A 72,089-nucleotide genomic window follows, 5' to 3' on the forward strand; every position below is an offset into this window, starting at 1 on the left:
ATCCAGGATATACGTGGATAGGAAACGAGTCGATGGAAATCGCTTAGACTCGACTGACAAGTAATTTTGCCAAGTAATCGACAGTCGATAGATTTCTCGAGTATAAGTATCTCAGCCCGCGAAATTGAACGGGTGCTCGGAAAGTGTAGGAGGATTGAGAAGAAGTACAATTTGGAAATTGACTTTTTAAATTTTATGTTTATTTTTAATTATCGGGGGTGAGATTAGCATTCGGTTTTACTTCTATTATTGTGTCCTTGTTCTGATGGTTAACGTTTGCTTGTTTTCATACAATTTATTGGACTATAAGGCTAGGTGAACTGATAATGAAACATGAGTTTGAAATTTGGAAGATAAACAGTAAATAACTTCTCTATCTTTGGTATGGAATTTGATTTATTGGTTTGGGTTTAGAAAAAAGTTGGATAAAATATTTATCAATCATCGCTCAATATTTATTTGATGAGCCTTGATATATGCATGGTTTCGTAATGTTCCTTGCATTTTTTTTACTTCGTAAGTAGTGACAGGGGGTGTATAGACTTCTTAATGTCTTCACTCTTTGTTTAAATGCATTAAAATACATTATAAAGGCTTTAAAACGAAAAATTCACAACATTACTTTTTTTTGCATACTTGCTGTATTTTTCCATAACAGTAGAGGAACTTCTGATTGTTCTTGCTGAGCCACTGCTGCAGCGTGTTTAGTACTATCTTCTTCTTCTTCTCAATCGTGTCATTCTTGACAGAGTGGTCGTGATCGTCATGTAGTGTAGGAAGGGGCAGACTTGATGCGTCTCACGATGTCCCGCCATCTGTCCCTGCTCGAGGCCAGTCTACTGTAATCATTTAGGGGACTTCCCACTGCAGTTTCAATTTGGTCGGTCCACCGCATTGGCGACCTCCCGCGCGGTCTTGTACCATCATCCCTTCCCTGTTCGACGAGGCGTTCTATGGACCGGCCATCTTGTCGCGAAGCGTGTCCGAAGAATTCGAGACTGTACTATAGCAAATATACGCTGCTTGATGCCGAGTTCCTGAAGTATTGAGACATTTGTAAGAAAGTCGGTCCACGAAACTCCAAGTATTCTAAGATTATCCAAATCTATGAATAATGACATAGCTTCGAGTGACGAATATCGCTACATTTCTTGATGTAGGTATGCTGTTTTCTAAAAAGTGTAAATTGTATTATCATGCTTACATTATGTTCAAAAAGCGTGGAATCAAACTAATTTGTTTTCTCTTCTTTCATCCTGCTTTTTAACTTAAGTAAGTAATGAAAAACTTCAAAGCGAATCTGTATTTATTTATCCTAATTAACCTATCTATACTTATTTTTTTTTTAGCACACTATAATAATAAATTATTTGTCGAAATGAGACGAATGTTTTTTTTTTTTTTTATTGCTTAGATGGATGGACGAGCTCACAGGCCACCTGGTGTTAAGTGGTTACTGGAGCCCATAGACATCTACAACGTAAATGCGCCACCCACCTCGAGATATAAGTTCTAAGATCTCAGTATAGTTACAACGGCTACCCCACCCTTCGAACCGAAACGTATTACTGCTTCACGGCGGAAATAGGCGGGGTGGTGGTACCTACCCGTGCGGACTCCCAAGAGGTCCTACCACCAGTGATTACGCAAATTATAATTTTGCGGGCTTGATTTTTATTACACGATTTATTACACCTTCACCGTGGAAGTCAATCGTGAACATTTGTTGAGTACGTATTTCATTAGAAAAATTGGTACCCGCCTGCGGGATTCGAACACCGGTGCATCGCTACATAAGAATGCACCGGACGTCTTATCCTTTAGGCCACAACGAATGTTTTTGTTTAACGCTATCAATTTGTCTTAAAAATAATAAAGTTGCTTCATTTGTTTTAATATGAAGTGGTATTTTATTAAAGCTCTAAAATACAATTGGCTTGACGCTGATCACAGTATTATCTAAATTACCGTTTCTAAATTTAGGAATATTATAAATATAAATACATCAAACACTAGCTGACCCGGCCAGGACTTCGTAGTGCCTCCATCGATAAATAAAAGACCTAAACTTTTGTATAAAATAAACTTAAAACAAACAAAAGGAATCCGTCCGCCGGAGGACACATCAAAGGAAAAACAAAATGTTATTCTTATTTAATTCCGAGCATTTTCATTCTCTGGACTTTCACAAATAATTCAAGACCAAAATTAGCCGTTCTCGAGTTTTAGCGAGATTAACGAAAAACAATTCATTTTTGTATATTGTATATAGATAAATAATTATTGTCAAACTGAAACTTAAGATTCGTACTCGCAAAACTAGCTGGCCGGTGGTACGACCCATTGTGGTACGACCCATTGTGGTATGAATCCAGTAAACAGCAAAATAGAACACTTGCACTTAAACCTCGCGTTTGTTTTATTAATATTACTACTTCTCATGACCATAACCAAAGTCCTGCATTGAAAGTTATACACAATAACGAATCTAAAGCAACAAATAACTGTAACAGTCCCAAATGAACGCAATGCTTCCATTTATTGCCCACAACTCCCAGGAACTTGTGCGAAAGTTTTTTTTTTCAATCAATTCAGATGACCCACTTTATATTCAGATGGTTATTGAGTGTGGGGAAGTTTCCGGTGCGAGCCCGAATCCACTGCGGTGGGTACCGCGTGGTACTAAGTGGCATTCCACATTCAAGGGTATGGTGGTTTTTTTATCGTAGGAAATTGGAAACTTAAACTTTAGAATTTTGTTTGTTTGCAAGATTTAAGTCTCACTAATGTGATTAAATTTTGTATAACCAGTTGGATAAAGTAAAAGTCATGAAAATTTTAGATCAGTTTTTGAAAACTAAATAATAACAGTTAATATAAAAAAATTACATACGTTCTAAATAAGTTGAGTCATAACAAATTTAGGTTTTCTGTTATTCTAATCGGTGGACAAATAAAAAGATTCCTTAAGGCAATAATATCTATATCTATATATAAAAATGAATTGCTGTTCGTTAGTCTCGCTAAAACTCGAGAGCGGCTGGACCGATTTGGTTAATTTTGGTCCAGAGAAGTCCAGAGAAGGTTTAAAAGGTAGATAAAGATGAAAATGCTCGGAATTAAATAAAAGTAACAATTTTGTTTTTCCTTTGACGTCGGACAAAAGTATAAAAGTTTAGGTCTTTTATTTATCGATTGAGGCACTACGAAGTCTCCTGGGTCAGCTAGTATTATTATAAACATCGTTTGTGTTAGTACAATTTCATGCTTCATTGTGAATGTAGTTGCCTATTTAATTACAATTTATGATAATGCTGTTTTAATTGATGATGTTGAAGTCGTTGTGGCCTTAAAAATAAGACCTGTTGAGTGATGCACCGGTGTTCGAATCTCAGGCGGATCAACACACAGGCGGGGAAAATATAAAAATATAGCAGGTATGTTGCGGTGTGCAATTGACAATACATTATTATATAAAATATTTACATACAATAAATAGATAGGTAATGTGGGACTACGTTTTATCATAAAAAAACTATTACTTATTTTCTGTTAAAAATGTTTCTATTAAAATAATGTATCTACTAGTGGTCTTGTGAGTCCGCACGGGTAAGTACCACCAACCGGCCAATTTCTGCCGTGAAGCAGTAATGCGCTTCGGTTTGAAAGCTTTACTGTCAAAACGGAGACCTTAAAACTCATGTCTCGAGGTTGGTGGTGGCATTTACGTTGTAGATGTTTTTGTTCTAATTCATGCAAAATTATGATTTATTCCTTAATCTAATATTTAATTTTATTTATTTGACTTTTTTTTAATTCACTCAATTTTATTTATAAAGTTCATAAATAAAGCTTATTTGTCTTTTTTAAATTTACGGAACCCCTACTTAGGTGAAGGCCTCGCCCGAAAAAATCAATGATCCCTATTTTGGGTTTCTATTTTGGAGCCTCATTAATGGTTTTATTAAGAAAAAAAAACTTGATATTACAAAGTATTTCAGCTGTGTCCCCAAGCGTCACGTGTCAACGAATTGCTAATATTCCTAACGTAGCGTTTATTCTATTTCGGGAACGACAGAATAATATTGAAATAAATAGACGGTGAAATTGATATTTGCGTAAACACTTGTCTAAGGTTTCTGTGTTTGCTTTGCACGGGTCTTGCCTATTTTGGAGGTATCGAAATAGGTTTGGAGTTTTTTTTTTGCGTTATATATGGACGAACTCAGTAGATTTATGTGGAGAAAGTGAATCAGACTTGAGACATTAGGACGCAGTCTTGTATTGTAATATGGCTTTCAAACGCTTATAATCATTTGCCCTACGGCCTTTTACCTCAGTTTTTTTTTAAATAGTTGTTGCATAGCCGTTGTAGATTACAATTGAGATTTGGACCTCATGTGCCAGGGTGAAGGCATTAACATTGCCATGTCTATGGGCACCGACAAGTACTTATCACAAGCTGTGGTCTTTCACCGACTTAAATAAAAAGGAAAAAATCTCTCCCCCCCCCCCCCATTTGCAGCAAATATTTCTGGACTGAGCGTTTTTTACTCAAATAACAACAAGGAGATTCAAAGGTCGTTTAGGGCATAACTTTTTATTAATACTTACATTCATGGTCGGTGTTAAAAGTTACGTAGCAATATTTCTTTCAGTAGGCGTACTATATTCTGTAAAATCTGTTTTAAAGCAAGCCATTATCTTCGTAACAGCCACTTTCGTAATTAATGTGTTTACTTTTTTTTTCTTTGCCATGAATATTCTAGATTTTCGTAACACAAATCCGCAAATTATTATTTTTTTATCAAGATCAGCGTCACTTGCTACAGCGAGATTCTACTGTAATTAGATTTGTTCATTCAAATTTTTAGAAGTACAACCTAAGTTATAATTGAACTTAAAATTTATTTCCGAATACAAAGTAAGTACTAGTCGATATCTAGAATCGCGCTCAACCTGTGTCATCATAGTATTGGGGTGGCGCCGCGAGTTTGGTTGTAGTGTTAATCGCGAGAACCCCCTTACTCTAACCTGGTTTTAACCCCGAGCGGAGGTCGGACGTCGGGTGAGAGAATGCGATGAGTCGCTTGGTCTGGTAGGGCCTTAAAAATATCCTTGGGCCCACGATCTGCTTCCAATATGTACAGATCGTCAAGACCCACAAACCCCACGTACCCTGTAGACGCAAAAATCTCATAGTAGACTTGACCCATTGCGCGACAAAAAAAAACAAAAAAATATGTGCACTAGACAACATGTTCCGTGAAAGCTACCTATTTGACTGAATTTTCAAGTTGTCATGTCTTAAATTGGGTGACGGAGTTTGGGGCTTTCGGAGGCTGTTCACCAACAACAAAAAAAAAAACAATCAATGGACCTTTACATGCCCGTGGTAGTGTATAGCTAGCTTGCTATAGGTATCACTTTCTTACTTAATTTCGACGAACAGCCGCTTTACTATAGTACAATTGAAGGTAGTGACCTCCATATTGACTTCGCTAATCACGTAAAAGCTTATGGACCGTGAGCTCTTTCATTTATTTGTTTACATAATAACCTTTTCTTTTTTTTTCCTATCTATGCTGATAGCCTTGAGAGGCTATTTCAGCTTCACCCTAACGTGTAGGTGAGCTCACGGGGCTCAAACTGGAGTGGTGCTAACACTGGCCCTAGTAAGAGCAGTGCTTCGCAGAATCTACCACCGGATCGGAAACGCGACCCACTGAGAAGATCCGGCGAGAAACTCCGTGGGCTGTGTCTGTGGGTTAATTCACTCATCGAGCCCAAGCGACGGGCTCGACGAGGACGGTGACCGGTGTTTGTGGTACCTAAAAGCACCGTTAATGGATCAGGAGGATCTGTAATGACGTGACAATAAACAATAAAACGACCCTAAGCTAGGATTTTCTCCTACGTTATGGTTACCGATACGGCACGAAACAAAAACAATATATAGGCATATGCAAGAGCTCGAATACTAAATATTTTTCATGAAAATGGGGATCGGATTAGGTCCCCCGTGGCGGAAAGTCGTTGTTTTTTTCCGTTATCCTTTTAAAGTATGAATAGGATAAAAACTTCGGTGCATTCGTATCGAGCGATGTAGCCGTGCCGGTGTTGAAAACCCCGCAGGCAGGTAGTATTTTTTCTAATGAAATATGTTTTTAACACGAATGACTTCTATGACGAGGGAAAAACACTGTAGCAAAATTAATAACTGACGTAATTACTGCTGGTAGGATGTCTTCTGAGCCCAGGCGGGTAGGTACCTACCTACCTATTACCGAAGCGATATTAGCGAAGCAGCAGTTGTACTATTTACTTATTATATTTGGAACTCATGTTCCAAAGTGAGTAGCAGCATTTTACTGGTGGTAGGACCTCTTGTGAATCCGCGCGGGTAGGTAGGTACCATCGCCCTGCCTATTTCTGCCGTAAAGCAGTAATGCGTTTCGGTTTGAAGGGTCTGGCAGCCGTTGTAACTATACTGAGAACTATACTGAGACTCTTAGAACCTATATCTCAAGGTGGGTGGCGCATTTACGTTGTGGATATCTATGGGCTCCAGTAACCACTTAACACCAGGTGGGCTGCGAGCTCGTTCACCCATCTAAGCAATAAAAAAAACCCACCTTGAGATATAAGTTCTAAAGTCTCTTAAAAAAAAAATTACGCTGTTGACATTTATGGGCTCCGGTAACCGTGTAACATCAGGTGGACCCTAGCTCGTTTCTAAGAACATTCATTATTATTAAGCCTAAGGTTGAATTTCATAGAATCAGTATCCTATATTACAGTTTTAACATACACGGAATGGCAAATTGCTTATGATCTTGAAACTTGATCGCTAAATTTTCATAATGTCTCATATTTTATGGCTTAAAGTAGGATCGATGTCTTGTGTGCCATTAGTAATATGTTCCGAACTATTTCAATGGTTTAAATATGCTAATTACGAAATTTAATGGTTTTTGTTGGATATTGAGTTTGAAGGGCGGGACAGCCATTGTACGGTTAAAAGTGAGACCTTAAAACTCATCTCTCAAAGTGAGTGGCGGCATTCACGTTGTAGATTTCTATGGGCACCGATAACCACTTAACACCAGGTGGGCCGTGAGCTCGTCCACACAGCTATGCAATAAATAAAAAAAGAACACGATTATGAAAAATTAAACTGGATAAAGAAGACCTCGACTCAGTTGAAGTTCAGAGACATCATGATCTGAAAGCCGCTATCCATCTTGAGACATAAAAACGAGTCAACGATTTTACATTCCGTAATGTATGTACGAAAATCAATTGTATGCAGTTGTATTGTATAAAATTGCCGTTTGTGATGTGCTATTTGCATCTACGGACGGAATTTTGGCCAGAATTGGATTGAATATATATTGGCCTGTTCTATCCCAAGATACCGGAATAATGGTCTTCAAGCTATACCATATTATGATCGATCCATATTGGCTGGTAATATGTAAAAGCAGTAAAATACTACAAAAGAGATTTTTCAAACGCGTCTTTAAATGCAACTAATGTTTCAATGCATTTGTTAACAAACTAATTTAGGGTTAATTGATCCAATAGGTCAAGTATTTCTTATTGGTTTGATTATATTGAAAAAGGTTCAAGATCAAAAATAACGTGATGTCTTGATCTTCGTTTGGGCCATCAAATGACAGTTTCTTCAACGCGTCCATCTTACCATGATCTTACCTTACGCCTAGTTGTGCAGATCATTTGTCATTGTTGATAAATGTCACTAATAGTTTAACAGTTGTACATCTGCGAGTCTACCACACATAATATCTTCTTGTTTAGACTGAAGTCAAATCCATTATTCACTTGTATAAACTAAGAGAGTTTGATAGCACTGCAATGAACTCGGCTTTAAATCAATGGTGTCTGATTTAATACAAGCGATGCGGCGCAAAGCGATAATAGAAATGATGGGTATGATTTTAAGGTAAAAGAATGAACCGTAAACTATTAAAATGAGATAGAAGACGGCAATAGTAATTATTTTGCATTTATTAAAACAAAATTTCACATTCACTTGACGTTCTAAATAATTAAACAATGGTTATCAAAAATATCTTTGGCCATCATTTCAATAAAAAGGAAAACCAAGATTTATCATATAATATAGAATACTAAATAATACACATACAAATAACACATATTAATATTATGCTTTTAAAACATTTCATGAAAAAATCAGATCTCGAAAAGTATGCACCTGCGCCAAAGTTTTGTATAAAATATTTTTTACAGCATAAATATTGTTACATCGGTAAGGCAAACAAACAAATCTGAAGGCTGATATGTTGCCCTCAAAAATGCTTCAAGGACTTCAAAAATGTATTCAGCATTTGGCGCTTCACAGAATTTCACTTAGCATTCACGTAAGACACAAACCCTTCATACCAACCGACCATTAATATCAACACGATTTCTAGGATTAGGATTATTGTTTATCGATCAGATATTGTATCAGTCTGAATAATAATTGTGCATCGAAGGGACACATAGGATAGTATTCCTTGCAGCCAAATATACCTCCCAATTGACCGCGGTGATAGGCCATTTGAAAATACTCTAGTGACTGTAAGTCTTCATCATGTGGTTTGAGCCTGAAAAGATAAAAAAGATACAGTTTAAAAGTTGCTGTAAGCTTTTGTGAAGTGGCTTATTGCTTACTTTATCTTAAACAGTTAGAAGAAATCTCTATTATTGAGAGCGGTTTCAGAGAAGGGGATCCACTTTGGCAGAAAAATAAAGGAGTACTTGGAAATAAATTTCTAAACATTGAATGGGAGAATTTTTGAATAAATAATAACAGACAGAATATAAATTACATACGATTTTCGGATGGTATTTTATTATTTGCCAAAGCACTAAAAACTATGCTACAACTACAATAGATTAAGATACCAAAAAGTAAGTTTATTTGATGTCAACCAGCTTAATTTGTGTTAGGGTAGATTTTGAAATTGTTATTTACTTCAATTGTATTTATATTTCATAAGTTTTCTAAGTATGTTTTATACTTATTCTTATTTATGTGTAAATAATCAAAAAATATTATTAGGCTATTGGTTGGTTATGCCCACATAGGAGATGGAAAAGGCTGGTTCAAGAATATCGCGTGTAGAAGAAATTAGAGGAAGCGTTGGCGTGTCAATGGGTATATCTGAAAAACAAACTGTTTTGCTAAATATCTACTTGTAATTTTACGTTAGTTTATACTTTATTCACAATTATGCTATTTACATAAGCTAATATAACTCATGGTCTGAAAATAAATACTTTTTCTATTTATGTATTGTTTTAATTATCGTTTTTTGTTTTACTCAAAAATAAACTCTGAAGTTTAACTTTTATTTATTGATCCACATACAGTTTTTTATTATGTCCAGATTTTAAGTACACTAGTTCCTTGGTTGACCTTGAAGCTGTATGATATAAGGAAAAGCTACAATCTCATTCAACTTAATGAGCAGATTGTTCCGCTTTATTGAGATAAAGCTGTATCTTGAAAATAAATTATGGATGTGCTGAAGAATTCGAGTTTAATCTGAGCAAATTTCTTGCCACTGTTTCATAATTTTATACCTTCAGAATAATTATGGTACCTCGAATATCCTCAAAGTTAGGACATTAAGAATATCTATCTTGCTTCGTCAGCTATATATCAGCTTCCGGCAATATTTTTCCAAGAAATAGCAAAGTTTGTTTACGAATTTATAGACATTATATTACAAATTGTTGTTTCATAATTTCTTGCAATCGGATGCAGTAAAAGCATATACATAATTATTTGTACAAAACAATAGCTGACTTCGGTATCTGGGACACTCTTCTTCCACTCCCATCTTGCTCCACTTTTTCAAAAAATTGAAAAAGTGGAGCAAGATCGGCGTAACAGTAGTTACGACGTAGCTAAGGAACTGGGAATTGACCACTAAAACAGTTTAGGCGCATTTGAAAAAAACGGGGTATAAAAAAAAACTCGATATTTGGGTACCTTACGAGCTCACTAAAAGAAACCTAATGAACCGTGTACTCATTTGTGATTCTTTATAACGATGCGCCACACACGAGAATGCGCAACACACCTTGAGATATAAGTTCTAAGGTCTCAGTATAATTACAACGGCTGCCCTACCCTTGAAACCGAAACGCATTACCGCTTCACGGCAGAAATAAACAGCGCGGTGGTACATACTCGCGCGGACTCACAAGAGGTCCTACCTCCATAAGCTTTTTATGAATCTATCTTGGGCTACAGCTGTCCACTATTGGACATAGGCCTCCTCCAAGACTCGCAACAACAACCCGTCCTGCGCTGCGGTCCTCAAGCGGATTCGCGACCCTCACTCAACAGGTCGTCGACCCAACTTGTGGGAGGCCTACCCACGCTACGTCTTCCGGTACGCGATCGCCACTCGAGAGCTTTTCAGCCCCAACGGCGGAAATAATAAATTTCACTGAATAAGCTTTGTTAATTCTTATAGTTTGTTCAACGACTCACGTGAGCATGTACACGAAGCCTCGCCCGACGCTATTGTTCGGCGGTCGCGCCCCAAGATCGCAATAAAGGTAGCGAGCGCATTGAATAGGATCGTGCTGTAGTATTCTGCGCCATCTTACACTGCCCCGCTAAAAATAATACATTATTATTTACAAAAGTGGCAATGGTTAAAACATTACAAACTTTTTATTTTTGGAACGAAGTTCCTTATGGGACAATGCGGAGGGGTCGGGAAAAAACATCCGTAACGTAAGATTTTTATTCTTTATGTCTTAGTATGATGGCTATATAGTGTCTAATGTATAGTCTACGTGATGACGGTTATTATTATATATATATATATAAATGAAATGCTGTTCGTTAGTCTCGCTAAAACTCGAGAACGGCTGGACCGATTTGGCTAATTTTGGTCTTGAATTATTTGTGGAAGTCCAAAAAAGGTTTAAAAGCTAGATAAATATAAAAACGCTTGGAATTAAATAAAAATAACAATTTTGTTTTCCCTTTGTTGTGTCCCCCGTACGGATTCCTTTTGTTTGTTTTAAGTTTATTTTATACAAAAATTTTGGTCTTTTATTTATCGATTGAGGCACTACGAAGTCTGCCGGGTCAGCTAGTTATTCATATAAATAGCTGTTTCTTTGTATATTAATATTATATATTTTTTATAAATCATTGTGTATAAAATAAAGTTGATAACCTTGTAAAGTAGATATTTTTTTTATCAAAAAAAAGTCCTAATAAAAAATGTATACCCGAATAAATATTATCTTTATTCCTCGAATATAACTTAAAATTAATATTTTTATATTAAGGAACTTCGTTCCTATCCGGTGTCCAACGACACCACACATCTAGTGTTTTATTGCCGTATAGGCAGACGAGCGTAGGGCCCACCTGATGGTGAGTAGTTACCTACAGTTAAGTACTCTCCACAAGCCTCGTTTGAAAAGCAGATGTCATAGCGCTCGGGAAACACCGTGGAGGGGAGCTCATTCCAAAGCCGGATGGCACGTGGCAAAAAAGATCTCTGGAAACGCATTGTGGATGAACCCAGTGGCTCCAAGTAGTATAATAAATATAAATAAATAATAAATTTTTAATAACAATCACGCCACGTTAATTGGTCCCTTGCTAAGTTTGTAAAGAACTTGTGTAACAGGTACCAGATAATGGAAATAAATGTAAGATTTTTATTATACACGTACATATATTTAATATTTAATACACATCCATAACCCTGGTAAAGACATTTATATTTATCATACAAATATCTCTCTTGGCGGTATTCGAACCCGCGACCCCATTGTGTAGTGACCATGTCACTTACCACTACACAAGACGGCCGTATGGATGAACTCTACTCCGATGGCAGGCGGTGCGATGAAGCTAGAGCTTGAACTGCGACATAGAACAATGATCATAAATAAATAAAGGTAGCGTGTTGTAAGAACAAATCACACTTATCGTCGATAGGTACAAGATAAATTCCTTGAATACGTGAAGAAAACTTTCAAAAATACTAGTACTTTTGCGGTCAAAAATATGTAATAGTATAGGAATAAATATAGCGTGGATTATTTCACAACTAAATAAAATCTAATCAAAATTAATCTAATCAAATTAGTTCAAGTTTTATCTCTGATTTATTATCTAATAAAGTATAGTTTTTTCTTAATTTTGTTACCTAATTGAAATTATCCTCGACTTATATTATTTTTAATATTTTTCACTGTATTCTTATTTAATTATTCTTATAACTATTGAACCTTCGTTTAAACACGCTTTTTAGTGGTGGTAGGACCTCTTGTGAGTCCGTACGGGTAGGTATCACCACCTGCCTATTTCTGCTGTGAAGCAGTAGGTAATGCGTTACGGTTTGAAGGGTGGGGCAGCCGTTGTAACTATAATGAGACCTTAGAACTAATATCTCAAGGTGGGTGGCGCATTTACGATATAGATGTCTAAGGGCTCCAGTAATCACTCAACACCAGGTGGGCTGTGAGCCTATCTACTCATCTAGGCGATAAAAAAAAACAATTTAGCTGACATTAAAATTTATCATGCCTGAAAGTGTGGTCCATTCACAGTGCGTTTATACTGCTTAGCCATATCACTAGCTAAAACTTATAGCATTTCGCATATACGTATACTTATATATATATTTTTTTTATTGCTTAAATCTATGGACGAGCTCACAGTCCACCTGGTGTTAAGTGGTTACTGGAGCCCATAGACATCTGCAACGTAAATGCGCCACCCACCTCGAGATATAAGTTCTAAGATCTCAGTATAGTTACAACGGCTACTCCACCCTTCGAACTGAAACGCATTACTGCTTCACGGTGGAAATAGGCGGGGTGGTGGTACCTACCCGTGCGGACTCCCAAGAGGTCCTACCACCAGTGATTACGCAAATTATAATTTTGCGGGTTTCATTTATTATTATTACACGATGTTGTTCCTTCACCGTGGAAGTCAATCGTGAACATTTGTTGAGAACGTATTTCATTAGAAAAATTGGTACCCGCCTGCGGGATTCGAACACCGGTGCATCGCTACATACGAATGCACCGGACGTCTTATCCTTTAGGCCACAACGACTTGACATATATCTAGCTTTTTCATCGTAACAAGACCCTTAGAGAGAGAAAAAGAAAGAAATACATTTGGTGTATTTTACCGTTACGATCGCTTAATATAAAAAAAGCGCGTTGAATACGTTTATTTTTCTTGTAACCTTAAAAGAAGAGTGTCTATTCTCGTGTCGTTTAATGCCTTGTAATCGTGATGTAACTTAATTTAAGTTTAATGAAATTATCTCGGCTTCGTACTTGGTACCCGCACCAGCCTCTCACAGTTTTATTAGGCTTAAGATTTTGCGCACGCCAAACTTGAAATTAACAAGTAGCTTGTTAATAAGTAGAAGTTTGAAATTTCTTTTCCCGGCGCAAAGATTGTTTATAATTTTTGAAAAGTCGAAAAGTACCTACTACAACTTAAATAGCATATTCATGAGCATGATAAGCAAGGGCCTCTGAAATAGATATAGTTGTGATACAATGTTAAATATTGATTAATAAAGTTCGTAAACTATTGTCGCAATTACCGGTATTGGGTCTTTTGAAAGCTCGTACCAGTGGAGATATTTATTCTGTCTATGTCGCAAAGGAATCACGCACTTAATTTTTAATCGTTCGATAATAGTTGTACCTTGGAATTTAAATCTCAATCTTATGACAAAAGGTGCACAGTGGCTTTCCGGCTATTATGGTCCCGTTAATCTTATCTTATCGTATCGCTTAACGAAAGATGGACTGGGAGCTTTCCTGCTAACTTATCTAAAAAAAATGTTGTCTTTTGCAAGTATAACTTATGCTAGTTACGTCGTGTACTAGGTAATAAGTTTTCTTAATTTTAATATTTAAGAATGTCATCTCTCTTTGTTTCGATAATTTAATCTATCTTAATATTACAAATACGAAAGTTTGCATGTTAGATATTTTTTTCTTAATCAAGCATCACTTAGTATAAAACTAAGTCACTTTCTCTGTCTAATCTTTAAAACTACGCAACGGATTTTGATGCGGTTTTTTTAATAGATAGAATGATTGAAGAGGAAGGTTTATATGTATAATAACATCCATTAAATAGTGGAGAAATCAATAATAAATTACAGTTTCCGAAGCGAAGCGAGGGCGGGTCGCTAGTAAAATATAATTTACAACCTAAACTGATAATAAGGTATTTTTTATTTTAAATAACATGATCCGGACAAGACCAAGTATTATAGTGTGTTTGTTCACTGTTCCTTGATTCAGACTAGTGGATCTAAAAATCGACTGTTAATTTATGCACTAGTGAGTTATACAATCCCGGGATCCCAATTGTTTTCCCGGGAAAACGTAAAGTATTTCATTCTTTCTGAGTTTCAATTTTAATGGCGGATGAAGGCGGGATCGTGGTGCAAATCTAATGAGCTATAAATTTTAAAGAATTCTCTTAAGCAATTTCTCAAAGCTTTCCCTATGAAACAAATTGTACTATAAAAGCAGAGACAATAAAGACAAGTCTGCTATAGACTCCAGAAATTTCAAGATCGAGAAGTCAACTCCATTTTCAGTGAGGTTATTATTGAAAACACGCTAACACAGACCCTATAACAATATTTTTTTGTCGCAAAAATTAAAATAGCAGAAAAAGTAGAAAAAAGACATTGACGTTGCGTTCAACCTCTTATCAGTAAAACGTATATTTGACTTTGTATAATGAAATAACAGATCTTTGAAATGAGTTACAAAAAAATAACAACTCTACAAAAATACGCTTTTAACGATAACATTACCTGGAACAAACTTGGTTAGTAATCTCGTTTTTATAAAGTGAGATTCTCCGAATTCCTAAGAATCGCGATGTGAATGATCTTTTAAATTTCAGCCTTTATAAAATCTCCGTAGGCAGGTAGGTAGGCAGGTAGTTTTTGACTTTCGTTTGATATCACAAACAGTATCTTTATACTTAAAGACAATGTATTTCTTTTAATTTGAATTTAGCGCTTGCACTGTTGGCGAAAGAGTCTGAGGGTAATGCGAAATCTTAATATAGCAGCGGAGATGCCTAAGATAAAAAATATATAATATTGAGTGAAATAAAAAGTGTTGTCAAATTTCTGTCTACTTAGAATTGTGGGACTAAATTACAATAAAATAGACTACATAATGTTATATAATATAATAAATGTTTTGATGTTTGGTGGCGCTGGTTATGTTGCAATATGGGTCGGCTCCGACTATTATTCAATACCAAATGGCCAATTAGCTAAAAAGTAGTCTACTACTATTATGCATTTTTATTAAAAACTGGCTGACCCGGCAGACTTCGTAGTGCCTCAATCGATAAATAAAAGATCTAAACTTTTGTATAAAATAAACTTAATACAAACAAAAGGAATCCGTCCGACGGGGTACACATCAAAGGAAAAACAAAATTGTTATTTTTATTTAATTCCGAGCATTTTCATATTTATCTACCTTTTAAACCTTCTCTGGACTTCCACAAATAATTCAAGACCAAAATTAGCCAAATCGGTCCTGCCGTTCTCGAGTTTTAGTGAGACTAACGAACAGCAATTCCTTATATATATAGATTATATTATTATATCACTACATAGTATAAAACAAAGTCGCTTTCTCTGTCCCTACATCCCTATGTATGTTATGTCCCTATATTAAATCTTTAAAACTACGCAACGGATTTTGATGCGGTTTTTTTTAATAGGTAGAGTGATTGAAGAGGAATAGGAAGAGGAGGATGTATAATATATAATATCCATTAAATAGTGGAGAAATCAATAATAAATTACAGTTTCCGAAGCGAAGCGAGGGCGGGTCGCTAGTAATATATAAATCTCACCAAGTGCTGCGACGATCGAAGGTCGCGTTTAAATAAAAACCGGAGCAGCTTCGGAGCAGCAGTCAAGGCCTGGTAATCCTGGACCAGTAAGTGTAAGGAGTACAACACTCCGACCAACAAAACGAGTAGAATAATCAACCTGAAAACGAACAAAGCATAATATGAGACAGGATTATTTCGTCTCTCTTAATAATACCATTGAGGATGAAAGCGGCAAGGAGGTCGCCCACAAACGTTGATTATTGATTCCCCTCTCATAAAAGTTAATTGAACGTTATATGATTTTGTTTTCTCATTGTTGTCATATTTTGTAATGATATTATGATCAAATTGCAAATTTTGCACTGAAAGGTGTTCGTACTTTTAAAGTACGATTATTATATATAGTGGTTTTTGCGCATATTATTCCTTTAAATAAATGCGTACCTTTTATGTAACATATGTAAAAATATGGTTCGCGTGCAGCTTGGTGCACATGAAAGAAGTGAAACTTCTTTTGCGATGTATTGTGGTTTTGTTTATTTTTCATCCTTAAATCAAATTTATCTATTAGTAGGAAATGCTGTGTATAAGAGAAACGATCTAGCTTTCTTTGTCCATTTCCTCTCTCCGCGATCGAGTGGTTCGCGAGACGCTCTATTGTATATTTTCTGTGTAGCCGCAACGAAGTTGTCGCGAATTAAAATTGACTCTCAACGTGCCTCAGGAAGTTTAACTTCAATAACTTCCTCATTTAAAGGCTTACAGAGAAGAAGTGATGTCCTTGATAATAAAGTTCGCAGAGACGATTAAAACAAATTTTACAATTTAATTACTCGTGTTAATTTTTATTATTTTAATATTTCCTAATTTCCTATATTTCGAATACTTAACAGCTTTTGTAATCACGGACGACTGCTAAATATCATTTAATTGTCTATCAAAAAAATCTTGACATTTGCCTTTGATTTCAATGTATTTATGTATTATAATATCTAGATGGACCGATCTACAGCAATATAAAAACTAGATTATTATAACCTTCTGCTATTTCATTAGATACTTGAACTAACATTGAAACTCCTAAAAAACTATTTAATAAAGCAAAAATCTTGTTTCAAAACAATTTCCCATTTAGCGAATCAATGACCACTCGACCCTTATTGAAGTTTCTAATCACTTTACCAATTTAGGCCTTTCATCTATTGTGACGTCAAACTTTACGTAAGTTTGATACTAACCCTTCTAATTGATTAAATTATTACGAAGCTACCTAAACAAGTTGTTAATTTATTTTTGAATTAGATCGAATGTTTTCAAACTGTAAAAAGTTAGGCAGTTCGTGTTGGTTCATGCCTGGGGCTCCGTAGTAACAGTAATATTGTTGTAATTCTTAGTACAATACATATAAGTGGAGCAGTATACACATGCACATGACAGCTATTCACTGCAAGCAGCATGTATCCTAAAATAACTCGTAACAACCACGTAATATGTCTCATAGCTGTTCAATATTTCAAATCCTTTCTTTAATCTATTGCGTAGCTTTTATCACAGGCTTTGAGTGCGATCTGTGCGACGACCGAATCAATAAATTCTGTAACGAAAATAAAACCTAACACCCCCCACTCCGCCTACCATGTAGCTCGCGTTCAACATATTCACACGTTGCACTTATGAATAAGTGCGCAGCGTGACGTCGCACTGCATGCGCATCATGATAAATCTGCCCATCTCTCTTTCGCGCGGTCTAGCTTATGAGTGTGAAGGGGATAGTTATTGTTAATGTTTTGCTTTTATTAATGTTTTTAAATATAGCGTGGTCTTATTTATTATTGTTTTAATATAAAATTATTATTGTCTAATTATAATTGCATAAGTTGATAAAAATGCTTTGCAATAACTTTACCGCGGCTGTCCCCGAGTGCCACACGTGTTTTTTTTAAATTCCATGCTTCACATTCAACGTGGGACATTGTATCTGCTGATCAGAAAGTGAGAGAAGCACTTACGCATTTAGAATCGTACCCATATTTGAGTCTTTGGAGTGGCAAACTTAATTATTTAGGTCGAAATCATTTTTCACAAAAACCGCGTTTGGTTTTTGTCTGTTTATTTCAACTTCTGCTCTAACTTCTAGACTACAAAGCTTATAACAATTCATTTAGTGAAATTATCTTTAAAATAGTTACATATGACTAATACTTTATAAATCTACTCAAAATTGTGTAGCGCTATTACCATTCGCACCACACACCCGTGGTGCCAAAAGCCACCTAACAAAAGTCGTTGTTATATACGGAAAACAAACATTTCGAACGATCGGCTTGCCATTTGACTAAAGAGAATATTGTTAGATGAGGGGTATAGCGTGGACTTCGGTTTTAAATTATCGGAGGTTAAAGTGATCTCAATAGGGCTGACGATAATAATATTATTATGTAGTTCACACTATTTACGAATTAATTAATTTATTTAACACAGCATTTTTACGCTCTTCCAAATTTTGAAGGTTTTTTTTTAAGGAATTTTATGACCTGTTAACTAAGACCTTTTAGGTCATTTTTTTATTTTAGTTTATATTCTTATTTTTATGAAAGATGATAATAAGAAGTGAAATGAAATGAAATGAGATGAGATGATATGAGACAAAATATAATCTCAGTAAACTGGTGGTCATTTATAGAGATTGACCCGGGGTTGTCCGTCAACCATTATTAAACTGATTATCCGGAAGGACAATAATAATGTTTGAAAACCAAGATTGGTTCGTTACAATACGTTCAAACTTTCCGCTTAATTTCTCCATTTAAAACGTAAAGGTTTTGAAATTGTTTATCACCTGATTCTATGTACACACATACATATGTAAATTCGAAATTTAAATTTTGAAGTACCGAAATATGGTTCTGTCAATCACGCGTTGGAATACCACAAAAAAAAAACAAAGACAAAACACAAAGTATTATATTTTGTAAAACTATAGAACTGAGTGCGTAAAATCAAAAATATTAGAACTTTTCAGACGGCTATAAAGGTTAACGAAAAATAATTTAATAAAATTTTAAATGGAAAAGAGTCGATTTTGTCTCAATTAAAACTTTATTGTCAATCTGCCTTCTGAACATAAAAAGTTTGCACGAAATCTATGCGTTCCCTACCTGTATTGGTATCTACTGGTTAGACAGTTACCATAAATAAACTGGCATGAAGGCGCTTCGTTCAAAAATATTGTCATCGCTCTCACACTGTAGCACTTTGTATTTTATTCATTTATATATTAATACGTGAAGCAAAACTTTGTATCCCTTTTTACGAAAATTGCGTGGACCAAGGAGTATGAAATTTTGCACACTTATAGAGAATATAGAGAAGAAGTGCATAACGCAAATATTTTTTTAAATATGCATAAAAAATACATTAAATCGATAAAGAAAACATTACACACACTACATACCATGTGTTTGATGCACACACCCACGTATACTATTTATTGTCAAACTTTTGTTCTTGACGTCTGTTGTCGAATTGAGAACAGATTAAATATTGTTTGTCTTTGTTAATATTTTTTATAGTGTAGTCTTGGCGAAATTTGTGATTATCGAAGTATAAAATACAATCATAATAGTGTACAAACTTACAATTCCAATTAATTGTAGTCGAATTTCGACTACTGCGGGACCTCTAGTTTCAATTATTACTTCTATCATTTATTTTATTCATTATTGAACGTCGTATACAGAGTGCGAGTTAGCAGAGTCAACAAGTTTGATATTGTCGAAATCATTAATCTTTAATTCATTCGTTGTCCGTTTGGTCCAATTTTTTATCGGCGAGTATTGATTCTGCATGACTTCGCGAAAAACTCTCGAGCATTTGTTAAAGCAGCGCTATGAAGGATCCTAACATTTTTTACTATTGCCCTTGTAGGGAAACGAGATACGGCCTATCTGATGGTGTGTGGTTACCGTCAGCAATGCCAGGCAAAATCAAGCCACTGCCTACATAAATTAACAAAAAAAATTTGAGCAAAAGTCGTGGATTCGAATAAAAATACTTTTACTTGCTACTATACATTTTCAAGTCAGAAGTCTGATTTGTTATAAAAACATAATTTCCACTTAATAGTATAGATATTTTCAAGGTGTGTGGCACATTTACGTTGTAGATGTCTATGGGCTCCAGTAACCACTTACACCAGGTGAGCTGTGAGCTCGTCCACACACCTATGCAATAAAACAAAAACAAAAATAGACATTTCACGAGACTAAACCTCGCTGAGTTCAAAACAAAATTCACATTACAACAAAGACAATAGCTCCAAAACATTTGACACACCCCCTCACCTGACTCCCATAATACGAACAGATGCACAACACCAACGATTACAAGAACACAAGACAAAATACCTGTACATTACATTCGGCACTGATTAAATTCAAAAATGGCTTTTCCCTGGTACACTCGCCGCTGCAGCTACCAATATAATCCTGTTTAATGCAAAAGGTAGTCTAACACTGCGATCTGGGAGGGACAGGTGGTTCATATAATCGGAACGTGCTCGGCGGGAAAGTGGTCGGCGCCGTAACGAGTTTGTTTAATTTTCACTAGAGATTATCTTGCAGATGGTACAGTTGAGAAACGCGTTTTTTTATCATTTGCAATTTCGCTACTGTCATTCAATGTTGTTTGGGATCATCACTACTAAAAAGTATACATAGTAATGGTCGTCTCATTTATGATTCTGAGGTTCTCTCGATATTACAGCCTTTGGTGTTGTGGCGGAACTATAAGTCTCTTTGTATTATCTGCTAATCTTTTGGTGTATGTTCATCTATTTGAAGTGAGACTTCTTCAGGCGTATTGTGAGTATAATTTAACTCGCGACAGATTCGTTACGGCTAAAGAGAAAATATACAATATAGGAAGAGTGAGAGTGAGAAAATAGACAGAGCGTCTCGCGAACCACTCGAACGCGGAGAAAGGGAAAGGACAAAGTAAACTAGGTCGTTTTTCCACATTCTTTTTACGGGCGTTGGCCACTAGATGGCTTGTTATTAGTTTCGCATTTTTCCTGTGAATGGCAGTAATATTAACTATCTTATATTTTATTTTTAATGAAGGATATAATAATAATAATATGTATTTAATATATATTTTATTGCTTAAGTGAGTGGACGTGCTCACGGCCCACCTGATGTTGTTAAGTGGTTACCGGAGCCCATAGACATCTACATCGTAAATACCGCCACCTACCTTGAGGTAAGAGTTCTAAGGTCTCAGTATAGTTACAATGGTTGCCCCACCGAAACGCATTACTGCTTCACAGCAGAAATAGGGAATCGGTTATTACGCAAATCTATCTAGTCTAGTCTATGGTGTAATTGTTAAGTGTAGCTTACGTAGAATAGAAGGACTGAAAGTCTAGCGAACAAGGATATTGCTTTGATGAAGATCTATTCTTTATGGTCATCCCAAACTAAAAAAAAAAACAAAAAAAAAAAACTAGGTAGGTAGTATCTTCTTAAATACGTTTGGTATCTGTTTCAAGTCTACGAATACTAATCTATGAATACCTAGACTTGAACAATGCCCTATTCAGTAACAATGCAATTTATTAAGTAAATTGAATTGTCCATAATCGCGGCATCAAAGTTGCACCAACGTAACTACTAGGATCTGAAACTGTAATACAATTTACTTCATAGTATTGTATGAAGGTTTGGTAGTTTATAATCTACGATGAATTTAAATTTTGATTAGCATCATTTTTTAACAGTGTTGTAACAAAAAAAGGTCTTCGACTATTATCTTGCTTTACCAACGTTGGTCAATTTCTTTGTGACAAGCAAATCGCGTCAAAACAAAATTAAAAATGTCAGTGCTTATATTGTTCTTTTTTTTTAATTTGATTGTAGTATATGCAAATATGCACCCAATGGTGTAACTGTAACTTTCAAATAAGTCTGCGAGTTTCAAAGCAGATTTTATGGCACTCAGGATAGAAAAACGGATGGTAAAACGCAAAAATGAACTTTAGTAGCATCAACATAAGATAACTTTCAAGTTTTTATACAATAACAAAAGCCAAACAAAACCAAAGAGTTTTATAAATGTGATCGCAGTCAATTAAATATGCATTATTAAGGACAACTCAAAACCTCGTCACATTTTGACAATTAAAATGGGACTACATGCGAAAAATCGGATTTAAATAAATAAAAAGTCATAAAAATCGGTTCACCTAGAAAGAACACGCCATACTAAAAAAAAACAGTCGTATTGAGAACCTCTTCCTTTAGGGCGGTTAAAAAACCTATCAATTTTGAACCTGCAACATCTACAGCAAGAGGCGCGCGTGAGATGACCAGGCATAGAGCAATCCATGATGAATATACATCTCTGCATAGTGATTTTTGGGTCATCTGTTGTTTTTAAAAGTCGATTTTTCCTTTTAACTATATGACACGCGTATATCCGCTTTTTGCTTCGAAGAATTTCAACCGAGCACAAAACCGAAACTAAAACTTCGTTTTAAAGCCGTCGCCTGCAACGCGATATCGGAAACTAAAAAGTTTTTCAATCTGCGTCTAAAGCAAAAGCAAGCTCACGTTTATAGAGTGAACACTTCAACTTTTCGATTCATGCATACGGTTTTGAAAATTTTTGTACATAAAATAAATACATACATTTGTTTTGTACTATACCTACTTATATTATTTTATTTTTTTTATTACTTTTGTTGACAAACGAACGTATGGATCCAAAGACACAGCCCACTGAGTTTCTCGCCGGATCCTCTCAGTGGGTCGCGTTTCCGATCCGGTGGTAGATTCTGCGAAGCATTACTTTTGTTAGGGGTAATGTTTTTTTTTATTGCCCATGTAGGCAGACAGGCAGATGAGCATATGGCCCACCTGACGGTAAGTGATTACCGTCGCCCATGGACTTCAGCAATTCCAGGAGCAGAGCCAAGCCACTGCCTACCGTTAAGTGTTAGCAAATTCTCTCAGATCGAGCCGGGAGTTAGCTTACCCGTCCGCGCGTAGCTGGAATAGCCTCTTAAGCTACCAGCGAATAGGTAGGAAAATAATGTATGGACTACCTGATGCTAGGTAGTAACAGGCGCTCATCTAGTTAGTTATACCAGCGGCACAGTCATTGCCCACTGCTGAGGACTCTTCGCAAGCCTCGTTCAAAGAAGAACATGCTGTTACGCGCTGGGGTTCAGAATAAATGAAAATTCCACCAAAGTACCACTTAAAACTGTATTTGCACTTAGAATACTTAAATAACACTTTAAAATTCTTAATTGACTTCTTCCGCTTTGCTTCAGGTGATCCGTTCGCTGTTTCGCTTCGAGTGGTTCCGATTACTAACTGACTGCGTGCCATCTTTGCAACGCTTTTACAGTCGATACGACATCCCTAGAATCGTCGAGAACATTCCTCACAATTTGAGTAGCTTCGATGTGTGTTTCGGCTATCTGACAATAGATGGCGTTGTACTTCTCGAGCGTTCTAGATGTTACTAGATCCTTCGATATTCGTTCGGCTACTCGGCGATAGATGGCGTTACTCTTACCGGCGTAACAATGTTATAGTACTCGGGAAACATTTTGGAGGGGAATTTATACCCGAATGTTTTGTTACATGGCAAAAAAGATCTCTGGGAAGGCACTGCGGATGAACGCAGCGGCTCCTGATAGTATTGATGAAGTCTGCTCCGGTGGCGGGATGTGCAATGCACGAGCGCATCTTCTTGGGGTATAATTGCACGGCATAGTCTTACTTCTCAAAAGGAATTCTTTTGAGAAGTGAGACTATGCCTATGCTAAGCCTTATGACTGAGAGTCGTGTCGGTCATTGTGCCATTAAGTACGGTAGACGTCAGCATGTTCATAAACATCTTCCGCGATGAGAGAGCAATTCGGTACAATAAAAACTGAACTTGAATAAACTTATGTATGGTAGCCACCATGGTGCTGTTTATTTTTGCACCAAAGATTTCATACATTGTTAGTTGAGACAGTCGTTATAAAATATAGACTGAGACTTAAACTTGGAGTATCCGGCTCATTGGCGCCATTCACGTAGTGTTCTCTATGGATTATGGTAACTATTCAACATCAGCTTTTAAAGTCGTCATGGCCTTAAGGATAAGACGCCCGGTGTATTCGTATCGAGCGATGCGACCGTACCGGTTTTAGAATTTTGTAGGCAGATAGCAATTTTTATTTTAAAACACGTACTTAACTCTTGTTCACAAACGACTTACACGATGAAGGAATAAATTGGTGTTATAAAATCAAAGCCGCAAAAAATTGGAATGTGCGTAATTAGGATATTTCGGAAATTTGGCACTACTGCTCTACCTCCCCGGTCGAAGACCTAGAGGTAGATCCAAGACAAGGTGAAAGGATGGAGTGTTGAAGTACAAAAGGGAATGCAATGTTGCTGACGAGGATGTCGAAGATAGAGCGAAGTAGATGAGTAAAGTAAGGAAAGCTGATCCCTTCACCATGTGGGATAAATAGCTGGGAACAGTGAGAGGATACGATTGGGACATACATCTCAAGACTCAAGGTGGGCAGTATCCACGCTGTCGTGTCAATGGATACCGGTAACCACGTGGAGCTACAGGTGGACTGTGAGCTCTCTTATCTGTTTTAAGCGATAAAAAACCACCAACGAATGAAAAAAACATAATTTACGTCCATTGCTTCTTCTTTAATTGCAAATAAAACTTATCGACCATAAGAGAATCTTCACCGAGTTTTTAACTGTGTTCGCCAACTAACTTTTCTTTTTAGCTTAGAAGATACCTGTAAGTTTCCGCTCAATAGGGTTTCCTAGAAAAATAATACTACAATGTGGTACTGAAACCTCCGAAGCGAGAGATGAAGAATGTTTTCTTCGCAACGGCACTGTTGATTCATTTGTTCATAGCCCGATAAATTTGATTCGATTTTGTGGAAAATTCGAGGCTTTAATTTTAGTGTTGATGCTCACGTAGAAAGCTTAAGTTCATTGAACCTGTTGTAATAAATTCTGTCGTACGCGTTGCGTAATGTTTTGGATTGTTCGAGTCCTGCGCGGTGCGTGTCAAATTGCGCAATGTTGCTTATCGCGCAAAGATGTGTCGCGGAAAATGACCGCAGTTTTATGGTTGTCGCTTTCAACTTGTTGTTCATTTGTTATGTCGAAAGACTGATTGGAATTGCTTCTTTATTTTCCTAATACCCTAGAAAGCACTCTTTGCAATAACTATACTGACTAAAGGTAATCTGCATAATAAGCACGGTAAAATTACTTTGATATTTATTTTATAAAACTTTATAGAAACACAAAAAAGGGATAAAATGTAATTTACGTTGTTTTGATATATAAATATCAAAATTTTAGTGACAATGTTTACAATAGTAAAACGCTAATCATAGGCCCGAAAACGGATGAATTGACATATAAACCAAAAGAAGAAGCGGAATGAGTACCTTCTTACATATATTTTTTTTACCTAGCTACTAAGAGTAGTAGCCTTAAAGAGTTATTCTAGCTCAAGCGAGCTCACGAGGCTCAGCCTGGGACCCATTGCTAACATTTGCGTTAGCAATAGCAGTGCTTCGATGAATCTACCACTGAATCACAATTGCGACCAACTGAGCATATCTAGCGAGAAACTAACTATCTCTCTCTCTCTCTTCAATCGGTCCCTCATTGCTGAGGATCGTGACTCCGTCCGATTCCGTCAACCAGTTGTCTCCATCGATCCCGTTCTGTAGCTTGGTGGAGTGCGTCGCTGACAGGTATTTTCAGTTCCTCCACTATTTGGTTCTATAAACTATAAACCATCCTATATTATGTAGAGTCGGCCCAACATGTCCTCTTTTTCCATTCAGACCTATCATACGTCATCTCTGCCCTCACATTCTTCTCTCGCACATCCTCTTTCATACAATCCATTCAAGTATTTTTAAATGCCCTCTTCTTACATTACCGCTCATCTTCATAGGTTCACTTTGACCACATTATCATTCTCTCTTCGACTAACATGCCCTTACCACGCTCACCTTAAACTCTTGATTTTCTCTCTCACTGGCACTATTTTCAGACTTCTCTTTATTTACTTATTTGTAATTTTATCCAGTTAGAAACGAGACGATCTCACAAACATTCCTATGCAGCACACGAAAAACTAATGAAACACAAATAGAACGTCTTAGCTAGATGGTTTGTCGTCGTGGCCTAAAGGATAAGACGTCCGGTGCATTCGTATCATGCAGGCGGGTACCAATTTTTCTAATGAAATACGTACTTTACAAAATATGTTCACGATTGACTTCCACGGTGAAGGAATATTATTGTGTAATAAAAATCAAACCCGCATAATTTGCGTAATTGCTGGTGATAGGACCTCTTGTAAGTCCGCATGGGTAGGTACCACCCTGCCTATTTCTGCCGTGATGCAGTAATGCGTTTCGGTTTGAAGGGTGGGGCAGCCGTTGCAACTATACTGAGACCTTAGAACTAATATCTCAAGGTGGGTGGCGGCATTTACGTTGTAGATGTCTATGAGCTCCAGTAACCACTTAGGACCAGGCGGGCTGTGAGCTCGTCCACCCATCTATGTAATAAAAAACAAAAAAATTAATAAAAAAAAACTGCTAAATGCCTTCATAGAATTTCGTTAACACATAATTTGATGCAGCCCTACACCTCGAATGTACTCGTCATACAGGAAACAGATAAAACTGCCATTTACCACAAAGCCAAGCATGCAGGTCCTTCGTTTGCATAATACGAAAGTGATTTAATCGTGTTGATTATGTAGATTCTCACCTTTACTCAGTACGGTAATTGCGAAGAACGCATCCCAGGGTACTTAATAAGAAAATAACAAAACAAGTCAGATAAGTTTTGGGTCACGACTAATATATGCTATATAATATGTATAGATTATTTTCTTATTGGCTAGATAGGTAAAGGAGGTAATGGCTCACCTCTTGTAATGTAGTTTCTGGTACCCCATAAACATTGAAACGTGAATAGTCGCCTCACGTTTTGAAATTTGAGGTCTATGTCACAATTGTACAGCAAATAGGGAAAATCAAATCAAAGCGAGCTTGGTCGTTTCTCTTATACAGAGCATTTCCTATTACAAAAGATGGTTATATATTTAAGGATGAAAAATTAAGACCATAATACTACATATCATTATAATTAATTAAAACCATAATACTACATAACCCAAAAGAAGTTTCACTTCTTACACTTGCATCAAGTTTTTAACATTACCATTTTTTGTTGAGTTTTGATTTTTATTACACGATATAATTTCTTCACCGTGGAATCTATTCATCAGTATGTGTGAAGTTTTTATTTGAATAGGAAAATAAGCTTAGGAGATTTCAACATCATAATCGATACGAGCGATACGAGGATACTTGGAGTGCTATCCTTGAGGCCACGACGTCACGGTCAATTGAAAAAATCATTTCAGACTATTAAATATTGAATAGTTTCAAAGAATCTTAATAAGACTTCATGTAGTTTATAGTGTCAAAACCAAAATGAGTGTTTAAATAAAATAGTTTTCTAAAATATATCTATATATTCAGTATTTGTTTTTCGTTTGATTACTTGTGATATTAATGTCTCAATAACGTAATATTGGATTTAAGTTTTCAATTATTGTAATAAAGAAACCTTTTTAGGCCAGTCTGGATATTGCTATGTCAAATAATAGCTTATTGAAAGGAATTGTAATGAATTTTCCCAATACAACTAAATAGCCTTTTCATATATTTGATGATCATAAAATAAATGGAATATTTTAGATAAATTTGGATCGATACGCAGAAAATGATTTATTCGATAAGCATAAATACGCTCCAGCATTTGCTATTCACCGAACACCGATACTCGATATGAAGAAAACAACATTATAAAATTGGATTATTTAATAAATACTAGAACGTCTAAGGTTTTGGTAAATCCGTTAAAGTGCCAGCGAAAAATTAGCTATAAATGAGAGGATTTTTTCTGGTCGTTGACAAAATGAAAACATTTTTTTGGAACGAAGTTTCTTATGGGACGATGCGTAGGGGTACCCTAACCGAGAAAAAACGTCCGTAACGTAAGATTTTTATTAGTAATGCACACAGTGTACGACTTAATTTTGTAATAATGTACAAAAAATTCGTTTGTGCAATACACTAACTCTTATGCAAGCAACCGTGAATGAAGTGTACCAAAATAAGTTCGCACGTTACCGAATGACCGCAGGTTGATGCGAAACCTTCAGTTTTATTTTCTTTATACCGAGGTTATAATAGATAATAGAACTTAAAATTATTATTTTTTTATAATAAGGAACTTCGTTCCTATACGGTGTCTTACGACACCACACATATATTTTTTTTAAATCACATATTAACAATCATTATAGAATATTTTCACCGAGTGTCAGAATTCACTGATCAACATAGAAAAAAACAAACCAATTTACCTCTTCAAAATTTCTCGTGTAGGTATTCATGAATTTAAAACTACTTTTACGGTAATTCTCTGGATTACTTTACCGTTTTTGTGGTCTTCCGTGACCACAAAAACTGTAAAGAATTCCAAACGTCGGATGTAATATTATGATAGCAACAATGCGATATTAAATTGTAAAAACTAGTTTTCACGATTTGCGAAAAGCAAAGGAAAACCTATCTCTGAATGTACGAGTAGATAGATTTTAAAACAGCACCATCTGTTCTTGTAGGGTTACACTCTCACAATTGTTTTTTAATAGATGGTCCTGCCATCTGTCGCCCAACTTAAAAACTAATTAAAAGTGAAACTGGGTATTACAATGCCGCCTTGTAGTTCTTACAGCCGAATATAGATGGCATTAAAATCAATGTTCCGATTTTGTACAGTAACAAACAGTAAAATATTTGAATCTTTATTGCATTTTATGTTTTTAACCAATACGCATTTATTTTGACTAGTGGTCCCACAAAAGTCGAAAATCGATTATAATTATTAATTTAGATTATAAGTTTGAACATTATTATGGTTCTATTGTCAAAAACTTTACTTCTATAAACACAAATTTTGCCAGGGCTACACTATAGACAATTATTATTAAAGACCAAAAATATTAATCTATTCTCGATTAGACCACAGAGCTTAGCAATAAACAAAGAGTATAATACATATTATGCGTGTGTATGTCAAATACACGGTAGTGTGTGCAATGTTTTATTTATTGATTTAATGTATTTGTATGTTTTTTTTTGGTTTTTGTTTTTTATTGCTTTTATTGCTTAGATGGGTGGACGAGCCCACAACCCACCTGGTGTTAAGTGGTTACTGGAGCCCATAGACATCCACAACGTAAATGCGCCACTCACCTTGAGATATAAGTTCTAAGGTCTTAGATAGTTACAACGGCTGCCCCACCCTTCAAACCGAAACGCATTACTGCTTCACGGCAGAAACAAGCAAGGCGGTGGTACCTACCCGTGCGGACTCACAAGAGGTGCCACCAGTAATTACGCAAATTATAATTTTAATGAATAATTAATGAATGATTCATAATTAATGAATAATTTTAAAGATATATTGGCATTTTGCACTCCTTCTCTATGTTCTTTATAAGTGTGGGAAATTGATACTCCTCCGTCTGCGCAATTTTCGTAAAAAGGGCTACAAAGTTTTTGCTTCACGTATGATTTACTATGTATATAGGTACTCATTACGAGAAACTAGACTCCATTAATTAATTCGATTCGTTTTTTGTCGGACGGCAGAAACCAAGCGACCGCTATACCACCTGCAAAAACAAAAGTGTTTATTTAAAGAAGAAGCACGGGAATACGAAACAAGAACCCGTAATAATTAAATTTCCTCTTGTAACCGAGACAGGCAAAGTACGGTCTGTACACAGTGCTCGCTACATCCCATTATCGCCACTAAGGAATCTGGAACCCGTTCAAAAGTACTAATGCTAATGCAATACTTCACTTATCTGAATTGGGCTGCGACTTTACGCGGCAATCATAACCGTCCATAACAATTATAATTTATTATTCAGCTTAAAAAATAACTAAAACTTAATTAGCAAACTGAACGAAGGAATTTACTTTATCTTTTTTTGCAACCAGTTGATAATGAAGCGAAGTTATAAAATTATTGTATTGGCATCGGTCCTTGATGCTTGTTCAGATTTTCAAGTTAATCGGGCATCTTAAATCCGATGACGTTTAATCATTCCTTTGCAAAAAAACATGTTTAAATGATAGACAGATAAGGAGCATGAATGAGTGAGAGAGGCAGAGGATGTCGCGTTAGAGAGTAAGAGAGACGACGAATGAATGCTGGACACATAATTTTATTTTATGCGAGAGGAGGAATGAGGTTATTTACCAGAAGCAACGGTAGACAGCGTAACTCTGAAGGCGAAACACTTGTATATTTTATTTCCTCGTAATAAGAAAGACGGAATTAAAATCGAGTGAAACAATCAACTGTTTCATTGGCCCAAATAGAATATAGGATCCCACACATATATACCAAGCTAGTAGAAAGCGTGTTAATAAGTGTATAATTTACTGAATTTTATATGAACAAGCTTACAGAGTACGAAAACGGCCCATCCAAAGAACGTCATGCTGCAATGGCTAACTATTGTGCCTCCAACAATGTTGACCCCGGCTAGGCACGTCATCCTTGCACACATCAAGCCAAGACTTGTACCTAGACCCCTGTTGATAAATGAGACCGTCAGCAGAAAAGTGGCTTAACCCACAATTTTTCATATTCGTGCTCATGTATTTAAAACATAATAAATTTTGGTGCAAAACTGGCCTATACCTAGTTTCAACCATAGATAACAGATGGCAAAATAGTGTATACAAACATTATTTTTGCGAGTATTTTTTGCCTGTGAAGCAGTGTAAAACTAAATTCAAGCCTCGTTATCTCTATACTAACTATGGTAAGTTTAAGCCACTTTTGCGCTGAGGGGCTCAAAATTAAATGCATTTTGTTACTCCTAATGGAAAAATAGTTTAGTGCTCTCTGCGCTTTCTAGTATAGTCTTTATAAAGACATTGCGAGCTTACGGCTTACCAGGTCTTAGGTCAGTGATTATCATAGTTAAGTTCTATTATTCTAAAATGTAATGTAAATTATACGAAGCTTCGGAAATAATATAATGATATTAAAAACGCGTAATCATAAGTACCGTAAAAGTTGTTTTAATTAAATTGTCTCAAAAAACTCACAAAAAACTATGAGAAAAAAAGATTAGTACCTATATTAAAAAAAAAAATTACAATCATTTTTATAACTCCGATTTCTTTTATTATTCCTGTAGACAGACGAGCATACAGCCCACCTGATAGTCAGGGGTTACCGTCGCCCATGGACGTCAGCAATGTCAGGGGCAGAGCCAATCCGCTGGCTACCATTAAGTACTCTCTACAAGCCTCGTTTGAAAAAGGACATGTCATAGCGCTCGGGAAACACCGGGGAAGGGGAGTTTTTCCAAAATCGGGAAAAAGTTATCTGGAAAAGCTCCGTGGAACACACACACGAGAAACGCACGAACGTTCTAAAGTGATGTTCCTAAGATTAGAGTATTGTAGATATATTATCCCAATAATATACTTCGAATAAGTAATAACGATTTGTAGTAATAATCAATAAGTAAGTAATAATCGATTTTGTTTATTGATTATTTATAATTATACGAATTATACGCCATATATACCGTGAATCAAATCTAGAAGTATAGAGGATATTTCTAAAGTCGGGGACAATTCATTTTCATGGCACGTTTGAAAAATACGGCGTAGTAAAAAATCATAAAAAAACTACACATCACTAGCAAATCTAAACTCACCTATAAGAAGTCGGATACAAATCAACGAAGTAAGAAGCTACGTTTCCCGTCAGTATACCAGAGAGCTGAATAAATATAAAGAGCATCATGCTCACTATCGGCTGGTGTATGATATCAACTAATACTGCACTTATCCCCGATATAGTAAGTGTTGAGAGCAAGACAATTTTCCTCCATTTAGCCAGTTTTGAGGTCAAGAAATTGACTAAAGTAAAGAAAACGCTGAAAGCCATGCCAGAATAAATAGTGTTGTTTGCCACTGTATCATCACAGATTACCTGGAAAGAAGAAATAAAACATAAGGTTTTCCAAGAGAAAATTTAATTTACTGGTGGTAGGACCTCTTGTGAGTCCGCACGGGTAGGTACCACCACCCCACACATTTCTGCCGTAAAGCAGTAATGCGTTTCGGTTTAAAGGGCGGGACAGCCGTTGTAACTATACTGAGATACTAGAACTTATATCTCAAGGTGGGTGGCGCAGATTGTAGATGTCTATGGGCTCCAGTAACCACTTAACACCAGATGGGCTGTGAGCTCGTCCACCCATCTAAGTAATAAAAAAAATTTGGATTGATTCCTTTGATTGATAATTCCTTTAATTGATAGCTTTAGACGAATTTTTAATTAACCTTCTCGTATTGTATTAAATTGATTTTGGTAGATCCTCATAACAAATAGCAATATGGATAGCAAATTTGCACTTAGCTCGCCGATAGCAGACGTGCGACAGCTTGGCCAATGTTTGTACCATTATTTAGTCTCAGTTATGGCAATGTTATATCAGATTTTTTTTGGTACAAATTGGGCGAACACGAAAATGCTTGACAAATTCTGTTGGATGTTGGCGTATGACATTAGTCTGGGTCGACCTGAGGGGAGGTGCAGAAGAGTCGTTTAGTGCGGTAGGGCCTTAAAGTTCCTTGGATCCGCGGTCTGCTCCCAACATCACCAAATCGTCGAGTCCCACATACACATACCCCGCGAGCCCCCTTAGGCGCGGGGACCTCGTAGGAGGTTCGGCTCCGGCCCGAAAAAAAAACGGCATTCGTCTTATTTGAGTTTAACAAACGAGGAGGGTTGAGCGACAGTCTGTCAAATCTATACTAACTAGAGGTCCCGCAGTAGTCGAAATTCGACTATAATTGGAATTGTAAGTTTGTACATTATTATGATTGTATTTTATGTTTCTATAATCACAAATTTCGTCAAGACTACACTATAAAAAAATATGAATAAAGACAAACAATATTTAATCTATTCTCAATTTGACAACAGACGCCAAGAACAAAAGTTTGACAATAAATAGTATGCATGCGTGTGTGCGTCAAATACATGGTATGTAGTGTGTGTAATGCTTTCTTTACTGATTTAATGTATCTTTTATGCATTATTTAAAAAAAATATTAGCATTGTGCACTTCTTCTCTATATTCTCTTTAAGTGTGGAAAATTTTATACATCTCCGTCCGCGCAATTTTCGTAAAAAGGGATACAAAGTTTTTGGTTCACGTATTAATATATAGATAAATAGCGACCCGCCCTCGCTTCGCTTCGGAAACATTAAAACACACATGAAACCAAATAAAAAAAATAAAAAAAGTAGCCTATGTTCATCAGGGACAATGTCGGCTTCTAATGGAAAAAGAATTTTTCAAATCGGTCCAGTAGTTTCGGAGCCTATTCGAAACAAACAAACAAACAAATCTTTCCTCTTTATAATATTAGTATAGATAAATCTACAGCGGTTTTTACGATGAACCATGCATCCGATTGACTTGAAACTTGATATCCATGTAGAAAAACATGTACTTAATGGATAAGCTAATATTTATATGAGTGTTGGACTCCCTGATAATAATGACAATAAATAATAATGATAATTTTAAATGCCCAGCGAAGTGGTCGAGTACGGCTAGTATAATATAGCAACTTAAGTATTGGAGCTTAAAGTGTCTTAGGCGTAAATTTCGTCGTAAAGCATATAGAAGAAGCTTAGGTCTTTAAGAACAGGTTCGCTCGTAAGTTGCTAGCTCCAAATGCTCTAGTTGCCGTTAATAGTGTGCCCGGAGTCTAACTTTTCCGGTCGCACAGGAAATTAATGGTTTGAATCGCCGAACTTCGGTTTGTTCGCGAACATTTATACAATCGAAACTCGTTAGACTTATTCGAGTCAACTAGTCTTTACATTTAGAAGAGCCTATACTTTTTCAGTGAATTGTTATTAGTTTTCTTTTCTTGTTTCGAAATCCAAACTCGAGTCTCTAGTGAGTTATGTTGTCGGACAGTTGTGATCGCGGCCCCCTCTAAAGATACTATTAGAAATATGCTTAATATACATTAAGACATTTCATTTTTTACTTACATATTATAATTATAACAGGTATGTATGCTACAATGCTTTTGTTATTACGACATCTGAAACATTTCTGATATTTTTATTTTTTTATTGCTTAGTTGGGTGGATCAGCTCACGGCCTGATGTTAAGTGGTTACTGGAGCCCATAGACATCTACAACGTAAATGCCGCCAACTACCTTGATATATAAGTTCTAAGGTCTCAGTATAGTTACAACGTCTGGCCCACCCTTCAAACCGAAGCGCATTACTGCTCCACAACAGAAATAGGTGGTGTGGTGGTACCTACCCTTGCGGATTCACAAGAGGTCCTACCACCAGTAAAAGTGTTCAGTCTTAAATTCTTAGTATAGTTTCTCGATATTTTTTACATAAAATATTTAGTGGGCTGTCACAGAACACAAGATATTTTACAGATGCCTGAATCTCGTTAACGACATTTTCAATATAAGCTTACATGCTTACGCGCTTACATGCTTATAGGCTTATATGCTTATATATGCAAGTTCCGAATGTTTGGACTGTCCGTCTACCATTGTCGTTACCCCAAAAATACATTACGTCATTTTAAAGTTGGAACTACTTTAACGGTAACCGATATCAACTGATGCTAAGCCGAAGTCAAAGGAAAAGAAAAGCGTGTGAACGACCCATCTGAGAATAGGTGACCACCGACGCCTGTGTGCAACGTCAATGCCAGTTGCACAGGCAAATCGCTAATTAGCGTAATGAACTATCATTTTACTACTCCAATTTACACTTTAGGATATGTCTGATACGATTTTCCTCATCTTTTTTTTTTCCTACCTAAGTTGGTAGCCTGGAGCGGCTATTCCAGCGTAACCGTGGCTAGTAGGTGAGCTCACGGGGCTCAAACCTGACGACGATGCTAACACGAACCCTAGCAAGAGCCGTGCTTCGCAGAATCTACCACCGGATCGGAAACGCGACCCACTGAGAAGATCCGGCGAGAAACTCAGTGGGCTGTGTCTGAGAGTTAATTTACTCGTCGAGCCCTTCGAGGTTCGACGAGAACGGTGACCGGTGCTTGAAGTACCTAAAAGCACCGTTAGTGGATCGGAAGGATCCGAGATGACGTGTTTTGGACGAACGACTTTAAGGTATGTACCGTTAGCAAAGTAGAAAGAAATAAACATATTAGACATGTCGAAAATTTCAAAGTAACAATACTTACGTCTTCAGATATCTCATTCGTAAGGTTTGATATAATTTTCTCGCAGAAGCCCGATTGAGTGTCGGACATTGATGAGTAGAATGAATTCACCATCGTTGGAAACCACATGAAGAAAACGTTGTTGCTAAAACAGACAACTTGAAGAAATTTAATATGAATAAATAATATTTTAAAAAAACTAACAAAATACGCTTTTATAGAAAATCCAACTAAAAAATAGAAAATAAATTTTAATAAATTTAAATTAAAAGATGTGTGGTGTCGTGGGAGACCGGATAGGAACGAAGTTCTTTATTATAAAAATATTAATTTAAAGTTATATTCGAGGTATAAAGAAAATCCGAACAAAAACAGTTTCACTGTAAAAAATTGCGCCAAGTCCACGTTTATAAAACTCATCTCAATAACATTTGCACTTTACAAAAAAAAGAAGACTTCAATAGCTTTCATTCTCTACAAAAATATGTGAAATACAAAAAAACACCAAGAAACCGTCATAAAGATGAAAAAAAAAAAAAAAATTGATGAAAATTTAAAAATAAAAAAATAAAAAATTTTATCGTACTTGGCGCGCGTCATTGAGTACCCCAAATTTTTCAGGATAAATGAACATCCTTTCAATGTTTAGAAATTTATAAGTAGGTCAACCTATGAAATGCATAAATGTAATTAATGAATTATTATTTCATAATAAGTTTTACAAAAGTTAAGTAAAATCAACATCTCATACGTATGTTATTTGAATTTTTTTCATTTCCCACTCATCTTTTATGATTTGAACTAAACACCCTCTCGTGTTCGCTTATACAAATACAAGCTACTTACGAGTCGATACGTATGTATACGTTGGCTTCAAAACATTTGAAAAAATTCTCAAAGATGTTTTTCAAAGGGTAGAAAAGAATAATAAAGTTTCAGCTGAATCTAAAGGGGTCGAACGCAAAAGTGGTCGATTTGGCATATAATAGCCCATAGGTATATAGTGAGAGCTGTTGAAAATTACCGTAGTTCTGTCTCAATTTCTCATAAAACGCTAACAAGAGCGAAAAAGACAACCTGGGTAACTTTTTCAGCTTTCACTGTATATTAAAGCAAAATGGTTTTTTTCTCGGGTTGAAATTCTTCCGAAAAATTTTGGGGTACTCAATGACGCGCGCCAAGTACGATAAAATTTTTATTTTTTTATTTTTAAATTTTCATCAATTTTTTTTTTTTTTTTCATCTTTATGACGGTTTCTTGGTGTTTTTTTGTATTTCACATATTTTTGTAGAGAATGAAAGCTATTGAAGTCTTCTTTTTTTTGTAAAGTGCAAATGTTATTGAGATGAGTTTTATAAACGTGGACTTGGCGCAATTTTTTACAGTGAAACTGTTTTTGTTCGGATTTCATATCTTTTTGTTAAGTATTATTTTTTGCTCATTTATTACTTAATAAAGATAAATTATAAATAGTCACTCAGCTTAAAAGCTAATGAAACGCTCAATTAATTAGTGTTTTAATGTTAGGTGCCCGACTGGCATGAGACTCTCGGGTTGTCAGTTCCGGTATCGACCGGGGACGCGTGTATTCCGCTTCAAAGTCTGGCGCGCACTAATTGGGGGTGCGAATGATGCAACAGATGCGCGGGCGCGGGTAGCGCTGGGTGGGTCGTCGCGGCACGGACCTGAGTCACATTCCCTTTGGCTGCTGTTGCCCCGCGAAACGGAACGCTGCGTTACAGTGTAATAATAATCAACATCAACTTTTACAAATTTAAACCGAATTAAATTTTGTTTCAAATGTGAAGGGTAGATGACGCTGTTCTTAATTATTTCAGAATTTAAAATTAAAATCTGAAAGCCTTGAAACATCAATCCGCATAAATGTAATTTAAAAACTACAGTAAGAGGCTTAAATAAAAAGCTGAACTTAACTCAGCCTTAATTAGAATTTTCTTCGGAATTCAATAGTAAAGTTCAAGTTATTTTGATGAAATCAAAACCGAAATATTCATAGCATCTTAAACAATCACCTACGAATAAATATTAGTTATTATATTATTTATTATTCGTAGACAATCACAACGGTTTTATAGTTTTGGGAAGGGATTTTTTGTAACGCCATCTCGTAAAGTATTTCGGTATTACATTAAAAAACAAAATTGTTTCTCCAACAGTAACAACAGTACTTGCTTCGGCAGTACTAAAACTAAAATACTAACAGTAACAACATTAACGTTATTTAATGTATAAACCGTTCAATAAGAACTGCAAACTATCCCCTTGAAGCTACAGTTTATGTAGGAATAATGACTTTTTGGTGGGAATGCGAGGTGTGAAGTTGTGTGATTTGTTTTAATTTGTCTATTTAGTGTTTCTTCGGGTTTAAATATGTAATAATAGTGGTTTATTAACTGTTTAATATCTGTGAAAGTGCACAAATGTGGGAAAATTAAACAAAGCCGCTGTACGTAACTTCTCGGTTTCCTCCAAAAAGTCCACTGAGATCTTAGTAAATGACCACCACCATTTTACTGAGATTATATTTCATTCCATATCATCTCATCTCATTTCATTTCATCCCATTTGATTAATGTCTCAAATTAATCATCTTCATTTCATTTCACTCCATAATATCACATTTCATTTCACTCCATAATATCATTTTTCATAAAAATATGAATATAAATTAAAATAAGACATGACTTAAAGGTCTCAGTTACCAGGTCATAAAATCCATTACAAATAGGAATAATTCCAGCGCACCCTGGCGGCCGTAGATTACCATTCTCGAATCTCGAATATTTATAGTCTGTGGCATGTCACTTTTTACATCGAAAAAAGACAGGATCGAAATTTTTGAGCGAGCCATAGTTTGTGGTGATAAAATTAATAATTTCAAGTAGATTAATTGTTGTAATTGATATAACTAGTTAATATCAGTAAAATAAAGTTGTGAGTGATTGATATAATATACAATTTAGGAACCAGAAGTACCGTAGAATTAAATAAAATTTCGCAACCTCAAAAAACTGTTCTGCTCACAGTAAACACAGTCGGTAGTCTGGCGCTCCGTTTACAACGGGATTTTTGAACGGAACTTGGCGCCAGATTCTACCGAATCTGTGGATAAAACTGGAGGTTTCGCAACAACCCACGGTCATTCGGTAACGTGCGAACTTATTGTGGTACACTTCATTCACAGTTGTTTGCATAAGAGTTAGTGTATTGCGCAAAGGAAAGCTCTGAGATCGTGGTCAATGAATGATAAAAAAATGTGTTTTTTTTTTCGTTATTACAAAGTTAAGTCGTACACTGTGTACATTACTTATAAAAATCTTACGTTACCCGGTAAGGGTACCCCTCCGCATCGTCCCATAAGGAACTTCGTTCCAAAAATAGTGTAAGAAAAAAATATTTTATTGTAAAAAAGAGTGGGGTGCTTTTCAGGATATTAGCAAAATAGCCTTTCGATTCATATCTGTTCATAAAATATTTATAACCACTGATACCATGCACCCTACGCTTTTTTTAGCGGAAGCATCTTTCGAATTTTTTTGCGGTCTGCGGCTATGAACGGGAGTTTGTAGTTTTCGCCTGAACGACTCCGTCACTGCAAATGACCGCTGGTAGCAGTAGTCGCGATGATTTTCCTAGTCTAATTCTATCCAACTACGTATTTCTCAACCCTAATTCCTATTTTAATGCCGTAATACGGCAGTAAGACAGCTGTTGGGCATAGCGATGTAATTGAGACTACAATTTGTCTCATACATACCTGACCGTTAGAAACATTTCTAACTTTTTGCCTAATATATGAGTCGAGAAATATCAGACTTTATATCATAATAAACTTTCCTTACAACATTAATCATTCATATTCGAAGAGCTAACATAATAAAGTCTAGAATAAGATTTACTCCATTACGAAAATTCTTGTTCGGAGAAACATTTACATATACGAGTTACAATGCTATTTTACCATAATATCTTTCAAGGAATTGGCGAAAAAATTGGTAAAGGTAAAAATATTTTACTTTTTGTTTAAATTTTCTTGTCTTATTTGTGGATTTTAAATTAAAATTTTAAGGGTAGCAGCATTAAACGTCGTATAACAATAATTAAACCTACTTTCACGTTAAAGTGGAACACACCTATAAAGTAGGATAAACCGTAAAAATAGTTTTAATTACGCCTAGGACTTTCAAAAGTCGAGACCAACCCCACTTGGGGTCTACGGATTGTCGAGGCGGTTTACCCGGTCTTTGATGACTCGGTGAATCGTGGCGGAGGACGTCTTTCGTGTGGTGCAGGTGCTGACCGGGCACGGATGCTTCGGGAAGTATCTGCATCGGATAGAAGCTGAGCCGACGACGAGGCGTCACCGTTGTGGACACGACCTGGACACGGCAGAGCATACGCTCACTGTCTGCCCCGCTTGGGAGGTGCAGCGCCGTGTCCTTGTCGCAAAGATAGGACCGGACTTGTCGCTGCCTGGCGATGCTTGGTGGCGACGAGTCTTGGAAGGTTGTACTCGACTTCTGTGAGTGGACCATCTCGCAAAAGAAGGCGGCGGGGTGAGTGAGGCAAAGCTCTCATCACTACGCAAAAATTCGCCACCGTCGAGCAGAGGTTCGGGACCGGGGTCCCATCCGTGACCCGGCCCCCTAAATTGCCCGTAATAGAAAGCCAAGTGATGGTAGACCGCGTTCCCCGACCGCTCCGGGGGAGGGTGGAGTGCGGCACCATCAAGGCGAGCTCTCGGCCCATCCACCGAGGGAACCGGTGGTCGTGTTTTAGGTGGCGCCGCTTCGGCGTCTGGAGGACGGCGGGATGGATGTAATATGCTCTACGTCAACTCTGTGTCACCGTCTCAGTGACCCCGACTGGGCTTCGCCCCGTTTCGGGGTAGGGCGTCGGCTCTGAGCGGCAGGAGTTTTTAGTGAGGTTCAACTCCCACATACTCGCCGCGCGGGCGGGGATCCGGTGATTTTGTTCCGTATATAAAAAAAGACTCTCAAAAGACGAGGAAAATGGTATAACATACAAAATTGGAACTCTATCGGCTTTCATACAATATATTACGAATCTATTGAGTTCTTTTTTTTTTTTTTTTTATTGCTTAGGTGGATGGACGAGCTCACAGCCCACCTGATGTTAAGTGGTTACTGGAGCCCATAGACATCACAACGTAAATGCGCCACCCACCTCGAGATATAAGTTCTAAGGTCTCAGTATAGTTACGACGGCTACCCCACCCTTCGAACCGAAACGCATTACTGCTTCACGGCGGAAATAGGCGGGGTGGTGGTATCTACCCGTTCGGACTCCCAAGAGGTCCTACCACCAGTGATTACGCAAATTATAATTTTGCGGGTTTGATTTTTATTACACGATGTTATTCCTTCACCGTGGAAGTCAATCGTGAACATTTGTTGAGTACGTATTTCATTAGAAAAATTGGTACCCGCCTGCGGGATTCGAACACCGGTGCATCGCTTCATACGAATGCACCGGATGTCTTATCCTTTAGGCCACGACGAATTCTCACTCACTCAGTTCACTCGTGAACTGTACCTGGACTCCGTGGATCGAAACAACAATAAGTATCGATACGGTAATCAACATCTGCAAGCGTGGAAAATTGGTAAAATAAATTTGTAGACACGGGAATAAAGGGTAAAATTAGCATTAATTACATGGCTGCCACTCGTAAGAAACTAGAGAAATATCGTTACCATTTTGCCGTAATTTACGTAAATCCTCAAATTCATATAGAATACGGAATATTCTTGAATACACCGGGGTTTGTAAGCGCGCACTGGTCACTATCGCCCTGTCTATTTCTGCCGAGAAGCAGTCATGCATTCCAGCTTGAAGGATAGAACTGCTATGCAATTGAGATTGAGACCTTATTTCTCGAAATGGATGGCGGTGTACACACGTGTCTACTATAAAAATAATAACAATAATTTACCTCTCAACTTCAGAAGTAATAGGTACTCACGTGCTTAAGCAGACTGACATTAAGAAGAAAAGTTGGAGTGTCTTTAAAACTAAAGGAGGTTTGAATATCGGTATCGTCTGTGCTACAACCGAACTCCAGAAGGTTGGCTTCACCCTCAGCGCTACACGGTCGATTGTCATCAAAGAGCTTAGCTAAAATAAACGTATGTACCGTTAAAATAAATTACGTATACATTGTAAGGCGACCTTGAGCTGACGGACCAACCGTACTGTGAGTGTCCACGTTTCTGTATTTCATGGAGGAGGTCAGCTCAAGGTCGCTCAGCGAGCCATGAAAAGAGCCATGCTCGGAGTTTCTCTGAAGGATAAAATCCGGAATGAGATTATTCGACAGAGAACTAAAGTCATCGACATAGCTCAAAGAGTCAGCAAGCTGAAGTGGCAGTGGGCTGGCCATATATGCCGTAGGACTGACAATCGCTGGAGCAGACGGGTTCTCTAGTGGAGACCGCGCAGCGGAAGACGTAACGTGGGACGCCCCCTGGCTAGATGGTGCGATGACCTCCGCACGGTGGCCGGCAAGAAGTGAATGAGGAGAGCCGCAGACCGGGCTCAGTGGTGTAGATTGGGAGAGGCCTATGTCCAGCAGTGGACGACTGTGGGCTGTTGATGATGATGATGATGATGATGTAAGGCGCATTTTAAAAACCAAGCTATTATGACGCGAAACAGGTGGTTCAAAAAAGGAATAGCTACTCTAGCTCCCTACTTAATTTTGTAACAGCAAGATATCGGTTGGCAGCGGCTTAGCTCTGCCTCTGGCATTGCTGAAGTCCATGGCGACGGCAACCACTCACCAACAGGTGGGCCGTATGCTCAAGAGCAATAAAAAAAAAGAAATCAAAACTTCGAACAATTTTTTTTACACAAAGAGCGCGTACTAAACCGAAGTCTACCCGGCATTAATTAATAAATAAAGCCCATAAACATTAAATTTTAAATTACCCCATACATCTGCAATAGAATACGGTTATTTTCAACAACGAATTATTCATAGTTGTCAGAGCTAAAACTGTAAATTGTACCTTGAAATTATAGCCTCGTTTCAAAATCATTTCTTAAGTGGAAACGAAATAGTTCGACACGTAATTCTGGTTCATTAAGTATGAAACTTCGTGGAGTGCCAACCTAAGTTTCTGAATTCAAGTCACTTAATATTAGTTACACTCAAGTTTTAAAACATTCGACTACAATCAGAATTACTTTTAATTCATCGCTTGTGTCGTAAACGTCGTAATTGGTGGGGATTCATTTTCGTGGGGTGTATTTAAAAAAATGTGTTTTATAATTCCTTTGTTTTTAAATATGTAATCTATATATATAAAAATGAATTGCTGTTCGTTAGTCTCGCTAAAACTCGAGAACGGCTGGACCGATTTGGCTAATTTTGGTCTTGATCTTTTTGTGGAAGTTCAGAGAAGGTTTAAAAGGTATATAAATATGAAAATGCTCGGAATTGAATAAAATTAACAAATTTATTTTCCCTTTGATGCGTTCCCCGTCGGACGGATTCCTTTTGTTTGTTTTAAGTTTATTTTACCCAAAATCTTAGGTCTTTTATTTATCGATTGAGGCACTACGAAGTCTGCCGGGTCAGCTAGTGTGTAATGAAAATATGTTTCGGGTAAAATGTGTACACGTAAAGTATGTAACGAGGGCGTACAAAACCAAGCTTAATAAGTGGTCCTGATTCTTTAGGCTACAAGAAGTCCTGTGTATTCATTATAAAGAGATGCGATTCCTGCGGGTAGGTACCAATTTTCCTAGTAAGATAAGTGCTTAATTCATACTGTTTTCCACGATTAAGAAAAAATCGGCGTGTGGTAGACGAGAAGTAGACCTGAAGTCTCAAAGGTGAGGGTATTTACTCTTAACACTAGATGATTCGTTAGGTCATTCACCCGGCTACGTTATAAGCAAATAAAAAACGAACTCACAACGTAATCTGCGTCATTTCCTTTGAGACCGTAAGAACTCTTCAACACGGATAATGCTTTGTCTACATGTCCTCGGTTGGCCAAAAACTTTGGGCTCTCGTGAAGGCACAGCATCATCACAGCTCCTACCGCCAGCATCAACGCCATGACCAAAGCAAGCAGTCGCCATGGACGGTACGTGATGGAAAGCCACGGAATGGCGATGTTAAATTCCAGACGAAGAATACCGTAGGCTAAAGCTGCAATAGAAAAATTCCATCAAAAGTTTTACAATAATTTTGCTGAAAAAGTTGCGATGAGTAGAGTAGCTAAATTTCACATTTAAAACAAAATTGGGGTTGTAGTCAGACTAATTAATGTACTGATAATTTACAGTTATTTATCTGATAATACGATAACATATTATGTACATATAAGAAGTTGAATATGTTGGCCCAACCTCCTCCGGCTAATTCTATAACGGCCAACATAGCTTCCACTTTCAGAATATTTCGTATGACGTATCACTGAACAAAATTAATATCTGTTTAGTTTTACTAACATTTCGGAGCAATAAAATGAAAATCTACCGTAACATGTAAAATCAGAGGCAAGGTTGAAACTGTTCATAATGAAGATGTATTTGTTCCTGTGTCTGCTTCCGGTGCATTCCCCGAGATATGTTATAGTAAGAGTTATGGATGCAGTTGAGCTGGAAAAGAAAACAGATTCTGATAGCGTTGGGAAAATATTTGAAACTGTTATGCAAAATCATTTAGTTGCAAGTCTTAATTGGACATTTAAAAACAAGTTTTAGTTAAGAGAAATCTTAATAATAAATTTTAATTTGGAATTCTTAACCAAAGATGAGATAATTCAGATAAAAGTGGCCAGTGCGACAAAACGCTAATTCCATATGTAACGACCTAATATTATATGACGTGAAGTTAATTGTATTTGTATGTTATGTGTTAATTTTATATAGTAAATAATTGTACTGTCAAGTATTGTATTAATATTTTTATTTGAAGGTAATAATTCCGATCAAATCCTGCTAGTGTGTTGCAGGAAAAATAATGAGTTAAATAAAAACACATATTTTTTTTATTGAACAATTACTAAGCTATATCTCAAAAGTGCATATTTGTGTGCATCTATTGAGTTACATAATATGTCGATTTAGTAATTATTCATGAAAAATAATACATTTATCTCTTTATTAGTATCAATCGTTACACAATTAGTATTTCAAGAGCAAGATAGAGGGCAAACGTCCCAGAGGGCGCAGTCCCACGAGATGATCGGACCAAATTCGGTCTTGTTTGGACATCAAATTCCACGATGCCTTCCACGAGGCCAAGGATCGCAGCGGATGGAGAACAATCGTACAAGAAAGATTGATGCAGCGTGGGAGTCACGACCCTCAGTAATGAGGAGAACGTACAAGAGGAAGACACCAATTATCGAGCAGCAGCTTAATACATTTATTTAGCTGGTTACGTGATCTACCACCATACACGATGCAAGATTACCTATAGCTGATGGATGAACGATGATAGCATAAAGACTTTCTGGATGGATGGATTCTATACGCCCCAGTGACTAAGCAATCAAAAGAAGTTTGGTGGAAGTAATAATTATTACTTCGACCAAACAAGAATAATAACAACGAACAATAATTATTGTTCGTATGCGCAATTGCCTAAAGCGATATTAGTCGAAAATTAGAAGATTAAATGAAAACGGAAAATGTTTGTAATTACTTTATTAATATACTAAAAAACTCACAAACTGCATCCAATTAGTTTTAAAATCAGCATCATTTCAAATGATGACGAGAAGCTGGTAACAATAGCTAAAGCTGATCCTACTATTGTAGATACGATTATTGCTTTTCGTCGGCCCTGGGTATCTGCGTAGTAGCCCCAAGGTAATGCTGACAAGTAACCTAAAAGTGAAAATATGTTAACGTGTAAAAAGCAAGTATGCTATTTGCACACATAAACAAATGCCACGAAACATTCGTAACAGATGTTAAATGTAAATAAATGTATTTACAGGTAAAAGTAAAATTTAAATTTGGCTACTTCTAGGTGACATTTTTTTTTGTCGTGGCGTAGCGGTGCAATGTTGCTCCTGTGCATCATTCACGGTGTGTCTCCCGAGACGACGCCCTCCGGGATTTTCCCAAGGATGAGATCCTTATCATTAAGACGGGTACCGGCGAAGGCAGGACTTTCGGCCGCACTGCGGTACCATAGGTTTCGCGTAGCCGGTGTGGTGGAGCTCGATGGGGCTTAGTCGGTAGTCAGTTCTGCGGGGCAAATGCCTCGCGCACCTTTTTCAAGGCGTAGTCTGCTGTGCGAAATTGGGGGAAGTGGAGGACCGCGGTCCTTCTCTTCTCCCCTCTTCCTCTCTGGAGGCGTCAGAGTCCCACATAACCCAGTCCGTTACCCCCCTCGACAGGGTATCCGTAAATATCCGTAATACCCAAGCGTTAAAAGAAAACAGGTGCAATTTTTGTTACGCTTGCATGAAACGGCATTATTCAATTCATAGAAGTATTTGAAATCTTCAATACCTTAAATAATCATTCTATTCTGTTACATTCCAATAGGTATTATCAATAAATTGCCCATAGAATCAAAGCAAGCAGTTAATAAATGATAAGACTTACCAGCAAAAGGAACTGAAGTTAACATACCGATCTCCATCAAGTCAAGTTTCAAATCGCAACTAGCCGCTGGTACTAGCACACAAAACCCAAGTAGATCTAAAACGGCTGCCAAATGTACTGTACTGCTCACAATCAATATTAGCACATTGTGTCGGCTATGACCTAGAGGAGAGTTAATTTTTGTTTTTAATTTTACCACAGTGCCAATCATGACTTTTGATAAATTTCAATAAAGTTACCAAGTTAAGTACTTTCTTCTTAAAATAATATAAAATAAAATATAAAAGATGGGATCATCAATTCTTATATTCAATATCAAACGTCACGCTTCGACGCTCGTGACCTTAAAAACTGAAGTATTCGATTTTTTTTATTGCTTAAATGGGTGGACGAGCTCAAAGCCCACCTTTCGAACCAAAAAAAACGCGAGATGCGAGAAATTTTAAGATGAAAACCATGAGGTTGTTGAATTAACAAACAAAAAAAATGTTAATCTGCCATTTCATTCAAACGAATTTCAGGCTTGTTCTAGGTTATAACTTTAGGTAAAATTTCAAATTTAGCTACCGACTAGGTCAAGCGCTTCCTCCAATCGCACCTCCATTTGAGCATATATCTGAAAATCGTTACAATAACATAATAAACAGAAATATTAAATGTCGACGCGTTGACTATGACCCATCGAGTGTACAGAAGGCAACAGAGCACATACATATATGCTCTGGTGGTAGGGCCTCTTGTGAGTCCGCACGGGTAGGTACCACCGCCCTGCCTATTTCTGCCGTGAAGCAGTAATGCGTTTCGGTTTGAAGGATGGTGCAGCCGTTGTAATTATCCTGAGACCTAAGAACTTATATTTCAAGGTGGGTGGCTCATTTATGTTATAGATATGCGTGGCGTGCATTACTAATAAAAATCTTACGTTACGGACGTTTTTTCCCGGTTAGGGTACCCCTCCGTATCGTCCCATAAGGAACTTCACTCCAAAAATAAATACTCGCACATCGTAACTTCACACCCTAATAGACATTATATTTTAGTATTTTGTTGAGTTTTTTTGGAGACAAAGACAAAATCATTACTACTTTTACGATAATGATACTGATGGTCAAACCAATCCGATTGTCAAAGACAGCATTATCCGGGATGGAAATCAAATATTCAAATAGAAAAATAGATGAGAATATTATGACTCATTGCACAAGCCACAATTTAGTGTCACTCCGGATAACATCGACCAAACAAAAACAGATTCATCAGATATTATTAATTTTATACTAAACATGTTCTATCCTGAAACACAACTTTAAAAATCATTTATAAATTAAAACATTAAAGTAATGTTGGTTCTTCTTAGAATAATTACATATTCTTCTTGTTGTTTTTAATCGAGCTTCTCATGAATATTCATTATATAGTTTTGTTATTGAAATTTAATGTAAAACATACAAGACTTGTGTAAATTTATTTATAGTTACAACACAATTGCATTCTTTACAAAATGTTTGAATAAAAAAAAACCTAATTTACTTTCGCTAATTCTGTGCCGACTAAATCAATTTTTGCTTTCTTGATAGTGATAAACCACACAATTTGAATTTCACGCCTATTTTCACGATAACTTTATAAATCGATTTCGTTCTTTAAGATCGTAAATCAGTCGCAAGCTGGTCTTTTCGTTTCTTCTGACTCAATATGTATGTTAATAAGAGGTCACGACCTTCCAACGACTTCTCTAATTGTCTATAAGGGAACATTTATTGCGGTCACGTTTTAAATTTCTAAAAGTCTACTGGACTAGATTATCTGCTGGTGGAGTATATTTTAGTAAAAGATGATTATTTACGGTTATACATAATTAACATATTATTATACATAAACAAATGTTCACGATTGACTTTCACGGTGAAGGAATAACATCGTGTAATAAAAATCAACACCCGCAAAATTATAATTTGCGTAATTACTGGTGGCAGGGTCTCTTGTGAGTCCGCACGGGTAGGTATCACCGCCCTGCCTATTTCTGCCGTGAAGCAGTAATGCGTTTCGGTTTGAAGGATGGTGCAGCCGTTGTAATTATCCTGAGATCTTAGAACTTATATTTCAAGGTGGGTGGCGCATTTACGTTGTAGATGTCCATGGGCTCCTTAACACCTCGTGTTAAGTAACTACTTAACACGAGGTGGGCTGTGAGCTCACACATCTAAGCTATAAAAAAATTGGGATTTCAAGGTTCAAAGTAAGTCGAAGAATCGACGTTGTGATATTTAGGGACTCCGAAAATCACTTTACAGGAGATAGGCCGTGAGCTCATTCATTCGTCTACCTAAAAATAAATAAGCAATCCAAAAATATTAGATCCAAAAATACAAATTGTTTCCGAAGGCAGCTCTATAAAAACAAATTTTACGATACATTTAGAAATGAACTTGTAAATAAGTCACGTTTGAAGAGATTTATACAATGCAAACCTCATATGTAAATCTTCGTAACCAACCGTTTTTTTTTGAATACATTGTAATTTGTCTTTGTGTGTCCGTGTTTCAAGGTTAGTTAGGGCATTCAAGTGGCGATCTTAATACACTAATATTCACTTATAACTAAAGTAGCTTGATTGTTTTTTTATTGCTTAAACCTGGTGTTAACTGGTTACTGGAGCCCATAGAAATTAACAATGTAAACGCATTGACTTTGAGACATGAGTACTAAGTCTCAGTTCTTTATATAGTAAATGGCTACCTTCAAACCACGACATATTGGTACTTCGTGTTAGGAATAAGCAGTGTTTATAGTACCTACCTATGTCATAAGACCTACCTATGCTGATAGCCTTGAGAGGCTATTTCAGCTTCTCCTTGACGTGTAGGTGAGCTCACGGGGCTCAACCCGGGAGTGTTGCTAACACTGGCCCTAGCAAGAGCAGTGTTTCGCAGAATCTACCACTGGATCGGAAACGCGACCCACTGAGAAGATCCATAAGACCTACCTTACTACGAGTAATTATGCAGATTATAACTTTTGCGGGTTTGATTTTTATTACACGACTAGCTGACCCGGCAGAATTCGTAGTGCCTCAATCGATAAATAAAATACCTAAACTTTTGTATAAATTAAACTTAAAACAAACAAAAAGAATCCGTCCGACGGGAGACACATAAAAGGAAAACAAAATTGTTATTTTTATTTAATTCCGAGCATTTTCTTAATTATATCTACCTTTTAAACCTTCTCTGGACTTCCACAAATAATTCAAGACCAAAATTAGCCAAATCGGTCCAGCCGTTCTCGAGGTTTAGCGAGACTAACAAACAGCAATTCATTTTTATATTTATAGATTTCATGTTTTCATCGCGGAGGTCATACGTGAATTATTAAGTATGTAAGTATTAGAAGAATTGTTACGTACTTGCGGGATTCGAACACCGACGCACTCATATCAGTTGATACGAATGCACTGCGCGTCATATACAAGTCAGTCTACTATATAATGGCATTGTGAAAAGTCGTTCAAGGAAGTATTTATCTATAGGAAATTCTTAAAATATTGCATATAATTTTACAACACCTATTACAACAATGTGTTTGTTAAGGTTTTGATGATGCATTACGCTTATCTTAAGTAGGTGATTAACGCTTCAGAACTAAGTTTTCTCCTTAAGAATCATATGGTTTTATATATTAATAATAATGTTTTCATGATTTCCCCAAGGTAGAAGATTTAAATTTTACAAGAAAATTTTACATTTATTAATAATGTGGCGAATCGAAATATTCGGCGTGTTTCTATTACATAATAATGGTAATATGAGTACGTACCTTGTATGAAAAATATCAGTTCTGTTCTCAGAGACAGCTTAAAGAAACGATAATTTACAATTTCACAATCCACTGTTCTTTTGGTATATTCATATAATTATTTTGTTATGTTGTTTTTCTCTGGTTTTTGTTTGTGTGTTGTCACAACTCGAGTGTATCGTGAAATGAAAACTGAGGACATGTAAAGTGAACGAACTAAAAGGAGGACAAGTGAATTTCAATTTAAAAAATTAAAATACTTATCTCTTGGCAACGGTGTCTTGGATAAATTATTCTATTTTTTATTTATTTTTTTGCTTAGATTGGTGGACGAGCTCACACCCAACCTGGTGTTAAGAGGATACTGGAGCCCATAGACGTCTGCAACGTAAATGCGCCACCCACCTTGAGATATGAGTTCTAAGGTCTCAAGTATAGTTACAACGGCGGCCCCACCCTTCAAACCGAAACGCATTACTGCTTCACGGCAGAAATAGGTGGGGTGGTGGTACCTACCCGCGCGAACTTACAAGAGGTCCTACCACCAGTAAATTTCATCCTAATTAGTAAACGTAATATTAATATATAATAATGGCAGTACATAATAATGCAATAGTAAAATAGGCTAGAGTTTATATGACAGACGCTTTGAAGTTCAATTAACACCTAACGAATATTGTTTTTCGAAAGACAAATCGCATGAGCTTCTTCTAAAGCCGGCTTACACTCAAGTACAACAATTAAGATTCTAAATATTTGATAGAAATTCGTTTGTAACGTAATAGGCCCGAGGCTCTAAAGATTGCGCTTTCCAATTTTTAGGTTCAAAGAGATCGGATTCTTTCTTTTGAGAAAATAATTTGTCTCGAAATTGGTTTTCGGCAAAATATTTTACATTACCGTTTTAGTTTTAAGCCTTTTCGTATTTTTTTGACAATTTTATTTCATTACAAGTGCTGTGCTTGTTCGCACAAAATAATTTTACAAAGGGTACTATTATAATTTTTGCATCGTCCCTTCAATAAACAAACCAGACGGTCAAGTGGAATTCAGTCAAAGACTCTGTTAGTGACGTTCTTCTCTTCTAAATCTAAATTAAGACGATGCATCTCAATTAGTATACTGCCGAGTATCAATTCAATTCGTTCTTACGTTAAAACTAAACCTACAAAAATATTTTGAAATAGTTCTTTTTTAAAACTTTCTTGTTATCATTCGATTAGGTGATATACTCAATAGTGTGGTGCGACCACTTATATATCAGTTCGCACGACTACTTTCTATCAGAATGGAATAGGTACTGGATGGAACAGTAGTGGTCGGTACGAACAATAGCTTACCAGTATAAGCATGCGCTTTACCAATGAGATTAGATGAGGGTTATTGAGGAAATATTGCTACTCCGGGTAGTTTAATTATTTATTTAACCACCGGCCTTGTTGAACGTCCCGTTAAAAAAATGTTTTTTGTTATTAAATTCTAATTAATTTACATCAAGGACCGGTTTTGATCCGACTTAATTACTAAATTACTACGGATGAGATTAATAAATGTAGTTACAGCAGAATATGAGACAGAAGCCGTACACCCACATTGTCCTGTGAAGAGTCCGGACAGTATTATAAGCGTAAAATCGTCTGATCTTAAATGAGAATAAGGTAAGTTATGTAGTTAGTATAAAGTTTTAACTATAAGTATGGTATAAAGTTTGTTCAATTAGACCATGTAGGGTAATAGAGTAGTAGCTAATTTATACTGAAATAATAAAAAAATACCATTGCTACAGTTGAAGATTGCACAAAATGGGAATGAGTTGCTCGCTCCGGGCATTTTTATATTGCAATAATTGTTACGTTGTAATACTCATTGTAAAAATGAATATTAAAAAAAACCTAATATTAAAAAAAAGACATGCCCGCTAAGTTTCTTGCCAATTCTTCTCAGGATGGAGGCTAGTTTTTGTGAATTGGCGGCAGTTCTTTTGACGTTCAACAAGTATGTACTTTCATTTATGTTCAATAAATCTTTTTGATTTGATTTGATTTGAAAAATTAATATCGCACGAAAGAACAAATCGTTTTGTCTTAAGTGGTTGAGACTGTAGATAATTTAACTGTAGTTATCTTATAACAGTCGGGTTCGTGTTCAAAAAGCTGCGCTCCGGACTAATCTCCGGAGACACGGGCGAGTACACCTGTTACCCACTTCATTACGTACGTACGCCGTTTAGTGACACATAAGGGAGTAATTAGTGCATTCCCTTTTAATTAAAGGCTTCGTTTATGATGTGATACAAAACGGCACTTGAGCTTATGTTGGTTTATTTTGAGAACACAATGTTTTAAGTCGATTGTATTGGATGTTTCAACTAAATATTTTTGCTTTAGTTGCGCGGACTATTTGGAGCTCACGGTAGCCCATTTAGTTTCTCACCGAATCTTCGCAGTGGGTCACGAATTCGATCCGGTTGTAGATTCTCTGGGTCTGCAGAGGGACTTCGGTTCCCTCTGTATTTTATACCGTATGTTCCATGGGGAGTGCTCTGAGAAAATTGTTCGAGATGATACCAGCATCTCGTTTTTACCATCGCACCGCCCGCCACCGGAGTAGAGTTCATCCATACTACCTGGAGCCACTGCGGTCATCCACAGTGCGTTTCCAGAGGTCTTTTTTGCCACGTACCATCCGGCTATGGAATGAGCTCCCCTCCACGGTGTTTCCCGAGCGCTATGACATGTCCTTCTTCAAACGAGGCTTGTGGAGAGTATTAAGCGGTAGGCAGCGGCTTGGCTCTGACCCTGGCATTGCTGAAGTCCATGGGCGACGGTAACCACTCACCATCAGGTGGGCCGTATGCCCGTCTGCCTACAAAGGCAATAAAAAAAAAAAAGATTCAATTTCCCATATGTTCCACGGGGAGTGCTCTGAGGAATTTTTTGAGATGATTCCATCATCGCACTGCCCGCCACCGGAGTAGAGTTCATCCATACTACCTATAACCACTGCATTTATCAACAGTCTTTATTCAAAGATTATGTACACGTATCTTTTAGCCTTTCCATGAACTTCCCGGAGTGTTTCTTGAATGCTATTAAATGTCATGTAGGCAGCCGCTTGTCCATGCCCTTAGTATTACTGAGGTTCATAATCAACGACAACCACTCACCATCAGGTGGCCCATATGCTAGTCTATCCATCTAAGCAATAAAAAAGGATAAAGTGTACTGGGATATTATTTATTGGTAAAAGCGGGATCGGAATTATCTCAAGGTATTCTATTTTTCGTTGCCACCAATATAATTTCAAAGCCTTATATCAATTCTATTAAATAAACGCAAGACTGTACAGAGGATAGTTTTAATCAAGTTAATGCACACTTTCTATTTGGGTCCGTCCGGAGCTAATCTCTATTGTGTACAGTTAAGTTAGTCGGGATCAAGTTTCAAACATCTGTCTTAGAATTACCTTAAATTTTATCTGATTAAGCCGATCATTAGTTAACTTTGACCGCAACTTGGATTCAGTAAGTACGTCCAAATATAAAATGTATCTGATATAAAAATCTTTTGATACGCTAGGGCAGTGATTCTCAACCACTGTTCCGCGGCACTTTTGTGTGCCGCGAAATTTCAAATGTGTGCCGCCAAATTTTGCCAATATATAATGATGTTAATATTATTAAATTATATCAAATATTTTTTTTATTATTATTAGCTTGTAATTAATCCCTTTTTAAACGTTTAAATATTATTTAAGCATATATTAGTTTATTTCGCATATTTAATGGTTTTTCATAAACGTTTTATGCAGTGTTTTAGAAAGTAAATAGTTTAAATCTTTTTCTTTGTGTGCTGCCAAATTTTAAAATCGTTAAATATGTGCCGCAACAAATAAAAGGTTGAGAATCACTGCGCTAGGGGAAAACGATGATGAAACAAAACAATTGCTGTTTATTATTTATTTATTGCATAGACCTTACATCGATTGTCAATTGGTTGTTAATTTATTATTTTTAATTATTTGGTTACGGGAACTCATAGATATCATAACGTGAATTCCGCCAAACACTTTCGAAACTTGGGGTCTATGTTTAAATTGTATATATGTAGTAATCACGCAAGTTTCAATTTTTGTAGGTTTGAGGTTTATGACGCGATGTCAAATACCTTCGTCATAGTAATAATTTTAGACGCACACACGCACACGCGCATACACGCACACGCGCATACACGCACACACGCACACACGCACACACACACGCACACACACACGCACACACACACACACACACACACGCACACACACAGACACACACATAATAATGGTATTGAGACGAAAGATATTACGAATAAATGAGTTGTTTAACACGTTGACTGTGTAATCATTTTTGAGGGACTTTTAGTCAGAGCGTTTAAGCGAATTTGTACTTGTTAACAGTGCATATGAGATCTGATAGGCCTCAAAAGTAGGTACCTATAGAAATGTGGACAAAGGTGCCTCCCACAAAGAGCGGAAGAACGCGATTTTGGCGCACTATGTGACAGTCGCGGATGGAAATTAAACCGCATAAAAGAGTCATAATAATAGGGTGGGTAACAACTTCTTTTTTTTAAATAGGTACCGAATTTGCCGCACTATATAACTCCATCATACAGTACATCCCTACTAGACATTGAACGACAGTTGAAAGATTTTATGCATTATAACATTAAAAAATCTAGATTACTCGAACGTAGTTCCGTCTCAATTACAATAAATCGATTTGCGAACGTTTTGTAAATTATCGAAACATTTTGGTTAGCTTTTCCCGTTCTATTCTATTCATAAAAATCTTATTGGGACCATTACGAACATTTAAATATACTATAATCGGTCCAGCTGCGTTAGGCATGCTTATCTCGAGATTTAGGTACATTTTATGCAAATTACTTTTTCTCTTTTCTTTTCTTATTGAGATTCTTTCCTTGCGAAATTAGAAAAGAAAAAAAACTAGCCGGTTCCAAAAAAATCATATCAGTAAAGTTCATGAATAGCTACTGAATTTATATAGTATTAAATATCTATGTGAAGTTAAAAAATCACGTTTAATTAGCAAACCAAACTAATGATTATCTTCAAAAAATTTTTTCCTGTTGATACTGGTCAGGATATAAGAGCGAAATTATAAAATTACTAGCGACCCGCCCTCGCTTCGCTTCGGAAACATTAAAACACACATGAAACCAAAAAAAAAAAAAAAATTGAAAAAAAGTAGCCTATGTTCATCAGGGACAATGTCGGCTTCTAATGGAAAAATAATTTTTCAAATCGGTCCATTAGTTTCGCAGCCTATTCGAAACAAACAAACAAACAAATCTTTCCTCTTTATAATATTAGTATAGATTGGATTGTCATCGGTACTTGATGCGTATGCATTTTTTCAAGTTAAACAGACGTCTTGGGGTCAGTGAAAATGACTTTCAAACATGAATCCAAATAGACATATGTACCAAACTAATAAAAGCGTATTAATAAAAATAGCTTCAGAAACTCTGGAGAAATAGGTACTGAAACGTTTTGTATCTGATTATTTGCATACAGATTTGTCATATCACATTCCGGTGTTAATAACGATGTGCCGGTATGAAATACATTTTATTGCGTATGCCTCGGAGAGGTTCGGGGCGCTTTATGGTATGAACGCCGGCCTGCGGACAATTACACGGATTTTATTATTATCTGACGACAAAATGGGAAAATATTTGGTCCGTAACGTGTAATTAAAGTATCTGTGTCCCAGGTTTTAGATGCTTTATGTTTATTGTAGAAAAATCGGATACTTGCGAGGATATTGAGGGGTTTGTGATCAGGAAAGTCAGGTGGTCGTACGACTACAATCAATGTTCACAATACGCTTTATAGACACGGATGTAGATGTCATAATTTGAAGGTCACCATCTATCGAGACGTACCTATGGTTGAAGTTTCAAAATTGTATTTTTTAACGATTAGCTCCGACCGTACGGGCCTATAAGCCGACTGACTCGGTGGTGCAGGAGTTAGCGCCCCTGACTGTTGTACCGAGTCGAGTCCTATTAGGTTGGGGAAAAGTCTTTTCGCATTATAGCATGTATGAACTTGTAATAAAATCTCTTTGGCTATACTATTTGTATCTGGCTAGTTTTGGTAGCATTAAAAGTTTAAATTTTAAAGAATATAATTCCAAATTCAAATTAGGAAAATTTGTGATTTTTACATAATTTTCGTACTGTCAAGATAAGTGAATCTAATGAAGAAATACATTTTAAAATTTTACTACAAAAAAGGTAAAAATGCACCGCAAGCCGCGAAAAAAATTTACGATATTTATGGACCTAGTGCAGTGTGAGACTAGCTTAAATTTGGTTTAAGCGTTTTCAATCCAGAAATTTTGATGTCAAAGATGCACGTCGCTCTGGTCGCCCTATTACGGATAAAATGGATGACATTTTTGAAAAAGTGGAGCAAGATCAGCATGTCAATAGTTATGACGTAGCTAAAGAACTGAGAATTGGCTACAAAACAGTTTTTGCGCATTTGAAAAAAACTGGGTACACAAAAAAGCTCGATATTTGGGTATCTCACGAGCTCACTGAAGGAAACCTAATGAACCATGTATTCATTTGTGATTCTTTATTACGACGTAATGAAATCGAACCATTTTTGAAGAAGCTGATGATAAAAAGTGGATCAAGTACGAAAAGAGCGTGCGAAAAAGGTCGTGATCAAAGGCCGGTCCGGCTTCACAGACTGTGGCGAAACCCGGTTTAACTCGCAACAAGGTGATGCTCTGTGTGTGGTGGGATTGGAAAGGCATTATTCATTATGAGCTGATACCACCAGGCAGGACCATCGATTCTGAACTCTACTGCGAACAACTGGTGAGATTATAGCAAGAAGTTGAGAGAAAGCGGCAGGAATTAATCAACAGAAGGGGTGTGGTTTTTCATCATGATAACGCTAGACCTCACACATCTTTAGCCACTCAGCAAAAATTAAGAGAGCTTGGCTGGGAGGTCCGCCGTATCGTCCTAACCTTGCACCTTCAGATTTTCACCTGTTTTGGTCTCTTCAGAATTCTTTAGGCAGTGTCAGGTTAACATTACGAGAGGACTGCCAAAACCAATTGTCGCGGTATTTTGATCAGAAGCCCCAAAATTTCTATAGCAATGGGATCATGTCCCTACCTACAAGATGGCAAAAAGTTATCGACCAAAGCGGTACCTACATAATTTAGTTAAATGTAAATAAACTATGTAAAAAATGTTGTGAATTTTCTTAAAAAATGCGAAGAAACTTTTTCCCCAAACCCATTAAATCGAGCAAACATTGTGCAATGAACAGGTTTATTTGCTATTTATTTCCGTTTTTATTATTTATATAATTATGTATAAGTTTGTTTGTCAGTCTCTGGCACTCATAGCGCAGGGAATTCTAAATTGGGTCCAGACGACCGTGCTTAATTTGTTCCCAGTTATTTATTATTTATTTATTTATAAGGGAAACGCTTGGTAAGCGTGCATCGAGTGCCACAATGCTTTGATTCCGTTCCGGGTGATGAGGTGTACTGTCAACCTAGCTACTACGAGTATCTAGTAGCCAAAAAAAGTTAAAAAAACTGGTTGTTTGTTTTTTTCTTCCTACCATGATAGCCTTGAGAGGCTACTTCATCTTCACCGTAACGTATAGATGAGCTCACGGGCTCAAACCGGGAGTGTTGCTAACAATGCAGTGCTTCGCAGAATCAACCACCGGATCGGAAATGTGCCTCACAGTGGGCTGTGTCTGTGGGTCAATTTACTCTTGGAGCCCTTCGTCGGAAGCGACGGGTTCGGCGAGGACGGTGACCGGGGCCAGTTTTAAGGGAGGGATGGCTTACAATTAAAATTTCGTCCTCATATCTCGACGTGATTTGATGTTGTGATGTCTATGGACTCTACTCTAGCGCAATAAGAACTATAATTGTTTGAATTTGGACCGTCAAAAGTGTCAGCGAGCGACGTCCGCTATGACACTTTTCCTTTTTCACTTCCAGCCGCAGCGACACATCGATTTCATATTTCATATAGGTATTGTATATTGAATTTGTCACATAAGTACTAATAAAGAAATCAAAACTAATAAATACAGTCCACTCTCATTTACCACAACCCAACAATAATTGAATAACTACATTTATAATTCTAAAAATGTAATTTAATTAAACACGTAATAAATTAGAATAGATTTTCAAACTATTAAAAAGTTTGTTTATACTTGTTACACGAACTTATCTAATTGAATCATATAATTTTTTTTCTTTTGTTCGATGATTTTCCGATAGAAATCACTTTCAACGAAAAGACTGTCCATGCTAACTTTTGTATTATTATTATTATTGTTATTTTTGTGATTCAATGCCTTTCTATTTCAAGTATAGGTTTCTCTATTCTGCAATTCGAAATGATAAAACGTTGAAATTGTTTCTGAAAGAAAAAAAAAACAGTTTTCCAAGTTAAAAATCGAACCATGGCTTAATGCTCACTCGCAGTAGACAGAGAGGAGGGAACCTAGACTTGTTAACAGTTCCGGGGTTTATTTACTGAGTCAATAAACGAGCACCCGGATGCGGCCCACTGAACTAACACAAAACTAATTTATGTCTCGCTTCCTATGCGAATGCATCTGTCGCATTGACTAGATTAAGTTCTGTATTAATTCAGCTGTTTCAGATTTTCTGTGCGTGTAGCTAAAAGTATACTCGTAAATTTTTATATTTACCTAATATGTTATAGTATTTTTTCAATTTTAAAACAAATTTAATCTTCTTCGTCTAGAACCTGCAATCAAACCCGCAAAATTATAGTTTGCGTAATTACTGGTGGTAGGACCTTTTGTGAGTCCGCACGGGTAGGTAACACCACCCTGCCTATTTCTGCCGTGAAGCAGTAATGCGTTTCGGTTTGAAGGGTGGGGCAGCCGTTGTAACTATACTGAGACTTTAGAACTTACATCTCAAGGTGGGTGGCGCATTTACGTTGTAGATGTCTATGGGCTCCAGTAACCACTTAACATCAGGTGGGCTGTGAGCTCGTCCACTCATCTAAGCAATAAAAAAAAGTTATTGGAATTTAAGCATAAAATTAAACAATTGTCACAATTTCGAATACAAGATTTATTAGATGGGTTTATTTTATTTTTAAAATCAAATATAGTTCGAAGATATAAAATATAAAATTGAATATAATATAAAAATAAAAAAAATGTACCAATCTCTCCATTAATCTGGAGCTATTTACCCCAGCAGCTCATTTCATATTTCGATTAATCGAAGCCAGTTGAATGTTCTAATAATATTAATTTAAACCAAAACGAATATTCGGATTGATCTTAGTGGAACAGCGAATTCATTTATATCCACTGCTAATTCTCCACAATAGCGAACAGCGATAAAATAATAATCGCTGCTAATCCTCTTTGCCGCCGTAATTAATGTTCGTCGAAGATGTATTTAGGCTTAGAAATTTATTAACTTCCTTTAAGAACTCACTGAGAAGATAAAAACAGTAAGCTTTAATGTATTTTCAATGTACATAAATGCTGTTTTACGTCTGGTATCATCAGTAACTATTGTCCACTACGTGGTACATATCAGACTGTTTTGAACCGTCTGATATTCTGAAGAGTTGATTAATATGATATTGTACAGCTACTACGAGTCACTTGGTAGAATAGTCCTAATGTTATCTCTCTCTTCGATCGGTTCCTCACTGCTGAGGATCGTGACTCCGTCCGATTTCGTCAACCAACTGTCTCCATCGATCCCGCCCTGCAGCCCGGTGGAGTGCGTCGCTGATAGGTATTCCCAGTTCCTCCGCTATTTGGTCCGACCATCGTTTGGGACCTCTACCCCTAGGCCTTTTTCTCTCTATTTTACCGGTCACCACAAGGCGTTCCAAATTGCTGGTATCCCTACGTGCAACATGACCAAAATACCTAATGTTATAGCAAGTTCACAAACAATTTACACGATATAAGGTGTGATAAAGATAGACGTCGCAAAAACAAAAACTGTTAATAACGGTAGGGGGTTTTATGGCTCGTATAGTTACCACATCGGCTGCAGTGATACGTTCCGATTTGATATATGCTTTTTATGAGGCGATGTTATTATCTCACCGTGGAGTTGTTTGTATTACACTAGTTAAGTACATGTAATTCTATAGTAAAACTAGCTGTACCCGACCGCTACGCTGCGCATTTAAAATTAACATTATTATTTCTCACCCCTACAAACATTTTAATCATTAATGCCCCCGCAACTGGTGTAGGAAGTCCAACACTCATATAAATATTAGCCTATCCATTAAGTACATATACTTTCTACATGGATACCAAGTTTCAAGTCAATCGAATGCATGGTTCAGTAGTTATTACGGAACATCCGTAAACACCACTGTAGATTTATATATTAGTGTAGATTGGTATCTGTTCCCCAAACTACATTTCCGGCCCAGACAATGAGACAACTAACCGTTGCCCCAGACATCTCCTTTCGAATCCTCTTAATCTACTCTCGGTGCTTGTTTGTCACTGTTTAAGGTCCGTTAACCCATCGACTCAACCCACTGACTTTTTAGCCAGATCTTCTCAGTAAGTTGCGATTCCGATCCGGTGGTATATTCAGCGACGCACTTGTTAGGACTGATGTTAGCAAATTCTTTCAGGCTGATTGATCCCTGTGAACTCGATCACCAGTTATTGTGTAGTCACAATAATTCCCTCGAGGCAACTGGTAGATAGGTAGGCAAGAAAAGGTACCTATTTCCAGGGTCTTAAACTTAACCAGATTATCCTCAAGGCCACGACCACTTTAAAACGTTAATACATAGTTATGTAACATTTATGTAGCGTAATTGATTGTACAAAAAATATTATAAGTCTGAAACTAATAATGACTGCTGTCGGAACTTTAAGAAAGACAGGTTTTTAAAGTTGAACAAATTTCAGATGCCTATTTTCAAATAGCTAAATATTGCCAGATTTTTCCGGTATCTAACAAAAATGGTTCGAATACTTCACTTTATTATGTAAAGTAGGAAAAAAATTTCGTTTGGAATCTCTAGGTCTGCGGAGGGACTTCGTTTCTCTCTGTATTTTGTACGTATGTTCCATGGGGAGTGCTCTGAAGAGTTGTTTGAGGTGATTCCGTCATCTCTTTTTTACCATCGCAACGCCCGCCACCGGAGTAGAGTTCATCCATACTACCTGGAGCCAGTGCGTTCATCCACAGTGCGTTTCCAGAGGTCTTTTTGCCACGTACCATCTGGCTTTGGGATGAGCTCCCACGGTGTTTCCCGAGTGCTATGACATGTCTTTCTTCGAACGAGGCTTATGGAGAGTAGGCAGCGGCTTGGCTCTGCCCCTGGCATTGCTGAAGTCCATGGGCGATGGTAACCACTCACCATCAGGTGGGCCGTATGCTCGTCTGCCTACAAGGGCAATAAAAAAAAAACTTAACGGTAGCGGCTCGGTCCTGCCCTTGGCATTGTTGAATTCCATGGGCGACGATAGCCACTCACCATCAGGTGGGCCGTATGCTCATTCATATTCGGTTCTAGCTTCTGGTTAAAAAAGTAGAATAACCGTTAAACTATATAATTGAAGCATACACAAACTATACAATGTCTCGAGGTTGGTGGTGTCATTCACGTTATGATACCTACGTTACCCGTTAGTTTACCCGACTGTGCATTAAAAAATAAATACCTTTTATAATTTTTATTTATATAATATAATAAAATTTTATTAAGAAGCGTTTGTTATACTTATACAACAAATAAAAAAAAACCACGTGTGGCACTCGGGGACTGCCGCGGTAAAGCTATTGCATAGCATTTTTTATCAACTTATGTAATTATAATTAGACAATAATAATTTAATATTAAAACAATAATAAAATAAGACCACGCTTTATTTATAAACACTAGCAAAAACAAAACATTAACTGTTTCCTTCACACTCATAAGCTAGACCGCGCGAGAGAGAGATGGGCAGACTTTTCATGATGCGCATGCAGTGCGACGTCACGCCGCGCGCTTATTGAGAATCAAACGCAACGTGTGAATGTGTTGAGCGTGAGCTGCGTGATAGGCCGAGTGGGGAGTGTCCGGTTTTATTTTTGTTACGGAATTTCTTGATTCGGTTGCCGCGCTCAAAGCCTGCGATAAAAGCTATGCAATAGCTTAAAAATATCAGCAGACTTTATAATTTTTATTTTAGTATCATTTATTAAATTCGGATTCCATCTGAATGTTTTCTACAGAAAAATTATAGTATTTTATCGAGATATTTTTTTTCTTCATCTTTTCAGGTAATAAGGGAAAATTGTTTCATTGAAATATCTAATTACCTACTTTGAGGCTTAGACACATTAAGTTCACGCTTCAGAAGAATTATCGCGTTACCAGCAACTACTAATTCGGTCAATTACATTCAGGACTGCGGAAACTACAATAGAAATGTTGTGGATAAAGTGACAAATTGCATAGAGCTGGATAGGTGAGCGAAGTTGTACGAAGTTGCAACAAGTTGCGATTTGGACGTGCGCTCGGCTAATGATAATGGGACAAACTTGGCACGAAGGTTGTATTTCTTGCGGACAAATTGCTTTAAGCTAAGTTTGTCGCTTTTGCGGTCCTATTTTGTTAAAATGATGCATAAAGTGATCTAGATTAATTTGGATTGGCTGAATTGCTTCGCGCGAAAATACTTATGTTAAGAGGCTGTTTGTTTAATTATAGTGAAATAGTTTGACTAGAGTTTATAATTATTTCTCGAACAAATTCTATTCTGATACTGCTAGACCAAATTTTATTATTTACAATAACATATATTGTTTCTTTGTATATTTATTTACTCAATAAAAGCACACCCTTACATTACAATAACGTAATAATAATAGGCTACCCAACTGATTACTGGTAAGACACAAAAATCTTAAGTAAATACATAGTATTATTACTAATTTATTCATCTACTTTATTTACTTCTACATATTTCGCTATGGTAAACTATAGTTCTGTATCGGCTCTATAGTTTTAAGTAAGATGTTCATATTGCGGATCATCAATATCAAATTTCAATTCAGGTCGGTTTGTTTTATTAACATTATCCGTAATTGGTAAAAGTCAGGCAGGATATTCATAATACCACCCCGCCTTAAGTGCGTTAGATGATACATCCATTTAATTTTAATACGCTCGTAAATTTTACACGTCATGGATCTTGAATATTTTCAACTCCGGCAGCTACTGATTGAACAAATTTCGTTTTCAAATTAGGACAAAGTTAAATTAGTTTTTTTTTTGTTGCCCTTGTAGGCAGACGAGCTTACGGCCCACCTGATGGTGAGTGGTTACCGTCACCCTTGGACTTTTTTTTTTTATGATTGATAGATTACTGGTGGCCCGTAGGCCTTTCCAGTTTCACCAGGACATGTGGGCGAGCAAAGGCTCAGCCAGAAGGGGTGGGATTTGCTAACAACTGTCCGAGCGCCTCCGAAGGAGACCTAACAACTCAAGAGCAATTGCTTCGCGAATGAATCTACTACCGGAACCCTTGGACTTCAGCAATGCCAGGGGCAGAGCCAAGCCGCTGCCTACCGCTTCGATTGTTGAACACTTCCGAGAATCTAGTTTGATCGTCGATGTCGAGCTGTGTAAAAATTTTGGTAATTCTTTTAAATTTTTACCTTTAAGCCAACTTTAAACAACAACTCCGTATTACTTTTCTTACTTGGCAAAAATCAACAAAAACAGAAACTATTTGAATAAATCACGAGTGTAAAGGCAAAAATGCTATGAAACGTGTTAAAAAGGTCAACCCCGACAAATGAAATAGTTTTATGCAACACTAAAACACGTACATTTTATTTTATTTTATTGAACACTAAATCGAAACGGACACAAATGGAAACAGAAGTCTAATCTTTCCACACATTTCCAAGATATCAATATTCAAGGAATATTTTCTTGCATCACAAAGGGTTTCAATTTTATTCGATACTCCCCGGGGGCTCTCACATAAAATCTGTCGGGCTTTGACGTAAGCGCTGAGTCGTCGAAAATATAGGCGTATCGTTTTTACTGTTCCTCAAACAGCTTATTACATAAGCTAAAAGATAACAAAAAAAAGCGTCAAGAAACTGTTTAATTAAAAACAAAGTTAACATAAAAACAACTTTGGCTTAAGGAAAAAAAACACCGCTTATTTACCTTCTCGCAAACGCAGAGGTCGCAAATATTTGAAACTCCTTAATTAAACCTTGCTAATCAAGACTCAGTAAGTAATACGTATATATGGCTCAGGAAGTACCTGGTGGAGCGCAAAAGCGTAACCCTTTCACGGCAAACCCGTACGAAAACAATTAATATGATTTATTACAGAAATAAAAACCCTTGAGGCCGTTTAGCAGCATTTTTGCGTTGGCAATAGTCGACTTTCGTAATAAAATATGATTTATAATACATTAAATTTACGCAAAGACGGGGATTGTGTTAACGTTTGAATGGCAATACTCGTAAATACAAACTAAGAATTTTGGCGTATTTTCTTTGATTTTTTATTTTTATTTGGAACGAAGTTTTGGAACGAAGTTCCTTATGGGACGATGCAAAGGGGTACCCTACGAGGGCTGCACTAAAAGTATCGGGAATGGAATATTTCCACTGTTCCTGTCATATTAAAATCTTTTTAATTGAAAACTCCTTGGTTTTAAAAATCGAATACCATTTATTTATTTAAAAAAAGATTTTCGGTCTTGTCACGAAGTTTTGTCAAACTTGTTTAGTCGTTGAGAAAATTGAATAGACTCGAGAAAATTCAAGAGCGATGATTTATTATGACTTTCGAAGTGGTTTAACACAAAAACAGTGTGTTGACCGGATGATTTCTGCATTTGGTGATGAAGCCCCATCCAAAACCACAATTTATCGCTGGTTTGCTGAGTTTCAACGTGGACGTGTCAAGCTCAGTGATGATCCCCGTCAAGGTCGTCCAAAAACTGCAGTCACCCAAGAAAACGTTGATGCTGTGCGTAAGCTGATTGAGGAAGATCCACATGTGACATACCGCGAAATTCAGGCAACTTTAGACATTGGCATGAGTCAAATACAAATAATCTTGCATGAACAATTAGGTGTAAAAAAGTTGTTTTCCCGATGGATACCGCATTCGCTCTGTGAAGAGCAAAAAGCGGCTCGCGTTACTTGGTGCGCCAGAACTCTCGAAAGATTCCACGCAGGATCCTCAAATGCTGTATACAACATTGTATCAGGTGACGAATCCTGGATATATGCGTACGAACCCGAAACAAAAAACCAGTCACGAGTTTGTTCGAAAATGAGTTAAAACCAACAAAAATTGTTCGTTCACGTAGTGTTGCAAAAAAAATGGTGGCCACGTTTGTCTCCAAAACCGGCCATGTTACGACTATTCCTCTTGAGGGACAAAGAACGGTTAATGCAGAATGGTATGCTAGCATTTGTTTGCCACAGGTCGTTTCTGAACTCCGTAAAGAGAGCTGCAACCGCCGCATCATCCTCCATCACGACAATGCGAGTTCTCACACCACGCACAGAACAAAAGAGTTTTTAGAGCAAGAAAACATAGAATTATTAGACCATCCGCCGTACAGCCCCGACCTAAGCCCTAATGATTTCTATACTTTCCCTAAAATAAAGAATAAATTGCGTGGACAGAGATTTTCATCACCTGAACAAGCTGTGGACGCCTACAAAACGGCCATTTTAGAGACCCCAACTTCCGAATGGAATGGTTGCTTCAATGTTTGGTTCCATCGTATGGAAAAATGTGTCAAATTTCGCGGAAAATACTTCGAAAAGCAATAAATACATTTTTAAACAGTAATGTTGTGTCACTTCGTTAATTCCCGAAATTTTCAGTGCCGCCTAGGTAACCGGGAAAAAACGTCCATAACGTAAGATTTTTATTAGTAATGCACACAGTGTACGACTTAGCTTTGTAATAACGTACAAAAAATAACATTTTTTTTTATATTATTATATTTTTTATAAATCATTGTGAATAAAATAAAGTTGATAAATTTGTAAAGTAGTTTTTTTTATCAATAAAACTATCATAATTATAAATGTATACCCGAATAATTGTTTTCTTTATACCTCGAATAGAACTTAAAATTAATATTTTTATAATAAGATACTTCGTTCCTGATATATACTCCGGTGTCCCACGACACCACACAATATCTTTTTTTTTTTGTTATTGAAAATCTTTCACCGAGTATCACGCGTCATGGCGATTTAAATCTAATAGTAGATGCATTCCCTGATATCAAATCACGATTTTTTTATTTTGTTTATTCCTTAGACATATAGGACGGAAAACTACAAAATGGAATCAAGATTATTTACCCATTGTATAAAGTAAAAATATATTTTATGAAGCTATGTGTGGGCCGAGCATGAGACACCATACAAAGCGTTGCGGCTGTGTGGGTGCTTAAAGCCGGCGGGCAGATACCGATTTTTCTTAGCCAATAGTTACTTAATATTAATTATGTGTTCAACGATTTCCATGAAGAAAGAGTAGCCTTGTGTAGTAAAAAATAAAACACATACACAAAATATACACATTATAATATAATATAAATACAAAATTCTTTTAAAATTTAAATATCTTAATTTCGTTGTTTTTAGACATTTCCAACGTACACGTACCGCCACAAATAGAGAGAGATGGAGAAATCTCTTAAAAGCCGCAACCAAGCATTAAGACATAACCACGACCACTCTGCCAGGAGTGTACGACTGAGAAGAAGAACATCGATGATGAAGATAGTTGGAGCCTATCTGATACCTGGGTTCGTTTTAATCTGGAAACTCAAGACGAACGAATTTGCTCAGTACACTCAATAACATTTCGATTACTTAGTGTTTTATTTGTATTTTTTTATTTCCCTTCTAGAGAGATGCGCTAAGCCTGATGGTGAATGGTTACCGTCGCCCATAGACTTCAGCAATGTCAGGGGCAGAGCCAAACGGCTGCCTACCGTTACAATTAGAACCTTACCGTGATCAAGAAAATTGTAAACTATTAGTTGGTGGTAGGACATTTTGTTAGTCTGCGCGGGTAGGTACCACCGCCCTGCCTATTTCTGCCGTGAAGCAGTAATGCGTTTCGGTCTGAAGGGTAGGGCAGCCGTTGGAACTATACTTGAGACCTTAGAACTTATATCTCAAGGTGGGTGGCGCATTTACGTTGTAGATGTCTATGGGCTCCAGTAACCACTTAATACCAGGTGGGCTGTGAACTCGTCCATCCATCTAAACAAAAAAAAAACTTTAAAATAGTTGTAATACATAGGTCAATAAACTGCGAAAGTTATTTTAATTACATTCGAAGGAAATAAAATAGAATACCTGCCCCAGCTAGTCTTGTTCAAGTCTGTTAACGATCAATAATTTGTTTCGTGTCGCCGCACAATGCGAAAGGTCAGCAATGTGTTGACGTGTTAGATATAATAAACCTTTTGTTTTACTTAAGTATTTGTTTAAAAACCGTGTACAAAGCTTCCATCTCTCGCTTCGACCTATGACGTCAAGCGAAGAAGATTTCTAGTAGGGAAGACGCTGGCTTAGTGACGTAGTTATAGCGTGGGCTTATGGATCCGAAATTTATATATATAAAAATGAATTGCTGCTTATTAGTCTTGATAAAACTCGAGAACGGCTGGACCGATTTGGCTAATTTTGGTCTTGAATTATTTGTGGAAGTCCAGAGAAGGTTTAAAAGGTGGATAAATATGAAAATGCTCGGAATTAAATAAAAATAACATTTTTGTTTTCCCTTTGTTGTGTCCCCCGTCGTAGGATTCCTTTTGTTTGTTTTAAGTTTATTTTATACAAAAGTTTAGGTCTTTTATTTATTGATTGAGGCACTACGAAGTCTGCCGGGTCAGCTAGTTCCTATATAATTATGCACTTAAAATAGAATGAATTTTTATTCGTTATTATTACAAAATTCGATTAAAAACTGCTTGTAATATTTCTGTCTGAAAGTTATGGTACACACCAGTCAGAAACAGTCAAGAATGTGTCGTTGTCGTCATAGAAAGTGACATACGAGTTTTAAGTCTCATTTGAGCGGAAATAAAGGCTATTTTACACATCAAACCGGTAATATTATAATGTTGACATAAGTCTAAAATTTAAAGAAAACCTACAAATTATTATGATACTTCGTTTATACCACTTATTACTATTCGTTGGGCACATTAATTCTGGTAGATATTACTGAAGCTTGGAGTCGTCATGGCCTAAAGGACAAGACGTCTGGTGCATTCATATCAAGCGATGCGATCGGGCCGGTGTTTGAATCCCGCAGGTAGGTACCAATTTTTCTATTGAAACACATACGAGACTTATCAAATGTTCACGAATGACTTCCACGATGAAGGAATAACATCGTCTAATAAAAATCTAACCTGCAAAAAAAATTTAGGTATCTCGTTAATACTGGTGGCAGGGTACCGTGAAGTAGTAATGCGTTTCGGTTTGAAGGATGGGGCGGCCGTTGTACTATAAAATTGAGACTTAGAACTCACGCCCAAGGTGGGTGGCTGCATTTAGATTGTTGATGTCGATGGGCTCTGTTAATCACTTAACGCCAGATGTTCTGAGAGCTCAACCACCCATCGAAGCATTAAAAGAATCTGGAGATTAAAAACTAAAAAACACAGCTTAATAGCAAATCGAATTATCATCTTTTTTATTCCGTTGATACCGGACAGTACGCGGTCTCCATTCGAGGATCTTTCGGCCCCATCGGCCGTCCGATCTTCGCGCAGTGTGCGACGGCCACCTACCAGATGGACCGACTACCTGGTGAAAATTGCTGGGTCACGTTGGATGCAGGTGGCAACGGACCGGCCGCACTGGACATCAGTTGGAGAGGCCTGTGTTCAGCAGTGGACAGTAGACAGGCTGAGATAATGATGATGATGATACCGGACATATAACATTATTGCATTGCTATCGTTCCTTGAGGCGTATGGAAATTTGAAAGTTAATCGGACATAAAAATAGCGTTCAAAGATTACGTAACATTCAAATTATCATACTTTTAGGTAATATATAAGTATATAGTACAAGTAGCTTGATCCGGTGGACCGAATGGTAAACAGTCGACGTCGCCCTAAGGACGTTATTACGGATCCGCCCGATCCATTAACGGCGCTTGAGGTACCTCGACGAGCGAATTAACCCATAGACACAGCCCACTGAGTTTCTCGCCGGATCCTCTCACTGGGTCGCGTTTCCGATCCGGTGGTAGATTCTACGAAGCACTGCTCTTGCTAGGGTCAGTGCTAGCAACACTCCTGGTTTGAGCCCCGTGAATTCACCTACTAGCTCGGTGAATCTCGAATGACCCCTCAAGGTTACAAGAATAGGTAGGAAAAAAAGAAGTGATGAAGGCGTGTTGAAAAGAGTACTTTTATTTAATATTTAAGTAGTAGTTATGTGGAGCTTGAGCATTTTATTGTTTCAATTTGAACCCGGATTTTGAAATAGGTCACGCTTAAAGTGGTACCAGACACCCCGTTTATTGTACAATGCCTTTTTCATGTAAATGTCAATCTATGTGACGGGAAGCCCAATTTTGACAAGTGGAAGTGATGTCGAAATGTGTTTATTAATACTGTGACATATGTAATACAATTCCGTAGGGTTGACTATTTAAAATTTGATTCAGTACGATATAAAGTGATTTATAATAATAACAGTCACAACAATTTATTTCAAAATGATAATTTTAGTGTTTACTTTACCTTACCTTTTAATCACGCTGTTGTGTAGCGAAAAATGATTTAGCATTATTGTGATAGTGATACCATTGTTATTCGAAACTCGATGAAACTGCATACCTAACTCTAAAAGGAGACAACATTATTTACCTACGGAACTTAGACTATGAGAGAATGAGATAGAATATTTTTGAAGCTTTCACTTCTACCACGAGTGACATACACATGTTTTTATTGTTTTAGATAGATAGTCCATGATTCATCAGGTGATAACAGGATACCACGGCGTGAATAACTTCGTTTACTTAATAATAATTTGAGGTCTAACATACAAATCTTCGGTACACAAGAGTAAACTTAACCAGTTGGACGTGGAATTGTTTTTCGAACTATCTTTTTTTTTATAGCTTAGGAGGATGGACGAGCTCCCAGCAAACCTGGTGTTAAGTGGTTACTGGAGCCCATAGACATCTATAACGTAAAGCGCCACTCACCTTGATATATAAGTTCTAAGGTCTCAAGTATAGTCACAACGGCTGCCCCACCCTTCAAACCGAAATGCATTTACTGTTTCACGGCAGAAATAGGCAGGGTGGTGGTACCTTACCGCGCGGACTCACAAGAGGTCCTACCACCAGTAATTACGCAAATTATAATTTTGCGGATTTGACTTTTATTACACGATGTTATTCCTTCACCGTGGAAGTCAATCGTGAACATTTGTTGAGTACGTATTTCATTAGAAAAATTGGTACCCGCCTGCGGGATTCGAACACTGGTGCATCGCTTCAACACGAATGCACCGGACGTCTTATCGTTTAGGCCAGGATGACTTACAAAATCTCCTTCCACTTCCAAGTTTTAACTAACTACTGAAACTGGTCAATCGTTTTTCTGTCCCAACACTATCTGTCACTGTCTCAACATAGTCAGTTAGTCACTACACAAATAAATCAACACAGCTACCGTTGAAGTTCAAACATTATAATTTATACTATCAATTAAATAACATGGTTCAATACAAACTGAAAACAATATCGGATTTGTTTTCAAACTGTCGAAAAGCATTTATGTTAACGCGCCTTCAGTTCGTCGACGTATTTTCAATTTGTTCCGTGTTATTAATTTTGATATATCGTATGTACGTAGTTGGATGGAAAAGTGAATATCGGAAATATGGCGAAAAATTTTTTTTACTGCTTAATTTGGTGGACGAGCTCATAGCCCACATGGTGTTAAGTGGTTACTGGAAGCCCATAAGTATCTATAACGTAAATGCACCATCCATCTTGAGATATAAGTTCTAAGGTCTCAAGTATAGTTATAACGGCTGCCCCACCTTTCAAACCGAAACGCATTACTGCTTCACGGCAGAAATAGGCACGGATGTGGTATCTACCCGCGCGGACTCATAAAAGGTACCACCAGTAAAATAATAGAGAGTAGTCAGAGCAATATTAAAAAAAATAACAAAAGTCATTCGTGTAAAACCAAGACAATAAAGTATTTGAAACATAAAATAGTTAGCTGAGTAAAAGTAGATTAGTTTATTATTTTTAAAGGTTTTTTTGACCTGGTAACTAAGACCTTTATTAGGTCATGTCTTATTTTAATTTATATTCTTATTTTTATGAAAAATGTTAATATGAAGAGAAATGAAATGAAATGAAATGAAATGAGATGAGATGAGATGATAAGGGATGAAATATAATCTCAGTAAAATGGTGGTCATTTACTGAGACTTTTTCAGTGGACTTTTTGGAAGATCCCGAGAAGCTACTACAGATACTAAACAGTTAATAAACCACCGTTATTACACATTTAAACCCGAAGAAAACTAAATAGACAAAATAAAGCAAATCACACAACATCACTCCTCGCGTTCCCGCAAAAAAAACACGTAGATTAGTATTTTAAACGAAAAAAAAAAAATAGTTTTTCATGATATCATTCTTCAAAATATTCATTTCGAGCTAGTTATTCCCGTTTATTTTGGTTTTTCTTAGTTATTTTTGATGGAATTAACTGTTTCATTTATGATATTTGTCTAAGAAATATTTTGGAGCAATGCTGTCCCATTCTGCAAACCAGAAATGCATAGTTGCTTCATGGACGAAATAGGAAAGTTACAATTTTCCTATTTCTGCCACGTCATACCCTTGTTACTATTAATGTACTCCGGTAAGCGTTTTCAAACTTATTACTTACTAAACACGACACGATTTTGAAAGTTCTCAATTGTGTTCCAAACGTTTTCAAACATGTTTTAGTTTGACGAATTTGTAACAGTTTATGTTTCTTCTACGAAGGAATGTGTTTTGAGCCAAACATTATGGGTTTTATGTTCACGGAATACATGGGACCACATATTTGTACATAAATCGGTTCTGTCTAATTCTGTCTCGGAGTATTAATGCGTTCTAATTGGTAAGATAGGAGAGTCATTATTGTTAATTAAGACTTCAATTACATTTCCTA

The 72,089-nt window shown here is 36.8% G+C and overlaps 2 protein-coding genes across 5 annotated transcripts; both read right to left on the bottom strand.

Annotated features, from left to right (window-relative positions):
* Window positions 1-7,978: 7,978 nt before the first annotated feature.
* LOC114246085 (uncharacterized) lies at window positions 7,979-20,453 on the bottom strand. 2 transcript variants are annotated; one of them, XM_089731886.1, is made up of 4 exons: window positions 20,272-20,445; window positions 15,947-16,085; window positions 10,535-10,662; window positions 7,979-8,633 (listed from the first exon to the last, which is right to left on the bottom strand). In XM_089731886.1, the coding sequence occupies exons 1-4, from the start codon at window positions 20,340-20,342 to the stop codon at window positions 8,468-8,470; spliced, it is 504 nt and encodes a 167-aa protein (XP_089588012.1). In that variant the 5' UTR covers window positions 20,343-20,445; the 3' UTR covers window positions 7,979-8,467. The 2 variants fall into 2 exon arrangements, with proteins under 2 accessions (XP_089588012.1, XP_028034263.2); XM_028178462.2 differs by having other exon boundaries at window positions 7,980-8,633; window positions 20,335-20,453.
* A 7,413-nt stretch (window positions 20,454-27,866) lies between these two features.
* Window positions 27,867-49,964, bottom strand: LOC114246132 (uncharacterized). Of its 3 annotated transcripts, XM_089732025.1 has the most exons (11): window positions 49,790-49,964; window positions 46,541-46,589; window positions 45,974-46,135; window positions 45,085-45,244; window positions 43,887-44,008; window positions 43,318-43,556; window positions 41,361-41,512; window positions 35,374-35,497; window positions 31,823-32,100; window positions 30,553-30,680; window positions 27,867-29,749 (listed from the first exon to the last, which is right to left on the bottom strand). In XM_089732025.1, exons 2-11 carry the CDS (start codon window positions 46,575-46,577, stop codon window positions 29,682-29,684), a joined length of 1,470 nt encoding a protein of 489 aa, XP_089588151.1. In that variant the 5' UTR covers window positions 46,578-46,589; window positions 49,790-49,964; the 3' UTR covers window positions 27,867-29,681. The 3 variants fall into 3 exon arrangements, with proteins under 3 accessions (XP_089588151.1, XP_089588150.1, XP_089588152.1); XM_089732024.1 differs by lacking the exons at window positions 46,541-46,589; window positions 49,790-49,964 and having other exon boundaries at window positions 45,974-46,285; XM_089732026.1 differs by lacking the exons at window positions 30,553-30,680; window positions 46,541-46,589; window positions 49,790-49,964 and having other exon boundaries at window positions 29,547-29,749; window positions 45,974-46,287.
* Window positions 49,965-72,089: the final 22,125 nt, after the last annotated feature.

The sequence above is a fragment of the Bombyx mandarina genome, chromosome 12, assembly GCF_030267445.1.
Source record: "Bombyx mandarina strain Sakado chromosome 12, ASM3026744v2".
NCBI classification, from domain to species: Eukaryota; Metazoa; Arthropoda; class Insecta; order Lepidoptera; family Bombycidae; genus Bombyx; species Bombyx mandarina.

Bases quoted from the DNA above. Each gene is read 5' to 3' on its own strand.
- LOC114246085 (XM_089731886.1), bottom strand. From the start codon at position 20,342: ATGTACAGGTATTTTGTCTTGTGTTCTTGTAATCGTTGGTGTTGTGCA. The intron at 16,086-20,271 runs GTGAGGGGGTGT...GTTCGTTTTCAG, and splicing joins GTTCGTATTATGGGAGTCAG to GTTGATTATTCTACTCGTTT. The intron at 8,634-10,534 runs GTGAGTCGTTGA...TTATCTTTTCAG, and splicing joins GGCTTCGTGTACATGCTCAC to GCTCAAACCACATGATGAAG.
- LOC114246132 (XM_089732024.1), bottom strand. From the start codon at position 46,184: ATGATTGGCACTGTGGTAAAATTAAAAACAAAAATTAACTCTCCTCTA. The intron at 32,101-35,373 runs GTAAGTATTGTT...TCTTCTTTCCAG, and splicing joins CGAATGAGATATCTGAAGAC to GTAATCTGTGATGATACAGT. The intron at 29,750-30,552 runs GTAAGCTTGTTC...TTGTTTTTGCAG, and splicing joins ATGGGCCGTTTTCGTACTCT to GTGGTATAGCGGTCGCTTGG.